Source organism: Ceratotherium simum, chromosome 10 (genome assembly GCF_057802395.1).
Source record: "Ceratotherium simum simum isolate JZ-2026a chromosome 10, ASM5780239v1, whole genome shotgun sequence".
Taxonomy (NCBI): Eukaryota; Metazoa; Chordata; class Mammalia; order Perissodactyla; family Rhinocerotidae; genus Ceratotherium; species Ceratotherium simum.
In genome coordinates, this window is record NC_141909.1 from 36,809,216 (window position 1) to 36,881,304 (window position 72,089).

The 72,089-nt window shown below is 34.4% G+C and overlaps 1 long non-coding RNA gene across 1 annotated transcript; it reads right to left on the reverse strand.

Annotated features, from left to right (window-relative positions):
• Positions 1-38,437: 38,437 nt before the first annotated feature.
• LOC147916095 (uncharacterized) lies at positions 38,438-53,517 on the reverse strand. Its single transcript, XR_015553344.1, has 3 exons — positions 53,323-53,517; positions 45,269-46,061; positions 38,438-38,761 (listed from the first exon to the last, which is right to left on the reverse strand). It is a non-coding gene; the product is annotated as an uncharacterized LOC147916095 (long non-coding RNA).
• Positions 53,518-72,089: the final 18,572 nt, after the last annotated feature.

The window sequence follows — 72,089 nt, forward strand, 5'->3', positions numbered from 1 at the left end:
AGGCTGAATAATATTCTATTCATATAATATATGTATATAATAAAAAATAATATAAATATCACATTTTCTTTATTCACTTATCCATTGATAGATACTTAGGTTATTTCCATATCTTGGCTACCGTGAATAAGGCTGCAATGAATACAGGAGTACAGATATCTCTTCCAGATAGTGATTTTATTTCTTTTGGATATATACCCAGAAGTGGGATTGTTGAATCACATAGTAGTTCTATTTTTAATTTTCTGAAGAACCTCCATACTGTTTTCCATAACGGCTGTACCAATTTACATTCCCACTAATGGTGCATATCCATATCCTTGCCAACACTTACTATCTTTTGACTTTTGATAATTGCCATTCTGACAGGTGTGAGATGATATCTCATGTGGTTTTTATTTGCATTTCACTAATAATTAATGATGTTGATCATCTCTCAAATATCTGTTGGCCATTTGTATGTCTTCTTTGAAAAAAGGTTTATTCAGGTCCTTTATTCATTTTTTAATTGGGTTATTTGATTTTGCAATTGAGTTATATGAATTCTTTACATATTTTGGATATTAACCCCTTATCAGATATATGATTTATAAATATTTTATACTATTTTGTAAGTTGCCCTTTCACTTTGTTGATTGTTTATTTTGCTGTACATAAAATTTTTAGTTTGATGTAGTCCCATTTGCTTATTTTTGTTTTAATGTCTATGTTTTTGGTGCTGAATCCAAAAAAATCATCGCCAAGACCAGTGTCAGGGAGTATTCCTCTATGTTTTCTTCTAAGAGTTTTATGGTTTCAAGTTTTTTCTATTTCTGTGAAAAATGGCACTGGAATTTAAATAGGGATTGCATGGAATCTGTGGATGACTATGAGTAGTGTGGACATTTTAACAATATTAATTCTTCTAATCCATGAGCTGTCTTCCCATTTAATTGTATCTTCTTCAATTTCCTTAATTAATGTTATACAGTTTTTAGTGTACAGATCTCTTACTTCCTTGGTTAAATTTATTCCTAAGTATTTTATTCTTTTTTGAATAGTTTGTTGTCAGTGTATTGAAATGCAAATCATTTTTGTACATTGATTTTGTATCTTGTGATTTTACTCAATTTGTTTATTAGTTTTAATAGTATTTTGGTGCAGTCTTGAGGGTTTTCTACATATAAGATCAAGTCATCTGCAAACAGACAATTTTACTTCTTCCTTTCCATTTAAGATGTTTTATATGATTTTTTCTTGCTTAATTGCTCCGGCTAGGACTTCCAGTACTATGATGAATAGAAGTTGTTAAGCATTCTGTCTTATTCCTGATCTTAGAGGAAAAGCTTTACGCTTTTCACCATTGAGTATGATGGTAGCTGTAGGCTTGTCATATATAGTCTTTTTAATATAAAGGTGCATTCCTTCTATACCTAATTTGTTTAGAGTATTTATCATGAACAGATGTTGAATTTTGTCAAATATTTCTTTCTGTATCCATTGAGATGGTCATATAATTTTTATCCCTCATTTTGTTAGAGTGTTGCATCAGATTTATTGATTTGCATATGTTAAACCAGCCTTGTATCCCAGGGATAAATCTGACTTGATCATGGTGTATGATCATTTTCATGTGCTGTTGAAATCATTTTGCTAGTGTTTTGTTGAGGATTTTTGCATTTATCTTCATGAAAGATAACAGCCTGTAATTTTCTTCTCTTGTAGTGTTGAGAAATCCACTGATATCTTTATGGGGGTTCCCTTGTATGTGATGAATTTTTTTTCCTCTTGTTGCTTACAAAATTTTCTCTTTGTCTTTGAGTTTTGACAATTTTATTATAATGTGTCTTGGTGAAGTCCTCTTTGGGTTGAATCTGTTTGGAGATTTATGAGTTTTATGTAACTTAATGTCCATATCTCTCCCCAGGTTTGAGAATTATTTCCTTAATAAGCTTTTTTTTTCTTTAATAAACGTTATTTCTTTAATAAGATTTCTGCCCTTTTCTTTCTCTCTTCTCCTTCTGGAACTCCCATAATGCATATATTGCTCACTTGATAGCATCCAACTCTTTTTAATTCTTTTTTTCATTTGTTCCTCTAACTGGGTAATTTCAAATGATCTGTCTTTGAGTTCACAGATTCTTTCTTCAGCTTGCTCAAGTCTCACATTGACACCCTCTGTTGCATTTTTCTTTTCATTCATTGTATTCTTTAGCTCTGGAATTTCATTTTGATTCTTTTTTTATAATTTCTATCTCTTTGTTGAAATTCTCATTTGCTTGTGTATTGTTTTCCTAATATTGCTGAGTGGTCTGTTTGTGTTCTCTGGTACTCTCTGAGCTTCCTTAAAACAGTTATTTCACTACTTTGTCCAGTAATTCATAAATCTCCATTTTTGGGGGGTCAGTTACTAAAAAATTTTTGTGTTCCTTTGATGATGTCATATTTCCTTGATTTTTCATATTTCTTTTAGCCTTGCTTTAATGCCTATACATTTGATGCGGCAGTCACCTCTTCCAAGCTTTATAGACTGGTTGTGGTGGAGAAAGACCTTTATCTACAGGTAGGTGTGAGGCACCAGCTGGGTGAGGTGCAGCAGTCCTGGCTCCAGGGAGGGTGCAGCAGTGTGGTCTCTGTGTGGTTACATCAGCTGAACTCAGCATCAGTGAAGATTAAAGGGGTCCTTGGCAGCCAAGACTGAGGGTGTCTGCAGCAGTGGCAAGAACCATTTGGTCTTCAGTGGCAAAGGCTGCCATTGGAGTACTCCTGATGTCTTTTTCTTCCACGGAAGCAGTTGTGGCTGAAGGGCACCCTCTTGGACCTGGGTCTAGCTTGCAGGTGCACTCACAATGGCAGTGGTACCAGTGTCTGATGCACATGCACCTGTGGAGTGGCCACAGAGCTGATGTCTAGAGTATGAATGCCTTTGGAGCAGCTATGGAGCCAGGGTCCAGAATGCAGGCATGAACAGACCTATAGTTGTTCCAAGGTCCAGGGCATGGGCACTCTCACTGTTGCAGTGGCTTGGTGTCTAGGCACTGCTGTTCACAGAGTGGCCATGGAACCAGGGCCTAGAGTATGGGTGCTTCCAAAGTTGCCATGGTTCTGGGGTCTGAGGTGGGGAGTAGCCCACAGTGGCAATGGCTCCAGAGTCTAGGGCATAAGAGTGCTTGAAGTGACTGCAAAGCTGGGGTCTGTGGCATGTGCAGGGTTGGGGGGTGGTTGCCCTGGTCCTTGGATATCACAACAGCAGCTTCTTCTTTGGGGAAGGAATGGTACAGCAATGTCTCTCTCTTTGACAGTTGGTAGTGGTGATGATTGTTGATTATCTCAGTGGTGTAAGCTGCTGGTGTCCTCTGTGGAATGAGCTGACGGGGTTCATGCTGATGAACACTATGGAGTCCTCCACTATGAATGCTGTGGGGACTCCATGGCTGCCATCTGCTGTGGAGGCTGTTGAGGTCCTCAGAGGTAATACTGCCAGGGTCCTCTGCATAGCAGGACACTGGGGACCATGATGCCACCTGCTGAAAAGGTTAATACTGATTGCCTCTACCCTTCTACTTGTTTTTAGCTGTCTCCAGATATCCCAGCTATGCCAGTCTCTCCAACAATCCTTTGTGTGAGGTTGTTCTCTGTTTTGCTCCACTGTGTTGCTATAGGTTCTAAATAGACTCTTGAGACCTCCTAGGGCTGTTTCATTTGTGGATGGCTGTCTAATTGTTGTTTTTTATGGGGGGAGTAGGGCTGGTATCTCCTACCCCACCATCTTGCTGATGTCACCTACAAAATTCTTTTTATAGATACATGACAAAGCAATGCACTTAAAACATCAAAAATATTACCAAAATATTACAATACCCAGCAGCCTTTATTTTTTATATTTAAATCTTACTTCATCTATAATTTGAAATAGACATTTGAAGTTAGATAGAACTCCAAGGTTTGACAACCTAAACAATTTGTTAAAAGTTTTTCTATAGCTTCTGATAGATTATTGTAATTTTTCTTCTGAGCAATATTTTTCTTATATTTGATAATTGTTAATATATAGTGATATGATTGATAAATACCTTTTTATTTGATATTTTATAAATATCCTTTTATTCAGGTTTTTTTTTTTTTTTTTTTTGTCCAGGAAGATTCGCCCTGAGCTAACATCTGCTGCCAATCTTCCTCTATTTTGTATGTGGGTCACCACCACACCATGGCTGCCAATGAGAGGTGTTAGGTCTGCACCCAGGAATCAAACCTGCCAAAGCAGAGTGTGCCAAACTTAACCACTAGGCCACTGGGCCGGCCCCAGGCTTTTTTTTCATCATTATTATTTAATCCAGGAGTGTTTTTAATTTTTTTTCATTTCCAAGTAGTGAAGTTTTTATTTGCTTCTAATATTTACTATGATTTCTAGTTTTGTTGCACGGATATACTATCTAAATTACTATCTGATCCGTTTTTTAGATGGTCGATGAGTGCTTTACACTCTTAACACTAACATCAGGGCCATAGTAAAACTAAAACCAAAAGTAAACTCAAAAACAAACAAAAGAAAGAGAAGCTTTTAAAAACAAAGAGTATAATGCTCAGAGAGGATAAAACTAGCTTAATTATATTTATAAAAATAACATAAAATACACAAATATCAAATTAAAAATATGCAAAAATAAATGGACAGGAATAGGATATTATTAATAGGCATCTTACCTCACCATGTAAGCCCATGAAACAATAAGTAGGTAAAAAATAAATAAGGATGAGGAGGATATAAATAATATAGCCATGAAACTAATAGTGATAATTCACCAAAAACGATCGCTTTTTATAGAATAAAATCTTAGTTATTTGTGTTGCTTAATAATTTGAGACTTATATATGACACCATAAAAGTAGTGCCGTGCAAGTGTATAATAATTGATGCCTAATTTTTTAAAAAGTAACAGTGTGTCTTTGTCGGGCAAAGACTGATCGATGTGCTGATGTACTGCTTCAAGGAAGGCTCAGCAGAAATTCCAATAGAGACCATTTCTGGTAGAATTAGGTCACCAGACAGAAAATGGTTGTATGATATAGACTTAAACCCTAATGGTTAATATAGACTTAGAAAATGGTTGTGTAATATATACTTAGAACTTCCCACAGCAATAGCTCCAGGGTAACATTATAAACAAATATAGCACACAGTTCATCTCTTGTTCATATCACCATAAAACAATTTATTAATAGAAGGTTTAATAATATGTTCACAAGAAAAAATATTGGGTAAATTATGTATTTTATTTTTCAGTATGACATTTAGAGTATCATGCTCAAAATAAGAACTATCATTCAAAAAATATTTATTGAGAGTTTTCCGAATACCAGACCATACATAAAACCGACCAAAGCCCTGGACTTTTGGAAATTGTATTCTAAACTTGGTGAGGGTGGTGGGTAAAAAATAATAAATTTCAAATTTGAAACAAATATTGAATAAGCATGTCTTTTTCTTTAAGTTAACATGGATTATTTCCTATACTCTATTTTAATTACATTTTATTTATTTTTATCTATTAAATCTTCATTAGTAAATTTCAGCCAACTTCTGAAATCTTTGTTACTCTTGGCAAATCAATTTCATAAAATTGGTCTACCTCAAAGTTTTTATATTAAGGTACATTTTTGTAGTTTCTAGACTTCCTTCTCTTTCATCTCTTCTTTCTCCCTCTTATTTTTTAAAATTTTTATCTCATTTCAATACATTGAGCTCTGATAATTGGTGTAAATAATGATTATTTCAGATAATTTTGTGAGTTTTTTTTAATGGATTTTAGAGGGATATTCCAAATTCAGAGATTTTTCCTGAAGCTCTACATATTTGGATTTTGATTTCTATTTTGTTTCCACAGGAGACTTTTCTGTGACTGAAATCAAAAGGGTGACTTTAAAGGCCAGCATTTTAGGTATCAAGTGAGGTGAGGCAGGTAGATTTTAAGCATTTTTATGTTTCTCAAACTGCACATTAACACTCTGCTATGTTATGGACAGCCAGTACGGACAAAGCAATTTGTCTTTATTGTGGTGGCAGTTGTCTATATTGGTGACAACAAACACATAATTACACAACAAACCTTTGTCATAATATTGAACTATGATAAGTTACTGTGATTTTGTGAACACTCTAGAATGTTAAAATAACAAAAAGCCCACACACCACAGTCTCTTGTTAAATGCTTTTTCATTTAATAAGATTTCCTGAAAAATACATTTTCTAGTTATTTGATGAAAAATGTGGCAAGTAAAATTCAAATACTAAAATATAAAGCTTTTCAATTTGTTCTATTTTAATGGAAATTGTATACATATATGTTGTTGAAATAGAGACACAGCATATTTTCTGTGTATCTCTTAGATGTTTTATATATTTTTGGGTATAGCAGCCCAATGCTAATTGTTACATTTTATGGGAAACTGCTTCTTTATAGTTATAATTGTATAAATCACTTGAAATTGTTATATTTGCAAAACAAAATTTACATTGTATGACAAACAAAAAGACTGGGAAGAAAATGTTATATAGATATAGGTATATAATCTAAATTAATATTTATATGGGTTTTTAAAATATATTTTTGTTTGCTAATTTTCCCTGGGAATTACATCTTCATGTTTAAATCTGCAACTTAGGAAGCTGGAATTTCTTCCCATTAGAGATAGAGTAATAACTTTGTAATTAGTGAAATCATTGTCATACTGCATAATCAGCTCATTGAACACATACATTATAGTGAGAAAAAATAATAAAAAATCCGTGATAGTAACATAACTGTCCCATTAAAATCTTGATTAACTTTATAACAATAATGTAGTATCGTTTTACTTTTATAAATTAGCAGACGAATTGGAAATATATCAAACAATGCTCCTGTATCTTTACAGAAGGGAGGGATGCTTAATTAAAATAATATAATGCTGGCAACATTAATTTCTTATTGTGGGGATTTAGCAACTCATTTCAGAATGTGAGGCCAAAATTATATTTCAGCAGTTTTATGTTAAATGTTTCAAAGAAAGCCATACGGCCCCTGGGCACTGCATGACATACAGTAGTATCAGAAACAATTGATGTGTGTAATGACAATTGCGAGCATCCTTTCCAGATGAGCTGACCCACCCTGATTCCACCCTGCTGCTCCTGTTTGGTCAGCAGGTACCTTTCACCATCTGTTTCTCTTGTAACAGCTGAATTGTTTCTCTTATTGTGCACCTAGATGGTGAAGCACGTTGCAAATGAAATATAGCTTGTAGGTCATGGGATATTCTAAGAATTTCTGTTTAATTTGGTAAGACTGATTTTAGCTTTGAATACATTTTCCTTTCGTAGTGGGAAAAGAGATTTTATCCTGAGCATAATCAGACCAAGGCATGTAAATTTTTAATAAGGACTGTACATATAATTATAGAGATTGCTGTAATTTGCTGTTTGTATTATTAACATCCTTATGATGATATAATAATCATTCCTTTTAACTAAGTACTTTGCATGATTACTAAACTAGCCATGAAAACTATAGAGCCTTGAAGAAAACATGTATACTCTGTTGATTTAAAATCTAGACATAATTTTTGCATTGTTCTTTGTCTTTTTTCCCAAAAGATCAAAAATTACAATAAGGATTTTTAAATCTTGTGTTAAAATGTATTAATATATTTTAAATTTTAACAGAGCCCCAAATGTTAATATTATATCCAGGAGATTTATTTATGCGTCCTTAAAGCAATTCTGTCCCTCTTGTTTGAGAGAATGAGAGAGAAGTTAATTCATGTCAGAGCAAGACTTAATTGGGATTCTTCCAGGGAATGATTGATGGTGCCTAGGCAAGAGATGGGTAGAGCAATGGCTCATTCTTCAGAGAGAAAGAGCAGCTGAAATCTGAGCCTAGTCATGATAAGCAACATTTCCAAAAACATTCAAGAATCTCACAAACTAACATTTTTAAAATGTTATTTTCATCAGATTACTATTTATTTGTTTGATTATTTTAATGTAACGGTAACTCAGAGAAAATCAAGCATGCTTGTTTTGAGTTATTCCAATAGCTACGCCTATGATCTAGGATTAATAGTTCAGAATTCAAAGTCTTACGGTGGCCTTCAGGTCCTGCATGATCTGAGCCTGCAGTTATTCTATGAACTTACCTTTCAGTCATGTCCTTCTCCATCACTTGGCTACAGTCACAGTAGCTTCCTTACTGTTCCTTGAACATACCAATATATTCCAGCCCCAGCTTTTGCAATTTCCTCAGCCTGGATCACTCTTACTTCAGGTGTTTTCACTTCCTTCAGGTCTTTGTTCTAATTAAACTTTTCAGTGAGGATTTCCTTGATCATTTAATGAAAAACTGAGTCCACTCACAAGAACTTTCTGTCTCTCTCACCCTGCTTTAATTTCTCCAAGCCCTTCCTAAGCATCTTGACTGAATTGATATTCACTTATTTATTTATTTTCTTACCCTCTTTTCTAGAATATAAATCTATGAGGCACTGGCTTTGTCTCCAGATTCTAGAACAACGCCTAGCACATAGTAGGCATTCAACAAATAGTTGTTGCATGAAGGAATTAATTCAACAACCACTTAATCAGTGACTTCTTTGTACCAGTATTATACTGAAGTTGGACTGGAGATATAGTGCTGTGTAAGACAGGCTTGGCACTTGTGAAGATAAATTCTTAGATACAAAATATTTGTAATGTGATAAGTGTGTATCTTATTTAATCTTTCTTCACCTGTTGTGCATTAATGACAGGTTGAATTTACTAATCTCTAAGATTTCTTTTAGTTCAAAAATTCTATAATATTACTGTTCTAAGGTCAAGTTGGAGTCCAAATCCTTCTATAGCTCCCTCCATTTCACTGTTATAACATCTCTCTCTGAAGCCTCTTTTGTAAGCAACAACGTCTGTCCCTAAAGTATGCCCTCAAAATGGCCGACTCCGAACTCGTGTAAAAATTCGTCAGCGTACTGTACTGCGATCATTCTCTTGCTCATCTCTGTCCATCTGCCTCCTGTTCCCTTTCAAGAGTCATCCAAGTCCGTCTTATCTGTAAAGCTTGACTTTACTAAACAGCTCACAGTGACTACAATAAGAACTTGCTGATTAGTTTAACCAACCTCATTTACAGTGAAAAAGCAAATACACTGAGATCTAGAGACGTTGCTTCTTACTCAAAGCCTCTAGCTACTTGATGACAAATTTTGCTTGTGTCCCTAAGCTCCCAACTTAAAAATCTTTTGCCTGGACCTAGAGATTATATATTCCTTTGTAGCGCTGTCTCAGTCCATTCAGGCTGCTTTAACAAAATACCTTAGATGGTTTATAAACGATAGAAATTTAATTTCTCACAGCTCTGGAGAATGAGAGGTTCAAGATCAAGTTCCCAGCAGATTCGGTGTCTGATGAGACTTGCTTTCTGGTTCATAGATGGCCATCTTCTTTCTATGTCCTCACATGACAGAAGGGCAAGGAGTCTCTCTGTGGTCTCTTTATTAAGCTGTACTAATCCCATTCATGAGACCTCTGCCCTTGCAACCTAATCAGCTTCCTAAGGCCTCACCTCCAAATACCATTGCACTGGGGATTAGGTTTCAACATATGAATTTTAGGGAGATACAAACATTCAGCTAAAGCAACTGTTAACTATCTTTTTATTTACAATGACAAGTAAATACAAATTAGCTGAAACATAGCTTTATGTTGGAAGAGCCGGGGCTTTTTGATTATGATAACTCTCAGAGTTTTCAAAACTCTTTTTTTCCCAAAATATCTGATCTTTTTGTAACATTTTCTGAAAAAAAAAGTGCTGTTTAATGGGATCTCAATTTACGTAACAGATTATTGTGATTTCTTCTAGAAAAACATATTTACATATCCTAATATGTATATGTTTCATCTATGTTTTTTTCTAAACACAATAGTGAGCACAATAGAGATACTTCTTATATCTTTGCATTTTGCACTTAATACTTTTTGGAGATTTTTCCATATCAACTCTCATTCTTTTTAACATTTGCAGAGTATTCCACTCTATAGAATACAATAACTTACTTAGCTAAGCATCTAGGTATGTCTTGATGGACCCTTTAGATATTTCCATTGTTTTGTTTTGCTATTCCTAATAACAGTGTAATGAATGGAATATATATATTTATAAATTTTATACACACACACCGTATAAATATAAGTAATTTTTCATAAATGTGTGGGCCATTTATTCCTTTTTGTGAACTACACGTTTCTATCCCTGGTTGATTTTTGTGTTGATTCAATCATCCCTTCCTTTGAAATTTGTATGGGATCTTTGTAAATTGAAGGTATTAGCTGTGTGTCAAGTGTTGTAAATACATTTTACCAGTTGTCATTGGTATTCACTTCTCTAAGATTTAAGACAACTCATGAAAGTAAGGCTGTGAAAGCTATTCAAAATTAAGTGGATATCTGAGGCAATTATTCAGCAGAGTCTATCCAAGAAAAAAATGCTCAATCACTTTAATATTCCAAAAGGAAGTGTTAATTTGGCTTATTTTTTAGGAAATAAAATAACTGACATAGCAAAATAGTCTTTTATCTGGAGTGCAATGGCATGAATAATATTTAATAGGTTCTTGCAACATAGTTCATATATAATTTAGACATTTTATAGGTGTCACAGAGAACTTTTTCTCTTCTCAGTTCTTAGTCATGCCTTGAAAATAGTATTTTCTGGTCATATGGATATGTATTGTGTCTCCTCTCTGGCACAATATCATTAGTAATTAAGCTAATTTAAAGTAAGAGAAAATTGTATGTTGAGAATTAAATATTTAGGAAAGAATAATAGTGATAATTATATTGACAAAAAAAGTCATTTAGGACATATAAATATGTTCCTAATAGAAGTAGAATCCTCCCCACTTCTCAGCATTGAGAGGATGGCCCAATCTCGTACGTCTCTCTCTCTTCATCGTTTCTACCATATGCTTGAAAAATCTCAGTTCTTATTGATAGAAATTCAATTGTGTGGTTCCCTTTTCTGATCATTATGTGAAAATTCTGAATCCACCCTATCTTATATAATTTTCTTACTTATGACAATCTTTTACATCATTGTTATTTCTATTTTCACACTTTCTAGCTTGAATTCTCTCTCCTAGGCATATCAACTTACAATTTGGAAACATGGTCTCAGGGTTCCATGTGAGCTCACCTGACGCTTTTCTTCTTTTAAGTCATGTTTATTAGAGGCATTAGTGATTTCTATTTTAATTTCTATTTTTAGCTTAACATAATTCTTCTTCACCACATACGGAGATACTATTTAAAATGGTTTCTGGAAAATATTATTTATAAACAGATGTTGCTATACACACACATATAAAATCTTTTATCTGGAATGCAATAACATAGATAATATTCAATAGCTTCTACAACAAAAAATTAATTTAGAACACATATATATGTAACAAATAGCAGTGGAATTCTTTCTCTTTCATATCTATCCATCATCTATTTGTCTATTTATCAACTTATCTATTCAAATAAGATATCTACTTATCTATGCAAATAGATACAGATAATAAAACAAAACAATGGACATACCTAAAGAGTATATATATATGTGTGTGTGTGTCTGTGTGTATGTTTACTTATATACTTGTATGTGTATGTATATAGGTGTGTGTGTGTGTGTGTGTGTATAGAGAGAGAGAGAGAGGGAAGGAGAAAGAATTCCACTTCTATTTGGTCCTTTTTTCACCATCTGAAAATATTTAAAACAAACTGTTTGAGAAACTGCGATGTTTAAAAATACAGAGTATCTGGAATAAATCCTACAGATTTTCCATGGAGAATTGGTGAAGTAAAAAGAAAAAGAAAAACAAAACAACTCTCCATCACCCATAACCAAGATTTAAGCACATCTCCTGAGGGACGAGGGAACCAGGGAGAAGTCACAGGGTGCAGATGTTAAGAGGGCAGTGGGCTCTGGATGCCTGGTGACTGGGTTCACTGGCCATGTCTCACTGGAGTGACATAACTATTCTACGCCTTTTTCTACTCATTTATAAAATAAAGCTCATCATAATCTCCATCCCTTAGGGTGTTGTGAGGATAAAATGAGTTAATACAAGTAAAATTCTCTGAAGAATGTTTGGCGTGCAATAAATGCTGAATATCTGGTTGTATTATTACTGTTCTTATCCCATCTGAAGACTGTAGAGAAGACTTTTTCCACACCTTCCTCATATGCAGCAATCCCTCTGCTTTATTTGAAGTTCAGGAGTGAGTTGGCTTATAGAGGAATGCAAACTAAGTGAGAGACTGAGGTGGGGCACACTAATTAGTAGAATGGCAGCTGGGCAAGTTGGGGCATGATTGTTCCCATGAGACTAAAGCCTGGGGCTCATGGGAGGGTTGGCAATAAGGTGAGAAAGGTAGGCTGGCATCAAACTGTGACCAGCGTAATTGTCATATCGAAACATTTAAAAGTCACTGAACCCCAGCTCTAGGGCCAGTTTCTACCATGTTACATTTGACAATGACCATCTTTCTTCCTGGGTGGTCTCCTGATCAGACACTACAGACCTTTTAAATATTTTGTTCCAATTTTTGAGTGAAAGATGTGATAGACATTGTATAATACTGTGAAAATTAAATGAAATTAAATAGGAGAAACTAGTATATTCCCTGGCTGATAGATGTGTTCTATAAATGATAGTTATTATTATTATCAACATCATTATCATTTTCATACAATTCACCAAAGGAAACATAAAAGGTCAGAATTACATATATTTATGTAGAGAAGGACAAGGAAAAAGACAAATAAGAATTTTTTCTGAAACTACAGTAAGACAAATATTAGATTTGTGTCATCATCTGGCTGGTACACATTATGCAGACAAAAATAATTTTAGTTTTTTGCTATTGAATGTTATATCATGTATCAATATTTTTCCCGATACACTTTATTCATAAGAGATTGTAAGTGTGAAAAATATCTACACGGGGCTAACATAAGAAAGCTAAAAGGCATGGCATCCAAGTGAATAAGATATCATGTCAGCATCCTAACCATTTCACAGCCTGAAGACAAGTGCAGTGTAACCAACACAAGGGCAAACAGAGGCTGCCAAGGAACCAGATGCTATTGCCGGAAAAAAAATTTTCTCCGCTCAGCATCTGGGTCTTGTAAATGCAATCCAGAAAGAATGAGACCAAGCAGAACTTTGTAGTGGAGAACACAGTATCCTTACCTAAATGCTGTATATATTACAAAAAGTAATATTTGTAACGATTTTTTAAATTAATTGACAAACACAAAACCAGACCAGAACTTCTACTCAATATTCCTCCTTATCAGTGATCACATCCATGAAGACATTTACCATTGTAATGACATACACTGTATTTGTGTCTTTGGAGGATAGTAAGCGTTCTATATGGCCACGTATTCAGGATAACTTCCCGTGAGATCGTAAGTAGAAGTAAGTAAGTTCTACTGTTTGTATGTCTGTAGTTGTAGGAAGATGTAGGACTTTCAGGCTTTGGAATTCTAGTGTTTGCCCCTAATGTAAAATAGTCTCCATGGGGAAGGATGCTTATCCATTGGAAAACATCAAATAAATCAGAGATTAAAGGGACGAGGCGGGAGTTAATATTGACACCAGACAGAATAATGTGCTTGTTTATCTGAAATGATCTTATAATCTTTATTTTTTAGAAGTGTATTTCTGTTTGGACAAGAATAGTATATATAAAAAGATATAAGTATTTGCAAAGCATATCCTTGAATATCAGATAATTATATTCTGCTGTGCAGAATTGATCAGAATGTTCTACAGGAATATTTATGTGTACATCTAGGCATCTGAGCTGGTTATAATGCCATGTCTTTCAGTGAATAATCTTAACTTCTTTTAAAAATATAATTCAGTATTTGGTAATGAAAGCATATTATTAAATTTCCTAATAACGTGTACCTGGCATTTGATAATTTGATGGTCAGAAAGTTGTGTGTTAAAAAATACAATTTAATCCAATAAACTCTAGTTGACGGCCTGTGATGTTCAAGGCATTAAGAAATTGCTGGAGCCAATTCAAAGATTTGGAACCGGCTTTTTCTGTCCAGGAGTATACTATTTTGACATAATTACAAATATAAATCACGTCTATGTTTCTACCTGTTTTGGAAAGGGCAACAGTTAAATACTAACGGATAAAGAAAAATCATTAAGTTTTTAAATACAAATGCTTTATTTCATTTTAGAGGTTGCCAAATTCCTATTACTTTTAGGTTCTCTGTCAAGCAATAGTATTTATTTGTTTATCTGTTTTATTTATTTGTCTATTTATTTATGTCTACCAGAACAATTGACTTTTAATTTGCCAGCATCCTGATAATTAAAAAATAATAATAACACTGTCTAATGGTAAAATAATAATTTCAAAGTGAAACAGATAAGGTCATTTATGCTGAATATCATATATATTTTTTTACGTATTTAACCAAGTATGTGCTGAGCTTTAAGCCTCCTCTCCTTTTAATTTAAGTCATTTTTAATTTATGTGGTTAGAGAAATAACATTAACGAGACAAGGGACAAAGTCTTAATCCTCATTCAAACTACTTAATTTCTTGGTTAAGAGATGTACCAGTAAATCTGGAAGGCAGTTTTGGAAATATGTGGCATTAGTGATAAAATATACAAGGATACCTCATTTTATTGTGCTTTGCTTTCTTGGGCTTCACAGATATTGGATTTTTTACAAACTGAAGATTCATGGCAACTCTGTGTTGTGCAAGTCTATCAGCACCATTTTTCCAACAGCGTTTGCTCACTTCATGTCTCTGTGTCACATTTTGGTAATTCTTGCAATATTTTAAACTTTTTCATTATTATTATATTTGTTATGGTGACCTGTGTTCAGTGATCTTTGATGTTACTATTGTAATTGTTTTGGGGCACCAGGAGCCGTGTCCATATAAAACGAAGAACTTAATCAATAAGTGTCGTGTGTGTTCTGCCTGATCCACCAATCAGCTGTTCCCCCATCTCTCTCCCTCTCCTTGGGCCTTCCTGTTCCCTGAGACACGACCATATTGAAATTAGGCCAATTAATAACCCAACAATGACCTCTAAATTTTCAAGTGAAAGGAAGAGTCGCAAATCTCTCACTTTAAATTGAAAGCTAGAAATGATTAAGCTTAGTGAGGAAGGCATGTCAAAAACAGCGATGGGCTGAAAGCTAGGCCTCTTGCACAAAACAATTAGGCAAGTTGTGATTGCAAAGGAAAAGTTCTTAAAGGAAATTAAAAGTGCTACTCCAGTGAACAGACGAATGATAAGAAAGTGAAACAGCCGTTTTGCTGATGTGGAGAAAGTTCGAGTGGTTGAGATAGAAGATCAAAACAGCCACGATATTCCCTTAAGCCAATGCCTAATCCAGAGCAAAGCCTTAACTCTCTTCAACTCTATGAAGGCTGGGAGAGGTGAGGAAGCTGTAGGAGAAAAGTTCGAAGGTAGCAGAGGTTGGTTCATGAGGTTTCAGGAAAGAAGCCACTCCATAACACAAAAGTGCAAGGTGAAGCAGCAAGTTCTGTTGTAGAAGCTACAGCAAGTTATCCAGAAGATCTAGCTAAGATAATTAATGAAGGTGGCTACACTAAACAACAGATTTTTCAATGTAGACAAAACAGACTTCTACTGGAAGAAGATGTCATCTAGGACTTTCATAGCTAGAGAGGAGAAGTCAATGCCTTGTTTCAAAGCTTCAAAGGACAGGCTGACTTTCTTGCTGGGGCCTAATGCAGCTGGTGACTTTAAGTTGAAGCCAATGCTCATTGACTATGCTGAAAATCCTAGGACCCTTAAGAATGATGCTAGATCTACTTTGCCTGTGCTCTGTAAACGCAACAACAAAGTCCGGATTACAGCACACCTGTTTACAACATGGTTTACTAAATATTTTAAACCCACTATTGAGACCTACTGCTCAGAAAAAAAGATTCCTTTCAAAATATTACTGCTCACTGACAATATACTTGGTCATCCAAGGGCTCTAATGGAGACGTATAATGAGATTAATGTTGTTTTCACACCTGCTAACATGCACATGGATCAAAAAGTCATTTCAAGTTTCAAGTCTTTTATTTAAGAAACACCTTTTGTAAAGCTATCGCTGCCAGAGAGAGTGATTCCTCTGATGGTTCTAGGCAAAGTAAATTGAAAACCTTCTGGAAAGGATTCCCATACTAGATGCCATTGAGAACATTTGTGATTAATGGGAAGAGGTCAAAATATCAAAATTAATAGGAGTTTGGAAGAAGTTCTTTCCAACCCTCATGGATGGCTGAGGGGTTCAAGACTGCAGTGGAGGAAGTAGCTGCAGATGTGGTGGAAACAGCAAGAGAACTAGAATTAGAAGTGGACCCTGAGGATGTGACTAAATTACTGCAATCTCATGATCAAACTTTAATGAATGAGGAGTTGCTTCTTGTGGATGAGCAAAGAAATTGGTTTCTTATGGTGGAATCTACTCCTGGTGAGGATGCTGTGAAGATTGTTGAAATGACAACAAAGGATTTAGTATATGACATAAATTAGTTGATAAAGCAGTGGCAGGGTTTGAGAGGATTGACTCTAATTTTTTTTAATAATTTTTTTTTAACATCTAACCCCTGACTCCAATTTTTAAAGAAATTCTACCGTGGGTAACATGCTATCAAACGGCAACACACGCTGCAGAGAAATTGTTCACGAAAGGAAGAGTCAATTGATGTGGCAGACTTCATTGTCTTATTTTAAGCAATTGCCACAGGCGCCCCAATCTTCAGCAACCACCACCCTGATCAATCATCAGCCATCAACAATGAGGCAAGACCCTTCACCAGTGAAAAGATTGGAACTCATTGAAGGTTCAGAAGATGGTTAGCGTTTTTTATCAATAAACTATTTTTTTTTTTTTTTGGTGAGGAAGATTGGCCCTGAGCTAACATCCATGCCAATCTTCCTCTACTGTATGTGTGGGATGTGTGTCAGAGCATGGCCTGATAAGTGGTGCATAGATCCTTGCCCAGGATCCAAATTCTCAAGCCCTGGACCACCAAAGAGGAGCACACAAACTTAACCACGATGGCACCAGGCCAGCCCATCAATAAACTATTTTTTAATTAAGGTATGTAGATTGTTTTTTAAGACATATCCCTATTGCACACTTGGTAAACTACAGTATAGTGTAAATATAACTTTTATGTGCCCTGGGAAACCAAAAAACTCATGCGACTTTCTTTATTGCAATATTCACTTTATTGCAATATTTGCTTTATTGTGATAGTCACTTTATTGCAGTGGTTTGGATAGACCTGCGATATCTCTGAGGTATGCCTGTAGTTGGCAATCTAGTGTGAATCCAGAATTGTTACAACTTAAAATAAACTTCTTCTCCTCCCCCAAAAAATAAATGAATCAGTAGTGTTTTCATTTCAGTATAGATCGTATGTGTGTGTTTTTGTGTATTTGTGTGTGCTTGCATAGTAGATGAAAATGAGGTAGAACTTAAACACATCTGAAAAAGAAGAAAGAAAACACTATTTCACATGTGGAACATTCCCTGAATAGTTTGTTTTCTGTTAAATCAACAGTTCTACTTGCAAATTCTCTAGGGTTTTCAAAGTCGCTGAAGAGAGCCCAAATTAGATTACTTGAATTAACAGCCTTGCGGCTACCCATATATTCAACTCCCTGCTTTTTATTGGATAGGAATTACTCCAAGTTTTCCAGCTGCATAATATCTGTACTTTGCATACAAACTGAATCTATTAGATGTATAATATGGAGAGGGTCCGTTGCCATGTTTTTTTCCTGGTTGTGTCCAAAATAGTGTTAACATCTTCCTTCTATAATTCCCCCAGCTTCTAGTATTGTGTATATTGGCATTTACAGAGAATGTTTGTTGAATGGAGGAATAAAAAGAATTAAAAAGATGAATGAAAAAAACAAAGAAAGAAATAGGATATGAGGAATTTAAATTATATTGAAGTATCCATAGAGATGAAGAGGCCAAGGAGAAAAAAAGGCAGAATAACGTATACAGAATGAACAACCTCACTTATTGGCAAGGATAGCATAGCACCGTCAAGAGAATTAGCAATGTGCTGGCTCTGAAAGATAGTTTCTAGCTGCAGCTCTGCCACTGAGTGTTTGATAAATCATGTGGTTTCTCCAGGCCTCGGTCTCTTCATCAGTTCTGGTAGGTCAAGAACGGCAACTAGGAGCCTAGTGACTGCAAGCACCAATAGTAAACAGTTTCCTGAAACCACCTCTCTCTGTAATGAGCAGTCAAGTGTACTGTGGATGGTTGGTTAGCCATGGCTGTCACGGGCCTGTGGGAATGATGGCATCCCTGAGTTAGAAGTTTTCTGAGTGTTTTGCATGTTTTCTCTGGCTTCTTTAACTACTGTTTCTTTGGGCTGAAAATGCTTCCCTTACCTCTTTAACCTCTTGCCGACACTCATTATTACTAGTTTCACTTATGCCTTTTCAAGACAGAGGTTCCAAACTCATCACCGGTTAACTGTGAATCATATTCTGCATTGTCTTTTCCTTATTGTTTGGTTATCATAGATGAGAAATTATGATTTTAAATCTCAGATATAAACAACCTCATCTAAAGCAATTAAAAATTTTTGTGCTAGAAAAATGATTTATTGTCTATTTAATAAGAAATGCAAAATTATTTGAGAACATGTAATGCTTCTTCAGTCACATAAAGCTAACTAGTTATTTGGTAACGTTAAGCAACTGGTAATTCTAATACAATATGGAGTTTTCATATAGGACTAAATAGTTACATTCAGGTTTTACTATAACTAATTATGTTTCTGGAAAGGCTACCCTAAACTGCTATCTATTTATTTCAAGGCACTAGTAATCCAGGTATCATGAAACGAAAATGTTATTAACTTTAAACAATTCAGTTCAAATTTTCATAAGTTACTTTGCACATGTAGATGCTTAATAAACTGCTATTGTAAGCAGTTTAGTCAATCTTGTTACAAAAATTCTCATCTGAATAACAGGCATAACAATATACTGTGTCTAATGCATTTTAATTTATCCATTTAATCAACTTCGGTATGCATGTTGCCAATTTTTTGCCTTTAAACAAGAATATATGGCAGTTGATCAGAAAGAATATGTTTTCTGTGTGACTTTGAAACTCCGCCGTTCCTGCTGCAGTTGTGTGGGTGCGATGGATGACTTTCACAACAGGAAATCAGGCCAATTTAAAGTCCAGGCACCAAGCAATTTGAGAACCACCAGCTTTATGCAGTAATATAATTATTCCCTCCGAGGCTCTTAATTGTATTCATCACACCATGATTTCTGCACAAATTAAGCATGCATTTACTGCTATATATAACTTGCTTTGCAGTTAACATTCTGGAAACAAATTTCAAGGAGATAGAATTTTGGACTTATTCATCCCCTGAAATCACAAGTTCCAAATGTTCCCTATACTTTAAGGTCACGTTTTCTACCTTCTAGCCTCTAAATAAAAGAGACGCCAAACTATTTAAAAGAGAACAAATATCTGGAACTGGATTTTTATATATATTTTTTTCATTACCCTGAAAATTTACAGGACTTCAAATTCTAAATATTTCTTGAATATATACTGTTTTACTTAGCTAAATCTCACTTACATGTAAAATCATTCAAAATAAAAAACTGTTTGAATATATGCTCAATATGAAATGCTAATTACCCATGAAATCGATTTCAATTTAGGACAAAATAAAATAATCAAAAATGACCCAATGAATATACACAGGTAATCTTTCTATGTTAAAACTAAATAGCATATTTTACCTGATATACTCAGAATATGAATTTATATTCCTAAGTAGTTCTAAAAAAATGTAAACCAGAAAAATTAAGCTTCTTTTTTATTATTTCATTTAAAAAATCTTAGCTATAGAAGAATTGCATTTTTATAGTATTTTCTGGTTATGGCTTTTATCACACTACCTCCCCTTACCCTTCTTTATTTTTACCCATATTAGAAACATCTCTTTCTAATATTTGATATAGTTTACTTATTTCCTCTATTTTTTCCAGATTATAAGCTCCGTAAGAGCAGGGCTTCCTCTCTCTCTCATCCATATATCTAACCTATCTATCTTTCCTGCTGTATTACTAGTGCTCCAAATAGTGTCCACCACATAGTGGGCATTCAATAGATATTTGTTGAATGAATTGCTAAGTAACATTTTTCTGTGTTATTCCTATCTCATTAGATAGGTTGTAAACTCCTTGAAGGCAGGAGCTACAGGGAGACAGCATACTGATTTGCCTTCTCTTAGTCATTCATTCAAAAACCTTTGTTGAGCAGCACCATGGACCAGAGAGCAAACTAAAAGACATATATGGTCTTTGCATTCACTGTGATAGTTCAGAGTGTGGGCTTTCAAACGACTTTGCCCTGTTTTAGTTGAATAACATAAAATTATTTACAGTCCCTAATACTCAGTATGTTCATTTGTAAAAGATTAATGACAAGTGTTTATAAAATTGTTAGAAATTGGATCCCTTGCACAGTGTTGGTGGAAATGCAAAATGGTGCAGTCACTATGGAAAACTCTATAGAGGTTCCTCAAAAAACTAAAAATAAAACTACAATATGATCCAGCAATCCCACCTCTGGGTATACATCCAAAAGATTTGAAATGAAGGTCTCAGATATTAGCACTCCCATATTTGTTACGGTACTATTCACAGTAGCTAAGATATGAAAATAATGTAAATGTCTATCAACAGATAATAATGAATCTGTAAATTTAATTAACATTTATATTAATTTATAGAAGATACCCATGCTGGGATGGAAGGATCAGGAAGTCCAAATTGTAAAAGTAACAATAAAACAACAAATGATAGAAACTAAACCTTCTTATCTGTAACATGCCATTTTTACATTAATGTTTGAAAGTTGATGATTACAATAATTGATTCCCTGTATATGCACTTAATTGCAATATTTGCTACCATATTATTGAGCTGAATATTAGATTGGCATTTTGCAAAATCTTTCATTTGCAGATTGTAAGCTTTTAAATTCTGTCTTCCCATCTGTCAACTTCAAGTCCATCCAGTCTATATCCTTTCTAAGTGGTGTTAACATAACTTCATTATATAGTGATATATACTATACAAATGTTAATTACGTATTTGACCTTGTTAATGACATGGCAATGTTACAATTTTGATTTGCTTTTAAAAACTACAGATAAGACAAATTATGTAAAAGGATATAGAAAAGAATCATTAACGCAATTAGATCCAAACTCATTTAAATACATAAGCATAAAGTGTCCCTAACATGTTATTAATTTACTCGGTCTATTTTTAGGAGAAAGCAATAACATTCATGATACATTGTTAATTTTTTTTTACTTCATCTACTATCATTCTTATGTGCTAATTAAGGGAAAAACTAATATAATAACATGACATTGTTTCAAGGTACATCAAAAATAATTTTATGTGTTTTACTAAGTAAAATTCGATCTCATATGTAGTTCCTTTTTGTGAGAAATGATAGTAACCACGATACTTTGAAATTGATTATTATGAGAGTTGTGTCTTTTAATATTAGAAATATAACAGCCAATAAATTCTGCACCCTTCTAGATTTATGCTATCCACATGTCTTGTCATATAATAATTGACATAATGATAAAGTAGGAGGAATTAGAGAGAGAGACAACTAGGAACTGCTAGATAGCAATTTTTCCAGTAAAAAAAAAAATCATCTGGAATAGATTCACTGGTATTTTATGTGCCATCTCCTTCTAATAATATCACATTTTCAGAAAATCATATCTGCACAGATATGGTAAAATCCAGGGTTACTAAAATCACTAAGCTCCAGCCTTCTTGAATGATCGACGAAGATAAAGAACAAACAAATAGACAAAAAGAATCTAAAGGAATCAGTTGTCTGCAACGGGAAAGAAAGAATTAATACAAAACAAAAAAACATTCTATGGAAATGTCAAGAGAGAAGAAATTACTGTCCGAGTATAAACTGCACACAAGGAGCACTTATTGTCATGAATATTCATGCCACTTGTGTTCCATATGCAAGGAAAACTTAGCAAGAGCTCCTGAGGCTTCATGGCATTGTAACTAGCAAGATGGGTGCTGAGCACCTTAAGCAAAAACTAAGTTTGCACTGAGGAAAGAGAAGGGTTGAGGAAGAAAGAAGGATTTGTTTTTGCCAGGGGGCACATAGCAATGTATAGTGGTCTCTAATAATGGGACTTTTGATGGGACAGTTCATTGTGCTTTTCATATTCCAGGTTCACTGAAGAAGGAGCTTCTGCTCCAGGGACAGGTGGTGGTCTAAGTGAGCTGGTATCAGCCGTGTTACTCTGACACTCAGGGCCAGAAATCAGGCTAGAAATATATTTGCAGTAAATTTTCAAATAATTCACAACACCTCCTTCTTGAAGACGACTTGCTTTGACTTCTGCCATGTATTTCAGTAGGCAGGTAGCAAAAGACTAAATAAAAGAAACCCAGATAAAATGATTCAGAAGAATAACTATAAAAACAAGCAATATTTAAGTCGAAATCCTCTTTATATTTTGACATTTTGCTAATGGGGAATTGATTTCCTCTTATTCTTTATTATGCAGAAAACATCCATTAGTTTCTTTCATTTTTATATGATTTTTTATATTTTTTGTGAACCGAAGCGATACTTTTGTACTTTAGAAATAATAGCTACTTTGATTTTAAGTTTGTAAAATTACTGAGTAGTCTTTGGTTGTTTATGAAAAGGATAAAAGTTAAATTTTGTAGTTTTGAGAATATGCTGTAAATGCGCGTAAACCATCATTTTTTTAACTATTCATTACACATCTTTAGAAATAATGTCAATATATCTTAGGACTTTTATAATCTATATAGACAAGTTTTAATTAAACATAGAATAAAGGCATAAATCACGAACTTAAAGATTATTCATTCAAGAAAGAGAAAGTTTTTATCTTAGGAGCCAGCACTGTATTAGGAGCTGAGAATAGAATCATAAATAAAATGCCTACCCTGCATTTGGGAATCTCAAATCAGCTTAATAGCTAAACATAACACAACATATTTCTGGCTTTGCTAAGTTGAATGAAACATACCTCTTACAAAATTGGAGGAAACTTTTATTCATGGCAGGGAGACAGGTTCTGCATGTATACAGGGTAGAAGGGTTAAACCTTTTAAAAGAAAACAGTAACCTCATAAAGATGATGCATTACAAACACACTTTGATGTGGGGTATAGAAATCACATTAGAGCCATAACAACAGAGATGAGGGAGTTGAAGTACCAAAATACCTTAATTAAAAAAAAAGATATATATGGTACAGTGTTATATGTGGTTCTTACTCTGAATTTTAGATTTTTTACTTTAGAAGATTATAATACTAAGCATAATATTTTTGCAAAAATACAGATGTGTGCATACAATCCTCTGCTTTTTATTGGAGATGTGAATCTCTACATTGGCAAGGATGCCAAGGAGTTGGTAGTTGTGTAGTGCTAGCAAGAGACAATGAATCTGGAAGCATTATCTTAAAAATATGCCCAACTCACAATGGACTGAGAGCCTTACTTTATGCCAGCCATTCAAGGTTTTACCTCTATTTGATACCCAAATTATCGACTGGGTCATCAAATGGAGAAAGAATATTCTGCAGATTCAGGAAGGTTGTTCTGACCCTTCTACAATACAATTACTTGTTCTTGAGACTGTTGGCACAGACAGGTTACAAACGTTTTTAGTATTGGAATTGGAAAAAAAGCAAGAGAAAGAGAAATGAACAATAAAGAGAAAACAAAGGGATAGATGAATGATAAAGAAATGATAGAGAATGTAAAACAAAAATAGAAGATGGGAAATTGAATCAAATTTCTCGTCGTGGCTTGGTTTTGAGTAAGCTTCAATAGGATCAGGATTTAGGACAGTGAACATGGAAATGTGGGTTTTAAAAGGAAAAGAGATTTATGCCATGCAGAGGGGAAGATGTGGGCACCATTGGTTCACTGCAACCTAAACTTGCAAAAAATCAAAACAAACAGTCAAAAATTATGTATGTATGCTTCCCATATATACATACCATATATATTCTCCAAAATGAAGGCATTTCCAATGGTACTATTAGTTGTTGCTACCCAAATAGGTGTAAAATAATGGCAAGAGCATAAATGTTGGAATCAGAAAATTTGGGTTCTGGAGCTAAGTCTGTCTTGTAATGGGGTGTATGATAATAATAATATTTCATAAAGTCCCCAAGTCTTTTTCCTCCACAGTCTATCAGGGATTTAATCACAGCCTTGTTTAACCTTATAAGTTTTTCCTGAAATTTCTTTGTAAACCAGGAATCAGGATGCTCCCAGTGTTGTGTATACAAGCTATCTGTAAGCTCACTTTACAACTGCACTTTACAACTGCTTGGTATTGTGATGATAATATGCTTTAGAAAATGTTGATTTGCCATCAGCCTAATTGTGCCCTGGCCATATAAATTATTAACTAACTGTAGTTTTTGTTTTTCATGAATAAAAGTAAAGAGCATCAGGCACTATACATTTTCTTTTTTTTTTTTTTTTTGTATCTCATCGTCTTTCCACGTATGGCGGAAATGTATGTGAGAGAAAAAAATCACTCCTTTGTGATATCTGGTGCTTTGTTCTTCTGAAATGATTTATTTTAAAGAGGATTTACAAAATGATACAAAATTAACAGTGAAGACAGAAATTTATTGAGTTATTCTTTATCATATAGACACTCATGGAAGTTTGGTTTAGGTTACAGCCATACAAAATATCTAATTTTATTCAACGTTCTAAGAAAAAAATATTTTTAAAGGTCAAGCTGGGTTCATGTCACTTAAGTGATAGAAATCATCATGAATTAGATCCCAGTCTTTCGTTACACCTAAAAGAGAAAAAGAGCTGCTAGAGAGAAGTTTCTGAAAAAAGTCAAATTTCTCTAAAAGCATAAAATGAAAAAACCTTAACAGAAATTTAAGGACTTCTCAAAATGTCATTGACAATAGGAAAGGGAAGCTTCTTCGTCGTTTTTTTTATTTTAGTATAAAAGAAATAGTACCTTGGAAGGATTTACTACTCATAGAGATTGGGGAACGTTTTTAGTGCACAAAGAATTATGAGGAAAGGGACATTTTCTGGGGAGTGAATTGAGTTAAAAATTTTCTCAGAGTAATTAGAAAATATGTCTGAAGACATATTTTTTGTCTTCGACAAAAAGTTTCTTTAGAGTAATTAGGAAATATGTATCAAGAATTCTAAATAAATTCTCCATTTATCCTAGGTATATTAAGAAAACAATTTAGAATTCCGCAGGGGAATAAACCACATGTACTAAGGTGATATTTATAATAGGAAAATTTGGCTATAACACATATGTCCATCACATCTTCTCTTCAAAAAAATTTAGGGTAGGGAAAAATGTTTCCAATTCTGTATAATTAATTGAGGCAAAATGTAAACTTTGTTATATAAAAATATCCTATATATGGCATGAAAGATTAGAAAGTTATACATGAATATAATAACAAAGTTCTGTTTGAATAATAGTATCATGTGTAATGGATAATTTAAATGTTCCTGTTTATATTTTTCCACACCTTTAAGATTTCCTATATTTTACAAATCCAATATTTTTAATTGAATGCTTATCAAATGCCTAGCAATATGCTGGGAACTTCAGTTAAAATGGTGAAAGGGAACTAATTATATTTGGTAAAATAATGTACCATTATTAAATATTATCTTAACTATTCTCTTTAGATGTAACGAAAATCTGGTTTGTATTTCAAAGGTGGGTGTATGTGTTGCTATTATGTTTACTGCAAGAATTGATCTGAATTCAATTAATTGTGACATTGTCCAGTGCTTTTTTAAAGAACGATTGACGTAGAGTATGAGGAATGACCTCCCATTTCTAGAGGTTTTATTGTTATGAAATAACTGAGAACAATCCTCAAAATGTATAGAAATTACCAAAAGTAGCACAAGTGAAATAAATGTTTTGGATTTCTTTTATTTTGTTTTGTTGTTATGCATTTGGTTGTAAGAACCTACGCTAGGTCTTTAGGAGAAGTTGAGAGTTAGCGATTTTAAAAACTTCTTTTTTATTATTTTGATAGTTAAATTTTATATTTTATTGTAATAAAGGATGTATCCGTTTAAATCAGCCTTCTTTTGTGAAGCACATTTTAGTTCTGCACAATAATCTGAACCCAGCAAGCACATGTGTAAGGACTATTATGCATTTCCCCTGCTTGCCTCATTAGACTCAGCATACGAAAGAGATCAATGACTTGGCTGAATTGACAAAATATGCATTTTTTCTTTTGCTGATGTGCTGTCTAAGACAGGTAGAAAATATTGCTTTCCGTTTTTTTTTCATTCCTCTAAAGCATTTCAACTTTCATTTCTGTAGGTGTTATCACATTCAACGACTTCAACACACTCTCCATTTCACTAGTAATCTGTTAGTGATCTGCCCCTTTCATCTCTCCACAGATTTGTCCTAATGAAAGCATTATGGTTGAACTGTTGTTTTTCATCTGCCTTTATTCCATCTCTATATGATAATAATGATCTCATTTTATTTTCAGAAACACTGACACACAGCCTCAGTTTTGAGTCATTATTCTTAAGTTTCTTAAAAGAAAAGTAATTGATTCTCTAAATATTTTTGTTTTGTGTATTTATTGAAGGTGAATACAAGACAGTAACACAGCATTTATTCTGAAAGGTGGTAGAGTGGAGTGGTTAGTAGATGCCTCTGGATTCAGAAGGAACTGGGTTCAAACCTTCTCTCTGCTACTTAGAGCTATGTGATCCTAAACATGTAGCTTATTTCATTCTGCTAATTCATAGGTTTGTTATGAGTATTAAATAAGAAAATGCATATAGAATAATTAGCTCAGTCCCCAGTACATAGAAATCAAGCTAAATGCTTTACAAGAATAGAGTCTGCTCTTATAACTCAAAGCCATTATTGTAGAGTCATGCCCCGTATCTCTATACCTGGTCTATACCTGGTCTATACCTAGTATAGATACGCTTATGCAGTTTGAAATGTCTTTAGATACCCATCTGTAAAAGACTAAAGAATCTTCTAATCTGTTGCCCTTGATCTTTAGTAAACTTAAAAACAGATAATCACATTTACATAAAGGATACTTTAAATAAATATTAATACTATGTTGAATATGAGCTTGAGGATCTGGTTTAAGGATGGAGGCATCAGGATGTTCATAAACTCTGTTCACGTAACTCTGATTTTTTTTCTCTCTACAATCCCTCCAAATTTTCTATTGCTCCTTTGTAATCTGTCCATCTGACCAATCTCCACCTTACCTCACTCCCATTCCCCAATCATTCACTGATAGGTTCTCTGACAAAATAGGTTAGTTTGCATTTTCTGTAATTTTATATAAATTGAATCAAATAATATGTACCATTTATTTATCTGACTTATTTTGTATAATTATTTTGAGATTCACCCATTAAGGTGATATATCTTTAGTTCCTTTTATGGCTAAAAAGTATTCCTTTATGGGATATAACTTTTATTTATCCATTCAAGATTTGGGTTGCTTCCAGTTTTTGGCCATTGCAAATAAAGCTGCTATGAATATTTGTATACCAGTCTTTATATAAACATTTGCTTTCTTTTCTCTTAAATATAGAGAATGGCTGGGAATGGAATGGCTGGATTAGATATTAATTCTTAAGAAACTATCAAACTGTTTCTGTAGTGGTTAAACCATTTTCCAGTCCTTCCAGCAGTATATGAGAGTAGTTTGTATAGAATTGGTAATATTTCTTAAAGTTTTGGTAGAATTTACCAGTGAAGCCTGATGGTCATGGAGTTTTCTTTGTGGAAAGGGTTTTAACTACATATCAAATTCTTTAACAGTTAAAAGTAATATATTTCTTCTTGAATGAACTTTGGTAGTGTTTGACTCTTAAGGATTTGTCCTTTTCATATAAGTTCATAGAGTTGTTGATATTTTCTTATTATCCTTTTAATACCTGGTTCACCTCTCTTATTTTTTATATTGGTAATTTGTGACTTTTCTCTTTTTTTGAAGATCAATCTGACTAGGAGTTCATCAATTTAGTTGATCTTCTACAATTACCAGGTTTGATTTCATTGCTTTTTTTTATTTATTTATTTTTCTCCCAAAGCCCCAGTAGGCAGTCGTATGTCATAGCTGCACATCCTTCCAGCTGCTGTATGTGGGACACGGCCCTAGCATGGTGGGAGAAGCGATGCGTCAGCGCGTGCCTGGGACCTGAACCCTGGCCGCCAGCAGCGGAGCGCACACACCCAACAGCCAAGCCACGGGGCAGGCCTGATTTCATTGCTTTTTTTCCCCATTTTCTACTTCATTGATTTTCATTCTGAGATTTATCTTTTGTCAACTTATTTTAGATTTATTTTGTTCTTTTTTTTTTTTCTTGTTTCTTAAAGTAGAAACTGAGATCATTGAATTGAGATATTTTCTTTTCTAATATAAGAATTTAGTGCTAAATTTGCCCCTAAGTACTACTTAGCGTGGTCCCACAAATTTTGATATATTTTTTAATTTTCATTCAGTTCAAGATAATTTCTAATTTCTTCTTTGATTTCTTTTTAAAATTTCTTCTTTTACCAATGTGTTATTTATAAGTGTTTTTTTGTTTATTTTTAGTTTCCACATATTTTGGGACTTTCAGATATTTTTCTCTGCTGTTTTCCTACTCTGTTCTCAGTTACACAGTTTACAATGAGATATCTGCTGTCATCCTTGTCTATGTTCCTTTTTATGTAACACATCTTGTTTTCTGGTTGCTCTTAATATTTTTTTTCACCGGTTTAGAGCAGTTTTGTTATGATGCACATTGATTTTTTTTTCAAGTTTCTTGTGCTTGGGGTTTGTTGAGCTTCTTGGATCTTTGTGTTAATTTTTTCCACAAATTGGAAAATTTTAGACATTATTCTTTCAAATATTTTTCTGTTCCCTCTCTCCTCTCCTTTCGGTATTGACAATTATATGCACAGTAGACTGCTTAAAGTTGTTCCACAGCTCACTGATGCTCTTTTCTTTATTTCTTTTATTTTTGTTTTTTGTCTGTGTTTCAGTTTGGATAATTTCTATTGCTATGTATGCAAGTTCACTACTGTTTATTGTGCTATGTCTAATCTGTCATCAATCTTATTCATTGTACTTTTCAATCTAAGCATTGCAATTTTCCTCTCTAGAAGTTTGATTTGTGTCTTTTTAAAATCTTCCATCTTAATTTTTGAACATATGGAGTCCATAATGACTGTTCTACGCCCCTGTCTGTTGAGTCTATTATCTGTGTCAGTTCTGAGTTGATTATGACTGATTGATTTGTCTCCTCAGTATGGTTTGTATTTTCCTACTTCTTTGCAGTCTTCGTATTATTTGATTAAAAAGAAATACATTGTAAATTTCACCTTGTTAGGTGATGGATATTGTTTTATGCTAGATACTTTTGTGTTCCTATTAACATTCCTTACCATTATTCTGGGTCATAGTTAAGTTACTTGGAAACAGGTTGACCATTTCATGTCTTGCTTTTAAGATTTGTTAGGTAGGACAAGAGCAGTGCTTAGTCTAAGGCTAATTTCTCACTACGGAGACAAAACTATTTGGAGTACTGGCAATGCTGGTGGGAAAAGGCACTATACCTAGCCCTGTGTGGCTGCTGTGAACTGTTTCCTCTAATCTCAGGTAATTGTTTTCTTGGCTTTAAGAAGTTTAGTTACACACAGGTACAAACAATACTCAGTTTAATACTCAAAGGGAACACTCTGCAGCCACATTTCTACCTGAGTGCTATGGTCTCCTCTCTGATTCTTTGTGCCACAAACTCTAGCCACCTTGTTCATCTCAGATCTCAACTCCATTTTCTCAACTTAGGCAGGCTACTGGCTCCATCTGGATTCCCATTTTCTGCTCCTTACCATGGAAATTCTTTCAAGGCATAAGTTGGAGCAATTATAGGCTTCGCTTAGTTTATTTCCTATCTCCCAGAGGTTATTGTCCATTAGTTTGTTCAAAACCATTGTTTTATATATTTTGACCATTTTTTTGGTTGTTTCTGGTGGGAAATTAAATCCAGTTTCTGTTACTCCATCTTCTACTCCTAGTTTTGAATCTGCTGTTTGTTTGTTCATTTGTTTGTTTGTTGCATTAGAAACCAGAACAAGTGGGGTTTCATTATACTTGACTTCCGGGTCCTTGGTATATGTTGTACATTTTAGCATCTTCTAGAAACATTGTAGGCATTAGATTGTTTTCTGTTTTTTGAAGTGTGGGCAGTACTTATAATTTAATCTTCTGATGGCTGATTTTTATAAACTAATGAATAAATGTAAAGTAAGATGTTGATATTATTAGGAACATTAAATTACCCACAGGATATAAATAGAGTTGGAATTTTTAAAAATTAATTTTCACAAATGTATCATAAAAAAATCTGAACCTGGAATTTCAATGTATTAAACATCTAGAAAAAATCGAAACTTAATCAAATTTTGTGATTCTTCTAATGACCTAGATATATTAAATGACACAAAAATTTTTACATAATTTACCAAATATTCCATTTCTATCCAGAAATTTGATATTAGCCATTGACTACATAATCCTCAAGAAAACATAGAACATATCTGATACCAACTGAGTTACTAATATTAAACAGTCTCTTTATTTGATGCAGGAAAAAAAAATAGTCTCTGTAACAAGTTTAGAGACAGTGGTGAGGAAGCTATAAACAGTGAACAAAAAGTGCAAAATAGTCCTTACATACGCCCAATGAGGATTTTTTTCATTAAACACAAATAATAGCTGGCAAAGAAGAAAATATTAGACTATATGTGACCATATCTTCAAAGAAATAATAGCCTTTTCACCAAAAAAATGGCTTTTAGCCATTTCATCCCTTTTTAATCTATTTGCTCATTCTAAAAAACAAGTGTTCTTCTGTATTTCTTCAACAATATTGTTTTAGAAGAGCACAGATGATGTTTGGCACTCTAAATGTTTTAAGCCAAGAAGTAGTCTACTTAAAACTGGCTCCAGTTTTCTTTTCTGCTGTATATTTTTACTACATTTTCATGCTATGTTCTGCTTAAAATACAAACACACAGATGGCAAGATACTGTTACCAGCCATAAGGTTGAAGTATGTTTGTGTGTGTTGGTTGGAATATATCTATAAAATGAAGTACTTGTAGACACTAAACAAAATCCACTCTCTCTAGATATTCTATAATATAGCTACATGTGGAGCACTTTAATGACCGCAATATATGCTTCTAAAATTAGGCTTGTTTACTTCAGTGAAAAATTATATGGCCTTTGGAGACCAAACCCAAGTCGCCTCCAATTTTTCAGCAAGATGAAAGAAAAGATTTTGGCTAACTATAACCTAAGGAAATGAAAAGAAAAAAGGAAAAGTTTTTGGAATTGAAGTTGTTTGACATAATCTGATGTATATTAAAGTATTTGGTATTGTTCATGCATTTACTTTATGTAAATGTAGTGACTTTTAGGTGGATACTTGTATTTTAAAAGGAACCCATTTTCTTTGACTTGATAAAAATGAAACATTTAAAAAAAATCTACTGGCTTATTATATTCCTTCCTTTCCAATTCAGTATTAATTATTACCATGCAAACAGAGAGAGTTCTATTGAAGAAGCTATTTTTGTTCCTAAAACAGAAAATTAATTAATGTAATTATTTTTGTTTGCAAGATTCCAAATGTCTGAGTTGTTTCAAAATGATTTAATTCAAAGAGGAAACAGAAGAGACAACTATACCATACAAAAGACATGGTTAACTTCCAGAGAAATCTATCAGTATAAAATTTGTCCTTCAAATTTAAGGCACAGGTAAATGAGATATGGAGAGATAATTGATTCAATGGCTGAAAGAGAAACTGAACTGAGAAATTCAGTGGAAACATCAGATTCAGTCATTATAGGTATAATACCAAAACATGAAGAACAAAATCAAATCAGTCATATTTGCTAAAAATTTTGCTATTATCAATTTGCATTTAAACATCTTATTGTTTGGTGTGGCACCCAAAAAAATTATAAAATGAACTTTTTGTTTTTAATTCAAATATTTCTCTTAGTCTAAACAACGGTGTTAAACTAGCCATCCAGATTTTAAACATGGTTTCAATTTCTTTGATTATATCAATTATGTCTCTATGATTAAGGGTCAAGTTTCATCCTAGAAATAAGAAATCATTTACTTCTTTATGATTAACTCTTTCCTTGTTTATCTACTTTAGCTCAGATTTTAGTTACACACAATACTTTGCATTTTAGCTTGTTTCCAGTAACCAAAGTAGTCAATATATAAATAACAGGATGCTACTCAGCCATAAGAAACGATGAAATCCAGCCATTTGTGACAACATGGATGGACATTGAGGGCATGATGCAAAGTGAAATAAGTCAGAGGGAGAAGGTCAAATACCGTATGATTTCCTTCATTAAGTAGTAGATAATAACAACAATAAACAAACACATAGGGACAGAGATTGGATTGGTGGTTACCAGAGGGGAAGGGGGGAGGGAGGAGGGTGAAAGGGATAATTGGGTACATGTGTGTGGTGATGGGTTGTAATTAGTATTTTGGTGGTGAACATGATGTAATCTATGCAGAAATAGAAGTACAATGATGTACACCTGAAATTTTTACAATGTTATAAACCAATGTTACTGCAATAAACAAAAAATTAAAAAAAAAAATAAATAAATAAATAAATAAATAACAGGATGTATTTTAGAACAAAAAATAAATACTAACTGTGTTATTTTGATGGAGTCAGTGGATAATTGCTTAATTGTGTCTGGAGGCAATCACTCTACTTATTCAAATGCACGTTTTTTTAAATTTTTTTCTTCAAATTATTTTTTATGGATTATATTCATCTTTGGGGGCTTGGAAAAGTATATATTAAACCTACTAATTGCTATTTCTCCCACAGATTTTTTCCTTGTAAACTCAGTAATTGACTCTGAAAATTAGCTTGCAATTTGAATGATATGTTGCTGTTGAATTACAATTCAATGATAAATGTTAATTGGTGACAAAAATCAAAATCAAAACCCACGAATTTGTTTTTGCTTCGTTTGGCTTATCCATGACCTTTCAGAATCAGAGAAGTGTATGGGACATATCATCCTTCTACTGCATTGTTTTTTTTTGTTGCCTCATCTTACTTCTTAGACTCATACAACATACACAAACTCTGGAAACAGACAGCCAAAGAGCTCAAAATGAAGTGACAGCCTTACAAGTAAGCGAAATAGAAAGTCTTGTGTATGAAATGATTTGAAGAACACTTATGATTTTCCCTTGCAGCTCCTGAAATTCTAATATTAGGCATTCATTGCTTAGGGTAAGTCATTGCATCTCCCCACCCTAGGGGATTCCCCTAGGATTTCCTCTGTAACACTCCACTCAATGGAATTGATTTCACTTTAGAATGAATTCATTTATTGTACTATTTTCTTTGTGACACAGAAACCAAGAGAGCATAGCAAGTCTAGATTCATAAGAAGAAAAAAGGTGATGCTGATAGCTGAAAAGAATAAACAAACTTTGCTTTTCATAATTTTGTGAAATCACCTCCTTTATATGACTTCAGTTTGGATTATAATCTTTTTCCACCTTAATGCTGTAAGACAGAGATTAATTTGTGGACACAATGGGGCTGTAAAGAAAGGTAGAAATCGTGTGCAAGAAGGGAGGGCATCTCCTTGTCTGAAGCTAGTGGACAATCCCCACTTCTTTCTACCTTCTTTAATCCTGACCCAAAAGGGAAAAACAGGCTCCATAAATTAATATATTTATTTAACTTGTAGCATGTAAAATAACCTCAAATTAACCATTTTTCCTCATAAATACATGTTTTCTCTTTTAAATAAGCCTGTGCATCATTATTTTTATCACCACGGTCATCCTCATTATTATTAGAGAATTTTGCATCCTTTTTTGGGACTACACTCATAGATTCGTCAGCCTCTGTGCTGATCCAAGGAGGAAGGCGGCCTGTCTGACAATGACCATAACCCTCATAATACCCCTAGCCAATTGTGCAGGAAGTCATTCCCTCCCGATTTCTGCAATGAGCAACTTATTCCCTAAAGTGTGAGATTTGATTACCTTTTCTCAGCATGCATTCAGACAAATGTTATTATTGGTCATAAAATTATCCAGCCCAGTGACCTATGGTGACAGTGAATCTCACAAGGTGACTGCCTGCTGAGTGAAGCATTTCCTTTTATTTGTTCTAAATATTTTATATAATGGAGCTTGAAAATAAAGGGAGTAACTTCAGATGTTTAAATACAGTGACACTGGCATTGTAGGTTGGTAAGATTTTAATATATACATCTCTCATTTGTGTTCATTCAATAGCATGGTCAAATTTAGCAAATAGTAATACAGGATTCTCAGTTAAATTTGAATTTATGATAAAAAATGATTTTAGTGTAAGTGTGTTCCATACAATATTGGGGACATCTTTATACTAAAATTTGAAATGTGCTGTTTTCCTGAAGTTCAAATTTAACTAGGTGTTCTGTATTTTATCTGGCAATCTGTTATTAAGGGATTCATTTTGATCTTTGCTTCACCAAAACCATTTGTATTACTATCAATTGTCTTCATCTAAATCATTGATTCAATTAACTTTCTTTAACTGTTATGTACAAAGATATGTTACAATTTGTCTAAAATTCTCCTTTGAATCACTCAGAAGTTAGCTATGGTGGAATGTTTGCTATAAAGATGTTAAATTCAAACCCCAAATCTATTTGTTTAAAAGAAAAGAGAGAGAATGAGCAAGAGCAAATCAAATAAGATTTCTTTTAATAGATTATTTAGACAGACACTGAAACATTAGCTCTGAATAAAAATGTCCGCTTCCTTTTTCTCCCCTCTTGGAACTATTCTCATGCATGGATTTGTATGTAAAATTCATAAATGACTACTGAACTGTGCCTTGTTGCATCACTGAATCTAGATTTAACTGTCGCCTGAATGCAACTGTCACCACAGGGAAATCTATGTAGCACTGGAAAGGTCACGAGAGCACCTGCCCAGATGTTAGCACATTGTGATTCTCTAGGCTGCAACCTTGGCTGGTAGAGATTATCCGTGGAGAAAAACACTAATATATACTCTCAGAGGAAGCTGCTGTGCAAGGCAGCTCACTCGGGAGGTACTCTGCCAGCAGCGAATAAACTAGTATGCAAACATTTCTGCCCTCAACAGAAAAAAATGGGAATTTTATTCTACTTGAACAAAATTCTGCAAGCAGAACACTTGGAGTGGTGGAATTCCATGCACCCATGTGGGAGAAATATTTCAATAATAGACCATAAACCCTTTTGAAACATGCCTAGAAATCTTTCTACAATGATTGCCAAACTGTAGTAATTGTTCATGGCATTGTCAGTGTAAAGTAAGATAATCGCTATAGAGCCTCTTTGGAACATGGCAATGCAGATGCTCTTTAAATTCTCTAGAGAAATCCAGACGCCTCAGTGTAATTTTTGTCGGGTGTGTTCCCTATATCAACTTCAGCTATAACTGAAGAAAACAACACTTACTCTGAGCAGAGGATGCTGAGTACTTCATAAACATCCAACATACTGATTCCCAGTCCTGACTCAAATTTAGACCCAAGGGAAGGCGTAGTTGGGACCCTGATCACATCTTTTGTGTGACACTCAGGAATCCTATTTTGCTTTGCATCTATAGAATTCTATTTTAGAGTGAAAAAACTAGTTATAAAAATGAACAATGTATCCTGCATATAGTGGTGGATGTTATTGCAAAAAGATGAAAAGCAGATTGGCACCATTGGTGTCAGTGCAGCTGATGTTATGCAGAGGTCCACGTGCATATGCTGCTGTATAGAATTGTGTACAAAAGATTTTAAATAATCATATTTCTCTTCTACAGGAGGTCACAATCTGAAACCGGGGAGTGGAGAATTAGACAGTCAAATGAAGGCCTTAGAACTAGATAACTAAATACTTCAAAAGTTTCAGCACAAATGAGGAAGACAAAAAAATCTACTTTGGTGTATTTTTACTTTTTATAGGAGACATAATCAATGACGATAGCTACTGTTTAATAAGGGCATGCTGCGGGCTTTCTATGCATTATCTCTATTGTCCCCGTCATTGTTAGAGATAATGCAGATGGAGATGAAATATTGGATTGTTATTTCTATTTTACAAGTGGGTGTCTTGTTTGAGCTCACACGTTACGTCACACGATCAAGAGCAAAGAAAGACCAGAGTAACAAAAAAGAACCAAACTAAACTAAATAAAAAACATGTTCTTTCTACTATACCTTCTAACCAATGGTTCTGGCCAGGTTTTGCCCCTCAAAGCCTATTTGGCAACGTCTGGAGATATTTTTGGTTGCCACAACTGTGGGAGAGGAGAAGGAAGAGTGTTAGGCATCTCATGGGTAGAGGCCAGGATGCTGCTAACCATCCTACAATGCACAGGAAAGTCCCCACAACAAAGATTATCTGGTCCCGGTGCCTAGGTTGAGCAACAGTGATTTAGAAGAAATTGACTTCTAAGGTGCTTTGGTACCTATGTTAGTTTTATCTTTTAAAAAAGAAAATTCTCTGTTATACTCCAGAATTACTTAGGCAGTGGACCACAGAGACCAAGAGCTCAAATATTCTTGCTATCCTACCAACTAGATGTGTGGATTTGGGTATATCTTCCCAAGGTACAGGTTTGGTCCTATCGTAATTCAACCATTTTTATGATCCAGTTGCTTTCTCCAAGGAAACAGGTGAATTATAATAAATAAAATTGTTGTGATTCTAATAGCATCCTAATCAGGTGATATACACAGACGCGTGCACACACACACACACACACACACACCGGCACATGCACAACTCATCCCTTTCCTAAACTTGGAGGCTTCTAATATTGTTCTAGTCACCTAGACTCAAATCACATATCTATTCATCCTATCCCTCAGGCATGAATCTTATTGTCACAGGTCCTGTTTTAGAGCCTTGTTATATCTTACTTGTGAAAGCCTCTCCATTTATCCATTCTGGTCTGTGCACACAAATCTTGACTATGTCATTCCCTTGTTTAACAAAACAAACAAGCAAGCAAGCAAAAAGCAATTTGTCTCTGGATTAGTTTTAGCTGTGAGTGACACAAAACCCAACAAAAACAGTGGCTAAAGCAGTTCAAGAGCTCTGTTCCACGAAGTTCTCAGGGATCCCAACAACTTCTAGATCACTAGTTCATCATATCTACAGTATAGCCTCTGTCTCATGGTGTAAGATACTTAGTCCATCTAGATTTCTGATCCAGGTACAGGCAACAAGGAGGAGGAAAGGGCAAAGAAGGACATAGCTCTTTGTGGACACTTCCTGGAATCTGCACACAGAATTTCTGCCTTTCTATCCTCGGAAGTAACTTAGTTGTATGATGGCACCCAGCTGCAAGGGAGGCTAGGAAATGTGGTTTTTATTTTGGGGAGCCAAACTACAGGGGTTCAGTTGCTAAAGGAAGGAAAGGATCCGTGGATAAGAAAAGACAGCCATTAATCTCTGCCACACAAACTAAAAAGCAGTTCCTCATTGACGAGAGAGTAAGTGTCAAATTATTCAACATGACAATTGAGCCTTCTGAAATAAACCTCATTTTAGCTTTTCCACCTACTTTTCCATAGTTTCCAATCTCTACCACTGCTAAACCTCCTTTAAATGTGCCATCATTACTGTAGTTCCTTCTTTTTAGCCTTCCATTCTCATTACTTCTTATTTTCCAAAGACGATGCTATCCCTATTTTGAGGCTGAGCTTGGATTTTTCACCATCACCTCATAGTCTTTCTGTTACTCCCTGGTGGAAGGAATCTCTGCTCTGTGTTCCTACAGCTCCTGGTGCTCCTCTTACAGTTCTTCTGTCATTGGCAGGGCATTTTTAGCCATCTTATGCCCTCTACTCACCTGTAAACTTTAAGATATGTTAATCCTGCTCAGTGTTTTCATGTTCCAGTAGTCCGTTCTGAAAGAACTATTTACGTTCAACATGAACTAAACTCCAAAACTTTCTGCTAAAAGCCTTTGCTAGGTTTTGGCCTTGGTTAAGAGATGTTAAATACTTTGGAACAAAGATAATCTTACTGGGCATTCCCTCAGCTAGTTAACTTAATATCTCTTTCTCTTTTGCACTCCTTTGGTTTGATCACATACCAGAAAGGCCTTTTCCATGTCATCTTCACAACTTTATTTTTGCTCTCCCTCAACAGCTTTTGAAAAATCATATATTCCAAAAACATTTTATGCTTAATCAGAAAAGATAATCATTTTCTTAAAATTTTAACTCTAAACTCAATTTCTAACCTCAAAGAGCGATCGGCTCAATAAATGTGGTGATGGTCGTACCTGGATTAGGAACTGTCTTAGTTCAGGCTGCTATAACAAAACATGATATTCTGGGTGAATTAAAAAACAAACATTTTTACTCACAGTTCTGGAGGCTGGGAAGTCCAAGATCAAAGGGCTAGCGATTTGTTCCCTGACGAGGGCCCTCTTCCTGGTTTGCAGATGGCCACCTTCTTGCTGCATCCTTCAATGGCCGAGAGAGAGAGTTGTCATGTCTCTCATTCTTTTTACAAGGGAGTTAATTCCATCATGAGGGCCCCATTCTCATGATCTAATCCAAATCTAATTACCTTCTAAAGGCCCCACCTCCAAATACTATCATATTGGGGATTAGAGCTTCAACATATAAATTTGAGAGCAGGGAGACAAAAACATTCAGTTCATAGCAGGAGCATATGAATTCGAACTGAATGCTGCCTCAAGTAGTATCACAAATTGGAATTTGAAAGCCAGGGGTTCAGAGCAAGAAGGTATGAAGTTTTGACTTAGAAGGATGAATAGATCAAAAGAGATAATTTTCTGATTCATGGGGTATAAGAGGAGAGTGAGCCCAAAGAAATTTGTTCTTAGACGGATGGTGCCTAAAATTTTTAGACAGATGTATGGTTTTATTTATATATGATAAAGAAGTTTATAAAATGTGTTACAGGTACGTGATTTGTTAATATAAATATATGCTTTTTTCTTAGAGCTATTTTTTTCAAACTTGTTTTCATTGTTGCACCCTAAGGAGACTTGTTAATGTTTTTTTTTCCTAATCATCTTCACCTCCATGAAATTTTAATATCACAGATATACAGTATATCTATTTATGTACTATAGCCCTTTGAAGGGCCACAAATTATTATAATATATTTCACATCCCAAGAACAACTTTCCTTTCCTAGGAGGCAATATTGCCTCAGTTAAGAATGCTTGTTTTCAAAGGAAATAAATAAAATGACTCATAAATGGAAACACTTTTTAAATTTAAACATCTTAACCTAGCATGAAAAAATTTTCAAGTTCTTTCTCCAATTTGTTTTTCAACCTTGACAGAGTGTTTTAAAAGCTGTTTCCCATAAGGCAATATGTAGGTACCTTTAAGTTTGAAATTTTAAAACCGGAAGGAATCAAGTTGGTCTAAATTTGAAGTCCTTTTCAAGGTGCCCCATTCTATACCACTCTTGTCTTTGGTGACTCTACTCTAGTTAGACTAACCTCCTGCATCCCCCTAGGACCTAATGAGCAAGTTCCTTTTAATCTAGAGCAGTTTCTCTCTCCTTTCTTTTTTCATGTCATTGACTTTAGGGGGAAACTGGGTTAGTTTTCCTGTGGAATGTCCCATATTCTGTATTTGTGACTATGGCATTTTGTGGTGTATTTACCTTGTTTTTCTATCTTCCATAGTTAATAAAATGAAAATTTGATCTAGAGACTTGGTGTTGATTCAGGTTTTTTTCTTTTTTAGCAAGAACACCCTAAGGTGTTACTGTGTGCTACCTATTGTGTCACATCAGAAACATAATATCTGATTATCCCACTTTTAGTGATGATTACTCAGGGGGTATACTGATTGAGAATGAAGAGATGATACTGTATTTGTTTGCAGATGACAAGAGTGTCTACATAGAAAGTCCAAAAGCATCAACAAAGACTCCTGAAAGAAATAAGTGATTATAGCAAGGTTGTAGGATATAAGGTTAATATACAAAAATCAATCACTTACCTATACACCAGCAACAAACGAGTAAAATTTGAAATTAAAACCACAATGCCATTTACAGTAGCACCCCCAAAAAAGAAATACTTATGCATAAATCTAACATGTACAAGATCTGTATGAGAAAAACTACAAAACTCTGGTAAAAGAAATCAAGGATAACCAAATAAATGGAGAGGTAGTTCCTGTTCATGGATAGGAAGACTCAATAATGTCAAGATATCAGTTCTTCTCAACTTGATCTATAGATCTATAACAATCCCAATCAAAATCCCAGCAAGTTATTTTGTGGATATTGAAAAATAGACCAATGGAACAGAATACAGAGCCCAGAAATAGACCCACATAAATATAGTCAACTGATCTTTGACAAGAAAGCAAAGGTAATATGAGAGAGAAAAGCTAATCTTTTCAAAAAAGGGTGCTGAAACAATTGGACATCCACATGAAAAAAAATAAATCTAGATACATACGTTGTACCCTTCACAAAACTTAACTCAAAATGAATCACAAACGTAAATTTAAAATGTAAAGCTATAAAACTCCTAGAAGATAATGTGAGAGAAAATCTAGAAGACCTTGGGTTTGGCAAGAACTTTTTAGATACAACACCAAAGGCATGGTCCATGAAAGAAAGAATTGATAAGCTAGACTTCATTAAAATGAAAAATTTCTGCTCTGAAAAAGGCACTGTCTAGAGAACGAAAAAACAAGCCACAGACTGGGAGAAAACATTTGCTAAAGATATATCTGATAAAGGACTGTTATTCAAAATACACAAACAACTTTTAAAACTCAACAATAACAAAACAAACAACCAATTAAAAAATGGCTAATGACCTTAATAGACACCTCACCAAAGAAGATATACAGACGGAAAACATATGAAACATTGCTTCATATTATATATCATCAGAGAAATGTAAATTAAAACAACAATGAGATATCATTACACACCTATTAGAATGGATAAAATCCGGAAAACAGATAACACCCAAATGCTAGCAAGGATGTGGAGCAACAGAAACTCTAATTCGTTCATGGTGGGAATGCAACATGGTACAGCCACTTTTGAAAACACTTTGGCAATACTTGTAAACCAAATATCCTCTTACCATACAATCCACAAGTCCTTGGTATTTGCCCAAAGGAGTTGAAAACTCATGTTCGCACAAAATCTGCACATGGATGATTGTAGCAGTTTAATTCATAATTGTCAAAACTTGGAAGCAACCAAGTTGTCCTTCACTAGGTGAATGCATAAATAAACTATAGTACCTCCTGATAGTGCAATATTCAGCACTAGAAAGAAATGAGCTAACAAGCCATGAAAAAAGACAGAGGAAACTTAAATGCATATTACTAAGTGAAGCCAATCTTAAAAGGCTATATATTGTATGATTCCAATTATATGACACTCTCTAAAAGACAAAACTATGGAGAAAGTAAAAAGAATAGTGGTTGCCAGGGGCTGGGGGTGGGGAGGGAGGCATGAATAGGTGAACCACAGGAGATTTTTAGGGCAGTGAAACTGCTATGATACCATAATGGTAGATGTTTGTTGTTATAAATTTGTCCAAACCCATAGAATCCACAACATGAAGAGCAAGTCCTAATGCAAACTATGCACATTGAGTGGTGATGTATGAATGTAAGTTCATCAATTGTAAGAAATGTAGCACTCTGGTGGGGGATATCGGTAAAGGGGGAGGTTATGCATGTGTGGAGGCAGAGGAGATATGGAAAATCTCTGTAGCTTTTGCTCAATTATGCTGTGAACCTGAAACTTGTCTAAAAAATAAAATCTATTAAAAAAAAATTGCTAGTGAGTCCCTAGGGTTAATAGTGTGTCATGCCACTTCCATTTGTACCCCTTGATTCCCCCAGAAGTCCTGGCTATGTGAGAAACAACACCATATACTGGACACTGATTCAGAGCTCGTACAGCCTTCTGTATGGAGAACCTCGCCCCAGTCCTGCAAGGTATTGCCTCTTAGCTGTTGCTGCAACTGAGTCTTTAAAAGGCATTCCATCGTTCTCTCAAACCAGCTGCTTCAGGATGATGGGGAACATGATAAGAGCAGTGAATTCTATGATCATGGGCCCACTGCCACAATAAATTGCTATGAAGTGAGTTCCTTGTTCAGAAGTAATGCTGTTTCTCAAAAGGAAAGTAGTTATCTGCAGAGGAGTGGCAGGGCTTTGCTCCAAAAATCTAAAGGCCTGTGCTGTGATTCTCCTGTAGGGGCTGCCAAAGGCTCCAAACAAGCATCCCTATCTGTCCATTGTATCTGCTGGATCATATAACCCACGTGTCAAGGCAGCTTGCGTAATAGCCTGGAACTGTTGCACAGCTTTCTCTTGTTCTGGACCTCACTCAAAACTAGCAGCTTTTTGGGTGATTTGGTAAATGGGCAAGAGAAACACAACCAAATGAGGAATATGCTGCCTCCAAAACTCAAGGACATCTCCTTCAGGGCACACAGTAGTTTCTGGTCATATATGTAACACTTAAACTGTGAATTTGAGTCCCCAGTGATATTAGAAGCAACCAGCCAACCTCATTATATTCATTGTTTTACTAAAAATGTCTGAGAGTATTATATACATAGTCACCAAAATCCTTGCATCTTATAAGTGTTTGATTAGGAGTATCCAATGTTGATGTTTGGGGAACCTCTATTGCCAGATCACACTATGGACTGTCAGTGCTCTCTTTACTACTGGAAATAGAGTCATTAGCATCTTTAAATTTTATCAGATTAGACAGCCAATTCCAGAAACCCTAGAACCAATTCAGAAAACTCATCCTTAATATTGTTTCTCTAGAATTACTCAGTACCAAAATCTGTATGAGTCAGGGTTCTCTACAGAAACAGAACCAAGGCAATATTGCCTTGACACTTGGGCAATATAGTGATTTACTATAAAAAATTGGTTCCCATGATTATGGAGACCAACAAATGTCAAGATCTGCAGTTAGAAAACTAAAGATCCAGGAGAACCAATGGTGTGGTTCCAGTATGAATGCTGGCAGGCTAAAGACCTAGGAAGAGCTGATGTTTCAGTTTGACTCCAAAGACAGGGAAAAACTGGTGTCCCAGCTCCAAGGCAGTCAGGCAGGAGGAGTTCCCCTTACTCATGGGAGGTTCAGCTTTTTTGTTCTATTTAGACTTTCAATTGTTTGGATGAGGCCCACCCATGTTAGTGAGGGCAATCTGCTTTACTCAGTCTAAATCTACAGATCAAATGTTAATCTCACCTGGAAACCTCCTCATAGACACACCCAGAATAATGTTTGACCAAATGTCTGAGCACCCTGTGGTCCAGTCAAGTTGACACATAAAATTAACTATCACACTCCCACTGTAAAATTCTCTACAACTTTTCATTTATTGGTTGTAACTATTGATGCTCATTGACTGAGGTAATTTTTTCATTAAAGGTTGCAAAATGGTTACTTGTTTATTTCAACATTCCTTCTCTAAAGAAGAGAATTTTCTTTATCAACTAGAGCTATTAGGTTACTCAGAAATGCAGTTCATTCAGAAAAGAGAGGTTAGATGTTTAATTTTTTTCCATCTATTTGCTGTCTTTGCATAAGGAGTTACTTCCTAAGTTACATCCAGTGGAGTTCAACAAGTTGCTTTTGCCTTTTTTGTTTTCTGTCTGTCTTTCTTTAAAAGCATATAAACTCATGGGTTTTATTAATCAATGTTTCAATTAATTGTATTCATCATTGTTTTTGATGCTTAAATTGCCTCATTTTTGGTTAGAGTGAGCCCCTTCATGTTGGCTTCTGTGTTTTTTGCTTAACCAACCAGTCTTCGAATGTTTCCATGCTTTCTGGAGTAAAAATATTTACAAATCTGGTATATTTCCTGCCCCAGACCTGGAATCAGCCACTCCTCAAGCAGCTCTGGTTCTTGGTATTTACGGAAAATAATCTGGATGCTGATTGTGTTTATTACTATTAGTTAGTCATTGCTTTTAAGTCTTTTTTATACATATTTTTGAAAAGAAATAAACAGGTTCACATTGGTATTTATCATTCAAGTTCAATATGACTATGTTATAAGTATAAGAACAAATAGAGTAGTAAAATATCTTAAAACTAATTCAATGTTCTTACCTTTAGTACTAATATTGGTATTAATATTTAAAACTATTTCATATATTGTAGGATAATCCATCATTTGAAACTGAACACAAATGTTGCTTTTTCCTGCAAAAGCATCCCATGGTCCTTGAAGCCCATCTTTTTGCTCTGTGCACCCAAAGGCTATGGAGTCAGCCTACTTGGGTAAACTTCTAAGTATGTTCTCGATTAGATATTCGATCTTGGACAAACAACTCAAACACCTGACTCCCAGTTTCTTTAGATGTCAAAATAGGAAGAATAGTATCTATCCGCCTTACATAATTAAAGTAAGGATTAAATGAGATAATATATATTAAAAATACTTGGAATAGTGTCTGACAAATAATAAGCACTTCGTAAGTGTTAGTAATTCATAAATATGGAACATTCTATATTGAATTATATTCTAACTAGAATTATTTACGTGCATTAAAATCATTTTCAGCACACTTCAAACTTCTCGAAGACAGAGTCTACATTTAAACCACCATTATATTCTTGCCGATATCCAAAAAAATAAATCGTCTGAGTTCCTTTGCAGAACGCCTTGCACACAGGCATACTCAGTAGTGTTTGATATTTGGGATTGTGTGTGTCTGTGGGTGTACATGTGTGTTTATGTGGGGAAGAAAATGAGAGAGACAGAGGTGGGGGAAGAAAAGGAAGAAGGAATGAGGTGGGGGAGAGAGGAAGACCAAATTTGAAGTTTATTTTTCCTCTTCACTCTTGAAAGTTCACTAGAGTGTTATCCAATATTTGCATGGAGATTAATCCACATAAAAATGCAGAATTTCAAAGCCACCTCTTATAATGTTTCTTCAGGTAGATTGGTAGAATGTCTGGCTTACCTGCTGTGTAAAGAAGGGCAAATTCTCTGCCAGCTCTCACACCTGACCTTTTGGAACAACACTCACTGGGGATAACTCATGAAGACAGGATTCCTGGTGTCCATCACACTCTCCAGGGAGCTCACAGTAATCTATCAGGTCCACGTGCCAGGATGGGGTACCTTGGCAATTGATTTTCCTGTTTTTAAGTTGCATGATTAGGGAACCAGCCCTTCCACTGGTGCAATTAGAGGCCAGGATACAGAAGATGTGATAGGGCAGAACTTTGTCTTTAGCCTTATCCTGTCACTTCAGCAGTTGTAGATGGGGAGAGCATCAACTCTTCCCCTTGTGTGATCAGGGAGCTCAAGGTTGCAGCTGTGTAACACAACAGGGAACAGCAAGATTTGCCATATTAGCGATCCTGGCTGAAGAATCAGTAGACCCTCCGCTGCAACAAAAGTCTGTGCGTTTATGTGGTGGTTGGGGAGGGGAGAAGGTGGTGCTTGGAAAGAGGTAGTGAGGCATGCAATTTATCATTATTATTGTCTGGAAAGAGAAATTCATAGTATGACATTCTCGTGGATTTCTTCCTTTTTTCCTGTTCTCATCTCAGTCTTCTCTGCATGTTCTTCATTCTCTATTCTGATTATAAATGTTGGCATTTTAAATATCATTTATAGTCCAGTGAATTCCACATTTATATTTCTAGCTCAGACGTTCCTGCTGAATTAAAGACCGGATGATTCATTCCTTTATTCATGTTTTCACTATTTATTGAAATCCACATTTGCGCCAGGCATTGTTCTAAGTCCTAGGGATACAGTAAGAAACAAAATTAAATGTAGCATTCTTTTGGGTTTCTGATCCATATTTTTTATCTTTTTCATCTTTTTATCTCTTTTTTTTTGTTGTTTGAATTCTGGGTGATTAACTTACAGGTATTTTCCATATTTCTATGAAACAATTTTTGGAACACCTAATCAGGCATTTTTTTTCATGTATGCTGAGACTCACTAGTGGTTGTTTGTTTTTCTAAGTGTTTCATAATTTTGGATTTTGCACTCATCTGCAGTGCTGCCTGCATAGAAACATGGCATCCCAGAGCAGTTTTACATGATTTATGGGACCTCTGCATCACAAATGAATCATTTGTTTCTTGGCAACTTTTTTTTTTTTAATTCAGATCATGATCAAAACAGAGAAGCTCTCTGGTTGTGTCCTTATTGTGCGGAGAAGATATTTATCTGATTTATTCTTTGTTCTTTCCTGAGCGTGCAGCCCTCTGAGTGCCAAGATCTCCGCTCCCGTAACTCTTTGGTCACTAAAATAAAAATTCTAGAGTATTTCACCAGAGCCTCTCTCCCCTCTAACCAACAGCTTCAGTGTCAGCTTCAATGTTTAATAATGTCTTCTCTTTCTTTGTATATTTTTATTAAGATTATTGAATATTTAATATTTATAAATATAAACAGTATTTATATATAATGGTATTTATAAATACAATTATGAATATAAATACTCATATAAAAATATACAAAATACGGCAATAAAGACCCAAAATACCACACACAGAGATAAAACAAAATATTATCAGTAGAATTAAACTTTTCTAGGAAAACTTCCCCAATCCTGTTCCCCTTCTATCCTCCTCAGGCATAACCTTAATTCTGAAATTGACATCTATAAATTCTATGGAGATTTTTATACTTTTTCCACATATCTATGAGCCCCAAAATAGAAACATTTTTCTATGATAGTAACATACAGTATATACCTTTCTGCAACTTTAATTTGCCAAAAAAAGCTGTGAGATTAAATCATATTGATATACATAGCGTTAGTCATTTATTTTCATTTTCCATATTGCATTTCATTGTACAAATATGCCACTATATGTCAATCTACTTACTTCCTGTTTTTAGGGTATTACCACATTTTAATATTAAATGAAATGCTCCAAAGAACATTCTTATTTGTCTCTTTGTATACAAGAGTTTCTCTGGTATTTATACCTAGTAGTTGCTGAGTCCTAGAGTATATAAATTTTAAACTTTACCAGCTATTTCTAGATTACTTCCCAAGGTTGTTTTTTAAATCAATTTACAACTACAAACCAAGAGCGCATACAGTTTTCTATCAGTCTGTGTATTTATCAACACAATATTGTCAGACTTTTAAAATTTTACCCATTGGATAAATCTAAAATAGTATTTTTATTGTGGTTAACTTGTATTTCCCCAATTACTATGAGGCTGAGTATTTTGTAATATTTCTTATTTTTTTGTTTTATCTCCTTCTCATTGCCAATTCATATACTTTATTTACTTTTTTCATTAGAATGTTTGTCTTATTTAAATCATTTTATTGGAGTTCTTCATAAATTCAGATACTGATCTTTTATTTTATGCATTGTGAATATTTGTCTCTGATCATTCTTTTTTACTTTATTTTTGTATGATTTTATCACTAAGACGTTTTTAATTTCAAAACAGTCAGGTTTATCAATTCTTTTAACGGTTTGTACTTTTTAAATCTTGTTTAAGATTTTCTTCCTCTTCTGAGGTCAAGATATTCTTCTGTTCTTTGTACAAAAGTTTTAAAGCTTAACTTCACATTTAGGTCTTATAATCCACATGGAGTTTATTTTTGCCTATGGCTTAAAACAAGATTCTAAATTTATTTAATTCACATGAATAACTAACTATAATTGACTAGTGCATTATTTTCCCAGTGATCTGTAACACTAATTCTTTGATTTGTCAAGTGTCTCTAAGAGCAAACACAAATGATCAGTGTCAAATAACACTCACATGAATCATAGATTTGACCCAGTATCAAGCTTCATAAGTAATTTTAAGGACACCAATAACTGAGAACCCCAAGTAAAACAAGCTATTGTTATGTAGTCGGCACTTGGGGCCCTGATTATTATGTGAGGTCTCTCAGAAAGGTTTGCAGGCACATCGCTTACAAAGATGAGAGCTGTATTAGTCACGAAACAGCTCCATTTTATACTCTAAAAGTTACATTTCTTAGGAATCCATGGCCCCCCAAGCCTTTGGTTCCAAATTGTCTGTTCATAAGGCAACTGGACAGATTAGGCAAGAACATTGTCTCTCCTATGAGCTAATATCATTAATGTGTTTGCCAGAAAATCTTTTATTAAAATGTTTATGAGGAAATTTGATCAGACCACCTTCCTTCCTTTCTTTTCTGGGGGCATCTCCTTCATAAATTTGAGGATGGATCTCAGCCCTGCTGTTAACCATTTCCTTCCTACCAGGCCTAAGTGAATGTGGTTTCTGGGGTCCCTATTATCTTCTACCAATTTGTTAATTCCTGTACCAAAATTACACTAAATTAATAAGGACACAGGGAAGCTCAGCATAGTAGTTAAGAATGTAGACTAGACTGACTATATGCATTCCTGGTTCTGCTATTTAATGTGTAATCTTGGGTACCATCCTTTGCCTCTGATTTTACATCTCTTTGGGTTACTTTCACTATAAATGAGTTGATATATACAATTTCTTAGAACAATGACTTGAATTTAGTAACTCTTCAATAACAGTTATTCCTACAATTACATAGTTTTATAATAGTAAAAACTCTATTTATTTTTAGAAAGGTATATTTTGTAATTTATTCTTGGAATTAAATTTATTTTTGTATATTGTTATTATATCCATTGATTTTGTTGAACTCATTAATTTCCTAATTTGTCCATTTTCTTCAATTTTTTTATGAAGACAGCCATTATTTATCAACAATGATAGTTTTCTTCTATCCTTTCCAATTATTTTACATTTATATGTTTTCCTTGTTTTGCTGAGTTATCTAGGACTTACAGGACATTGTTGAATAGAAATTCTTTCTTCTTGACTAAAAAAACAATTCTTATATTGCTTTACTCTTAAGTATGTAGTCTCCGTGTGTTTGTTGATTTCTTCTGTCAGATTAAGGAAGTTCTCTTTACTCATAGTTTGTAATGAGTGAAGAATACGTTCTAAATTATTTCAAATATACTTTCTGTATCTTCTAAGGTGGTTATATATATTTTTCTTTAATTTATTAGTGCAATGGATTTTATTAATAGATTTTCAATTAGATATTCTGTTATATTTCTAGGATAAACCAAAGTTGGTCATGCCATATTATTTATTTTTTAATACTTACTAGATTCTGTTTGTTAATATTTACATAGAATTTTTGTATCAATGTTTATAAGTTTATGCCTTAAATTTATTATTTACATACATTCTAATTTTGTATCAAGTGTGCTCTAGTTTCATAAAATAAATTGGGGAGCAATTCTATCCCTGTGTTATATGAAAGAATATATTGAAATTTGACACTGTCTACAACTTGAAAGTTTGGCAGTACTTTTAAAAGACCTTGACTGTTTTGAAGACAATAAATGTGTCTTCAAAAGACACATTTTGTGTCTTTTGTATGTGAAGACAGTAAATTATTGATTCAACATTTAAAAATTTCACAAGTTAATTTTAGGAAGTTATAGTGTTCTCAAATTTGTCCATTCCATGTAAGTTTAAAAATTTACTGATAGAAAGTCCTTCAGAGTATTTCTTTAATTATGAACCATTTTTACTATTAATATTATTTGTTTACAAAATCTCTCTTTTCTTAATCTATTCTGGTATGTTATTATTTTTGGTAAAAATTTTATTTGTACTTGAATCACGGTGCATTCTCAAATTATTTTGGCTGAATTCTGGTATCCCATAAATTTGCTAGCTCATATTTTAAATCTTCATGTACCAATTTTTAGTCTGATTTATATACAAATACATAAGAAATTTATATTAAAATACCAACCATAATTATGGCTTAAGATTTTTCCTTTATAATATACTTGAATTTTGATTTTACTTTACTTTTTATGAGGCTTGTTATTAGGTACACAAAAGTTCAGAATTATTTTATACACATAGTCAATTCTTTCTTTTATTGGTATGAAGTAACCGTCTTCATTTCTAGTAACACTTTTTGCCTAATATGTATTTAGTTTGATGTTTGCCTGTATATCTCATGTGCCTGCCACATATTTTCACCTCCGTTTTTCTCTTTCCTTGTATTGGAGGAATGTCCTTATGTATTATGTGTGTCCATTATAACTATTGTAGAGATTTTTGGTTTTTTTCCCTCATCCAAACTGTTTTTCATTTAACCAGACTAATTTATTTCTTTATATTCATTATATGTAGGCTTCCAAGTGCAACATAATTACAAATTGTCTTTCTTAGTTGGGCCAAAGGCTACTAAATGTATCCTGGTAAATATTTAACAACCACCACTCAAAAAAAAGAAAGAAAAGAAAAAGCCCCAATTTGTAGTGTTTGCCAATTGCTGTGATATAAATACTTCCACACGGTGATTTTTAGCTACCATCACTGAAATGATGCATCCTACTGACTCATAAGCCTGTATGGGCCTGTATCTGTTTTGCTCACAACCATATATCCAGTACTTAATATAGTACTGGACATACAGTAAGCACCTAGTAAAAAATTTGTTGAACAATAGAAAGAATTTGTGGGATGATGTGAGAAGCAAGATAAAAGTGTAAAAGTCTTACAATAGGCTTACTTCACTTGCATATCATCAAATTGCATTCCAAAGAAGAGAAGTATCATAAAAAAATGCCAGTTACAAAGTATCCTAAAATTATTTTAAAAAATTATTGCATATTAACTCATTTAATAACCTCTCCCTCCCAAAGGCTTGTGCGATAATTCTGACATGATGAACATTAACTTTGCTATCAGCTTGGTATGCCATAATTTAAGCCTTTTTTAAACTCCATGTATTACCTAGATGAGCTACATGATCTCTCTAAGCCTCAATTTTGTTTTCTGTAAAATAGATTTTCTAACAACTACCCGCCATAGTTGTGGCAATGGGTAAGTGGAATCAAAATGAAATTATACAGCGCCTTGCTTAGCATATTACAGATGCTCAAAGAAGCCAGCTCCCCTTGCTTATTGCCCACTAGTTTATGAATGTGTTGGAGTCATCTTTAAGCACAATCTAGAATGTATTCATCCAATCTTCATTAAGTTTTATACATGTTCAAAGTACTGTGAGGCTGCTGTGTTTGGGTTCTGGGGATAGTGTATCCAGTTTTCTAATGGCATAATAATTCTGTGTAACAAACTAGGTCAACATTCAGGGGCTCAAAACAATAAGCATTTATTTGGTTCACAAAATTGCAGCTCAATAATTTAAGCTAGACTATCCTCTGGTCTTGGCAGGGCTCACTCATGTGAGTAGGGTACACTGGCTGCTTGTTGGGAGCTGATGCATCTGGGAGTAGGCTTGCTGTAGAATAGGGTTACTTGACTCTGCTCTCACATCTTTTCAAGAGACTAGCTAAGCATGTTCTTATGAAGGTATGCTCCAACTATTCTACTATTCAACTATTCTTTGCTCCATTGGTCAAAGTCAGTCACATATCCAAGTCCAGAGTGTGGGAGGGCACTATTGAAAGGCTTGGAAACAGGTAAGTGTGCACAATTGAGGCCATTAACGCTATCTATATACCAAAAGTAGGATTCAAAAATAAAGTTTTATCTCTGACCTTTAGAAATTCAAATATCCTTAATATATATCGGACACGCATGTAGATAACTAAAACACAAAGGAATATAAAGAATGGGGAAAGAAAGAAATGATAACTTTACCCAGAAATAATCAAGAAAACCTTTAAATGGGAGTTGCAACTTGACATGGAAAATGGAAGAAGGGAGAAAATTCTCATTGGAGGAAAATAATATATCAGCATAATCATGAAGCAACAATGAGTATGGTATTACCAGGAGAGTTGGAAGCCTGGCTAAAGCAGATTTCTGTTGAAATATGTCAAAAATATGGCTTCAGACTGCTTTGGATTATGGTACCTGTAAATGCCTTATATCAGATCACAATTTATTGCTTTTCCTTTCAAGATAAATATAAATATGTAGGAAATATTTCAGTTATTTAAGTGATGAACGTGAGATGTTTGTAGTAGGTAAGAAAATAAACAAAAATAGTATTTGGGAATGGACCTGTAATCAAATTATTCATAACACATAAATGAATGCTTCAGGTAATTTAAAAGAAAATAGTATCATAAACTAATGTTATAAAATCTTAAGTGTATTGAAATGATGAAATATATATAGAGGCTATATTTTTCAGAGTATACTGAAGAGTTGATATCATAATCTATGGTCTCATAATCAGAATAAATCAGATCAAGATTAATTTCTGAGTTAAGAACTCAACATAAAGACACATTAAAGTCACATGATGTCTAGCTGTTTACTTTGACTCTTTATCTTTGAATATAGACACAATATTAGAAAGTGTATTCAAATAATTTCTTATTTTATTTCAGTGCATGCTTTAGGTTCATTTTATATATTTTTCAGATATTCCATGAGATTATTAAATTTTTCACTTTGAGAGACTTTCCTTTCACTCAGCTAGGTAATTTTTGTCTTATGGAGATAGGAAAAGAGAGAGAAAGAAAAAAGAGAGAGATCAAAATGTATTGTGTAGGAGGCGGAGTCAAGATGGCGGCGTAGGCAGACTCTGAACTCACCTCCTCCCGTGGACACAGCCAATTTACAACTACTCGTGGAAAAATTACCCCTGAGACAGAACTGAAAACTGGATGAGAGGAACTCCTGCAACAACGGACAATCCTAACTGGGGTGGAAGAGGCAGAGACTCCCTTCCGGAGAGGAAAAACGCCGCCTTCACAAGCCGCCAGCGTCACGGCCACCGGGAGCAGCTCACAGGTACGCACCCTCCCTGGAGGCGCGGGGCCCTGAGCCGGGGAGCGCCCCCGCTGGGGGCATTTTGTGGACCCAGCACAATCGACACCAGTGGCATAATATCTGACCTTGCCTGCTACTAAAGCATTGGGGAGCACCCCCAGAAAACCTGGTTCACAAAAAACTAAAACTGGCTCTTAAAGGGCCCGCGCACAAACTCACCTGTGCCAGAAAGCATCCTAAAATCACCAGAAAGAAAGGTGCACACTGCTTTGGTGACAAGAGACTCACCTAATAGGCCCTGAGTGCATCTCGGTGAGGGGTGAGACCTCTCCAGGGACTGGGACATTGGCGGCGGCCATTGTTGTGGCCTGGTGTGAGCGTGCTGACACAGACGCCATTGGAGTTCTCCCTGAGGCCTGCTAGCCCAGGGTCTGCTCCACCCGCTAGAGCACCGATTTAATCCAGCTCAGCCAAGGCAGGCAGCCCACCCTAGAGACTGGCCCCACCTAACAACAAGCCCTCAGGCAACGTGTGGGCCTGCATAGATTGGTGACTGGATTTTCTGCAGCCTGGCAACTGAGCTGACTTGAGCGGGGCAGGGTGTGCACAAGGAGCGGGTGGAGAGTGTGGCGTGGTGGCGGAGTGTGTGGGGCTCCCGCCGTGGAGAGACTGGGTCCGCTTGGGGAGGTCGGGGCGCTCACACGGGGCAGGACTGTGTTGACTGTGTGTGTGGACCTCTGGGCGGCAGGGCTTGTCAGCTGCAGAAGACTTGTGCTTCTCAAAGACCCACATAGGAGGTTTGCCCCAACTTCCAAAGCCTGAAACAATTGGGTGCTCCTGTGCCTGAGGCCAGCCCCACCCAGCTGCAATCCTCAGAGAGCTGACAAGAGACCTAATAGGCTAGAGGTTTACAGCAATTCTAAGGCCCTGAGCCTAACAACCTGCCACACTGGGGGCCTACTCACTTAAAAGAAATACTGCAACACAAATGTGGTATTAGAACTTACAGCCAACTGTGCTGGGGCTCCCCACACCTGATAAAGAGACTGAAGGGCCCACAACAACTACAAGCAGCTGAGCATTACAACAGCTGGCCAGGAGCATAACTCAGCCTCCCTGGGCGCCTATAGGGAGAGCTAACAGGCCACAATAGAAGGACACATGTAGCCCACATAGGGGCCACCCCTGGAACATTGAGAACTGAGGGAAGCACACTGGAAGCCTCCTAAGGCATCACTTACATAAGGTCACCTATCCAAGAGCAGGAGACGTAGCTGACCTACCTAATACGTAGACACAAGCACAGGGAAAGAGGCAAAATGAGGAGGCAAAAGAATACATTCCAAGTAAGGGAACAGGACAAAACCCCAGAAAAGGAACTAAGTGAAACAGAAATGAGCAACCTACCTGACGGAGAGTTCAAACTAAGAGTGTTAAGGATGCTCACTGATCTGGGGAGAAGAATAGATGAACTCAGTGAGAATGTCAACAAAGAAATGGAAGATATAAAAAAGAACCAATCAGAAATGAAGAATACAATACTGGAAATGAAAAACTCATTAGAGGGACTCAAAAGCAGAGTAGAGGATACAGAAGAACGGATCAGTGAGCTGGAAGAAAGACTAGAAGAAATTACCCAAGGTGAACAGGTAAAAGAGAAAAGAATTAAAAAGAGTGAGGACAGTCTAAGGGACCTCTGGGACATCATCAAGCGCACTAACATCCGTGTTATAGGTGTCCCGGAAGGAGAAGAGCGAGACAAGGGGGCAGAGAATCTATTTCAAGAAATAATAGATGAAAACTTCCCTAACCTAAGGAAGGAAACAGACATCCAGGTACAGGAGGCACAGAGAGCCCCAAACAAGATAAACCCAAAGAGGCCCACACCAAGACACATCATAATCAAAATGTCCAGAATTAAAGATAAAGAGAGAATCCTAAAAGCCGCAAGAGAATGTCAAGTTACATACAAAGGAAACCCCATAAGGCTATCAGCTGACTTCTCAGCAGAAACCTTACAGGCTAGAAGAGAATGGCACGATATATTTAAAGTGCTAAAAGGAAAAAACTTACAGCCAAGAATACTCTACCTGGCAAGGTTATCGTTCAAAATGGAAGGAGAGATCAAAATTTTCCCAGATAAGCAAAAATTAAAGGAGTTTGTCACCAAGAAACCAGTGCTACAAGAAATGTTAAAGGGACTGATTTAAGGGGAAAAGAGAAGACCACAAATAGGAAAAATTATCTATTTCCACGATTAGAACGTAATGGATACAAATGCACAAAAAAGAGGTTAGATATGATATCAAAAACATAAAAGGAGGGAGGAGGGTAGTTAAAGAGTACAGCTTTCAGACAGAGGTCAAACTAAAGTGACCATCAATTCTGTATAGAAGAAGTAAGGAACAGAGAAGGACTACTTAAACACTGAGGAAAAAAATAAAAAGTTAAAAAATGGCAGTAAGTACATACTTATCAATAGCTACTTTAAACGTCAATGGACTAAATGCCCCAATTAAAAGGCATAGGGTGGCTGACTGGATAAAAACAAGACGCATATATATGCTGCATACAAGAGACACACTTCAGACCTAAAGACACTCACAAACTGAAAGTGAAGGGATGGAAAAAGATACTCCACGCAAATGGCAATGAAAAGAAAGCTGGGGTAGCAGTACTCATATCAGACAAAATAGACTTTAAAACAAAAACTGTAAAAAGAGACAAAGAAGGGCATTACATAATGATCAAGGGAACAATCCAACACGAGGATATAACACTTGTAAATATCTACAAACCCAATGTAGGTGCACCTAAATATATAAAGCAATTATTAACAGACATAAAAACAGAAATAGACAGTAACACAATAATAGTAGGGGACTTTAACACTCCACTTACACCAACAGATAGATCATCCAAACAGAAGATCAATAAGGAAACATTGGCCTTAAACGACACCTTAGAACAGATGGACCTAGTAGATATATACAGAGCATTCCATCCAAAAACCGAAGAATACACGTTCTTTTCAAATGCACATGGAACATTCTCCAGGATTGATCACATATTAGGCCACAAAACAAGTCTCCATAAATTTAAGAAGATTGAAATAATACCAAGCATCTTTTCGGTATGAAAACTAGATGAAACGGTATGAAACTAGAAATCAACTATAGGAAGAAAATCAGAAAAGCCACAAATACATGGAGATTAAACAAAATGCTACTGAACAACAGCTGGGTTAACGAAGAAATCAAAGAAGAAATCAAAAAATACCTGGAGACAAATGAAAATGAAAATACGACATGCCAGAATTTATGGGATACAGCAAAAGCGGTTCTAAGAGGGAAGTTTATAGCGATACAGGCCTATCTCAACAAACAAGAAAAATCTCAAATAAACAATCTAAAAATGCACCTAAAGGAACTGGAAAAAGAAGAACAAACAAAGCCCAAAATCAGTAGAAGAAGGGAAATAATAAAAATCAGAGCAGAAATAAATGAAATAGAGACCAAAAAAACAATAGAAAAAATTAATAAAACCAAGAGCTGGTTCTTTGAAAAGATCAACAAAATAGACAAACCTTTAGCTAGACTCAGCAAGAAAAAAGAGAGAAGGCACAAATAAGTAAAATCAGAAATGAAAGAGGAGAGGTTACAACAGACACCTCAGAAATACAAAAGATCATAAGAGAATACTATGAAAAACTATATGCCAACCAATTCGACAATCTGGAAGAAATGGATAAATTCTTAGAATCATACAACCTTCCAAAACTGGATCAAGAAGAAGTGGAGAATTTGAATAGACCAATCACCAGTAAGGAGATCGAAACAGTAATCAAAAACCTCCCCAAAAATAAAAGTCCAGGACCAGACGGCTTCCCTGGTGAATTCTACCAAACATTCAAAGAAGACTTAATACCTATCCTTCTCAAACTCTTCCAAAAATTGAGGAGGGGGAAGCTCCTAACTCATTCTAGGAAGCTGACATTACCCTGATACCAAAACCAGACAAGGACAACACAAAAAGAAAATTACAGGCCAATATCACTGATGAACATCGATGCAAAAATCCTCAACAAAATACTAGCAAATCGCATACAACAATACGTTAAAAAGATTATACACCATGATCAAGTGGGATTTATTCCAGGGATGCAGGGATGGTTTAACATTCGCAAATCAATCAACGTAATACACCACATTAATAAAATGAAGAACAAAATCACATGATCATCTCAATAGATGCAGAGAAAGCATTTGACAAGATCCAGCATCCATTTATGATAAAAACTCTGAATAAAATGGGTATAGAAGGAAAGTACCTCAACATAATAAAGACCATATATGAGAAACCCACAGCTCATATCATCCTCAATGGTGAAAAACTGAAAGCTATCCCTCTAAGAACAGGAACCAGACAAGGATGCCCACTGTCACCACTCCTATTTAACATAGTATTGGAAGTCCTAGCCAGAGCAATCAGGCAAGAGAAAGAAATAAAAGGGATCCAAATTGGAAAGGAAGAAGTGAAACTGTCACTATTTGCAGATGACATGATTTTATATATAGAAAACCCTAAAGAATCCACCAGAAAACTTTTAGAAGTAATAAACGAATATGGTAAAGTTGCAGGATACAAAATCAACATACAAAAATCAGTCGCATTTCGGTACACTAACAACGAAGTAGCAGAAAGAGAAATTAAGAATACCATCCCATTTACAATTGCAACAAAAAGAATAAAATACCTAGGAATAAATTTAACCAAAGAGGTGAAAGATCTGTACACCGAAAACTATAAAACATTTCTGAAAGACATTGAAGAAGACACAAAGAAATGGAAAGATATTCTGTGCTCTTGTATTGGAAGAATTAACATAGTTAAGATGTCCATACTTCCTAAAGCCATCTATAGATTCAATGCAATCCCTATCAAAGTTCCAACAACATTTTTCACAGCAATAGAACAAAGAATCCTAAAATTCATATGGAACAACAAAAGACCCCGAATAGCTAAAGGAATCCTGAGAAAAAAGAACAAAGCTGGAGGTATCACACTCCCTGATATCAAAATATACTACAAAGCTATACTAACCAAAACAGCATGGTACTGGCACAAAAACAGACACACAGATCAATGGAATAGAATCGAAAGCCCAGAAATAAACCCACACATCTATGGACAGCTAATCTTTGACAAAGGAGCCAACAACATACAATGGGGAAAAGAAAGTCTCTTCAACAAATGGTGTTGGGAAAACTGGATAGCCATATGCAAAAAAATGAAAGTAGATCCTTACCTTACACCATACACAAAAATTAACTCCAAATGGATTAAATACTTGAATGTAAGACCTGAAACTGTGAAAGTTCTAGAAGAAAACATAGGCAGTACGCTCTTCGACATCGGTCTTAGCAACATCTTTTCTAACACCACATCTGACCGGGCAAGAGAAACAATAGAAAAAATAAACAAATGGGACTACATCAAACTAAAAAGCTTCTGCACAGCAAAGGAAACCATCAACAAAACGAAAAGACAACCTAACAATTGGGAGAAGATATTTGCAAACCATACATCTGATAAGGGCTTAATCTCCAAAATATATAAAGAACTCATGCATCTCAACAACAAAAACTACCAACCCAATTAAAAATGGGCAAAAGACCTGAACAGACATTTCTCCAAAGAAGATATACAGATGGCCAACAGACACATGAAAAGATGTTCAAAATCACTAAGTATCAGGGAAATGCAAATCAAAACTACAATGAGATATCACCTCACGCCTGTCAGAATGGCTATAATTAACAAGACAGGAAACAACATGTTTTGGAGAGGATGTGGAGAGAAGGGAACTCTCATACACTGCTGGTGGGAGTGCAAACTGGTGCAGCCACTATGGAAAACAGTATGGAGATTCCTCAAAAAATCAAGGATAGAACTACCATATGATCCAGCTATTCCACTGTTGGGTATTTATCCAAAGAACTTGAAAACACCAATTTGCAAAGGTACATGCACCCCTGTGTTCATTGCAGCCTTATTCACAATAGCCAAGACTTGGAAGCAACCTAAGTGCCCATCAAGGGACGAATGGATAAAGAAGCTGTGGTATATATACACAATGGAATACTACTCAGCCATAAGAAACGATTTAAATCCAGCCATTTGTGACAACATGGATGGACATTGAGGGTATAATGCAAAGTGAAATAAGTCAGAGGGAGAAGGCCAAATACCGTATGATTTCCTTCATTAAGTAGTAGATAATAACAACAATAAACAAACACATAGGGACAGAGATTGGATTGGTGGTTACCAGAGGGGAAGGGGAGGGTGGAGGGTGAAAGGGATAATTCGGTACATGTGTGTGGTGATGGGTTGTAATTAGTATTTTGGTGGTGAACATGATGTAGTCCATGCAGAAATAGAAGTACAATGATGTACACCTGAAATTTTTGCAATGTTATAAACCAATGTTACTGCAATAAAAAAAAAAAAAAAAAAAAAAAGACACAGATGTCCATAACTCTTGGATAAATGACTTACTCCTGTAATCTTGAATATTCTCATCTGTAAAACATGTAGTATTATTGTGTGCTAATAATTTCAATCTTGAAGGGTTGGGAAGACTGAGTAAGTCGATTGAATTTAGTGTTTATTGTAGTATCTGTTGCATGGGATTTACTCAAAGCTGTCAACTAATATTTTTGTGATGTGCTGAAATAAAAATCACAGCCCAAATAAAAAAAAAATAATAAATTAAAAAAAAAATGTATTGTGTAAATTTGTTTATAAATTCGTTCATATTGTCATTATGTTTCTCACAATTATAGAATCTATACACTTTAAAGTGCATTCTAAAGTATGTTAGAAACTATCTAAAGACTCACGGTTTAATTTGAGCAAAATTATCAATCCCTTTCTCTCAAACAGATTGGCAAACCTAAATGTTGCAGTATTTCACTCTTATAGGAAATTAGTTTAGTTTTTGTTTTATGTTAATTAATTTCCCTCTGTAATATACAAATTAGTTTCTCCTGTGCTATGCGTTCACATAAAGATTCACCAGTAAAGTAACAGATTTCTACCTATACAGCGATCACATTCATATTACATCAGTGCTCTAGGGCAAAAGGAGGCAATATGAAGTTTTGGGGATCAGGTTCAAAACTACGCAATAATAAAATTCAGTTGAAAGTATCACATCATTTATGCCAATGTGAATTGTTAAGACAAGCTTCATTCTGAAATATTAAATTATTGTTTTACTTTATATCAGTTTATTAGATCTACCTAAAATAGTACATGCAAATTCTTGTGTACATTTAGAGCACCCCGAATATATTCTCACATAGTAAGGGACAAGAGAGAGTGAGATGCAACATTACAAACAGGGATGACATTTCAGGGTCAGTGAATAAATTCCATCAAACCCCAAGTGTTTATTCTTGAGTTACTTCATGTACATTGACCTTGACTCTACACAGCTTCTTAGGTTTGCTCGAATCTGTGTCTCAAACCACAGTTTGCTTTAGCTAACAGTATCATTATAAAGTTAATTAATGAAAGCCTTTTGCAGTGTGTTTTTCCCCTTCAGTTCTATTGTTTGTTTGTTTTAAATAATCTATGGCAGCAGTTCTCAAACTTTTGGTCTGAGGACCCCTTTATACTCTTAAAATTTATCATGGACCCTGAAGAACTTTTGTTTATGTGGTTTATATCTATTAATATTACCAGAATAGAAATGAAAACAAATATAAAAATATATATTAATTATTTTTAAAGACAAAAATAAACCCACTAAATATTAATATACATAGTATACTTTAATGAAAAATAACAATATTTTCCAAAAAAGGAGTGAGAAAAATAGCATTCTTTGGCAAATCCCTTTAAAATCTGGCTTAATATAAGACAACTGAATTTTCACATCTCCTTCTGCTTTCAATTTATTGAGATCTTTTTTTTTTTTTTGGTTGAAGTGTGTGAAAAGAATGCAACTTCACACAGACATATATTTGGAGAAGGGAGAATTATTTTAATAACCTTTTCAGAAAATTGTAGATATTATTTGATACTACACGAAACTCAATAAATGGTAATTTACTAAAAGTTGCGTTCCAGGGATAGTGTATCAGTTTTGCAAAAGCTGGTTGCAATCTGAAATGTGAAACCATATTAATGAACTTTATGTGCTTACATTGAAGTCTATGGGCTATTTTGCACTTTGAACAGATTTTTACCCAAGCATAACTTGTAAACTATGCTTTGGTGTTTTGGAAAATATTGATTTGTGGAGTTACGCAGATCTTGTAAATGTTGGAACATCTCATTACATAACATCAAAGAATACTATTCATTACTAGCAGCAGTAACCTCATCACTGTTCTGAATCTGTTAAGTTCTAGGTGGCAGGTACAAGTTTCTCAAACTTTTAATTTCACTTGAAAATTTGTTATTATTTGTCTTCCATGAGTAACAGACTCTTTTTCTTCATTGTCAAGAAACTATCTATCAAACGCCCAAGTCTGTGGCAGTGAAGAAAATAGTAACTACTATCAAAATTTGATGCCACTGCCTTGATTCCTGCCATGGGGCAGGAATTTGGTCCACCATTGTTTCGGCATCATCTGTGTAAATATCAACATGGTGAAAAGGCAAATAGTATCATAATATTATTATGAAAATGTTTTTGACCTTAAAGACTCCCTGAAAGGATCTCAGTACACGTCCCCCGCCCCCTCGCAGGAGTACCAGGAGGTCCACAGACCACACTTTGAGAAATGTTGATCTATTAATTGAAAATCATTTACTTGTGAGCACAGATTCAACTATTATATCAAAGCTCTCCAAAATTCAAATTATTTCCATAGTAATGTTTTCAAATATGAAATATGTATGAATGAATAGTATTTTCCATCAGAATTTTTAAAATTTAAAATTGTCAATGTTGAGTAAATATTCATTACAGAATACGGATTTTAAAAATAGCACAACTAAACATAAAACTACTCCAACAAAATATCCATAATGTCTGCAAACTCTGAATATTCAAAAATTATGATAAAAATTTAAGAAAAAAAAAGAAAATCTAAATTCCCATCTCTGCAAATGTGTTTTTACAAATCTGGAAAATCTCCTTTGGTCTCTATCTTTTAATTCTATTTTATAACAACATGATACAATAGAAAAAGTGTGACTTAAGTGCCAGGAATATATATATAAATATATATATATACACACATACATATATGTATATACACACATGTACATATATATATTTACACATATATGTATATAGTTCCCAATCATGCCCTTGAAGAATGTTAATTTGAGTCAAACCAGATTTTTTTATTAAAGTTTGGGTTAAAACTCCTTGCCAAACAACAATATTTCAATGGACTTTTCCACCCTCAAATTATCCCTTTTGAGCCTAAGACTTATTTTTTTAATATTCAAAATTAGTGGAAGTTTATAGTTTTTTTAGCTAGCTCTTTCGTTTATGATGTCAAAACTTTTGTCATATCCCTATTACTTTTTATCTCTCAAGACCAGAGTCAGACGATATTATTTATTTTCCTTAGGAAGCTTCCCCATTCTTGTGTCATTTTATTTATCATTTTATGGCTCTTTTATCAAATTATTTTAGCTGCCATCATTGAAGGAGTGACTTCATGAATTCCACTAATGATTAAAACATCATTTATTGAGTATACACTATATGTCAGGCACAGTCTAGAGATTAGGAGATCAAGTGCAGACAGTTCAGTCGTGGTCTCTGCTCTTACCGAGTTTACAGTCTAGAGTCAGAGATACCCAAGTAACAGGTAATTCTTCGTGGTGCATTTAAAATATTTTCAAAAATTCTTAGATCCTCCTCTCTTTAAGAGCTGAAGCCTAATTCTCCTCCCCTTGAGTTTAGGGTGCATTGGTACTCATTTCTAAAGAAGAGGATACAGTAGAAGTGATGGTGTGAGACTTTGGAGAGTAGTTGATAAGAAGCCCAGAAGCTTCACTCTTGGTCTCTCTCTGGGTTTGCTCACTGTAGGGAAGCTAATAGCCAAGTCAAGAGAACACTCCAGCAACTCTATCAAGAGATCCATGTAACAAGGAACTGAGGCCTCTACCAATAGCTCTGTGAGTGAGCTGTTTTGGAAGCAGATCCTCCAGCCCCAGCTTCCCGGAGCCAAAAGTCAGCTAAGCTACTTCCTAATTCCTGACTCACAGAGTCTGTGCGAGAAAAAATGTTTGTTGTTTTAAGCCACTGAAGCTTCAGGTTTTTTGTTACACAGCAATAGATAACTAATACCCGATCATGGCGTGGATAAGTCTGGTTGGAGGGGTAAGCATAGGATACAATGAGAGCTTGGAAGTGCAGCATCTACACGAGTCTGACAAGGTTTCTGACTGGAACTAATGTTTAAACTGAGACTTGCTGAAAGAACAGAAACTACACAGCATTACTGATTTTTTTCCTTTTGCCTCAGTTCCTATATGGCCCAGTTGGTGCTCTCTCTATTTAAAATTTTGATATATCTTTGTCATTAAATTTTGCATTAATTTTTATTTTTAAAAATATTTCATTAAATATTATTTGTCTCAATTTTTCTTTTGGAACTCCTTAAATTTTGCACCTGGGTAAGCTTTCACTTTTTTCTGTCTAGTCTCAGCCTTACTGAGAGTGCAGTAACATTTCAGGCAGCGGAAATGCTTGTGCAAAAATTGAGAGGCAAGAGAGAATATACACTTTGTAGTATTTTCGTAAGGAGTTATGACCACCTATTTTTTCTAATTACTGGCAGCATTCTGTTACCCTGGGAAATAGCTGGAATTATTGTGATGTAGAAGAAAGAAAATTCTATATAAATCCTAGATTTGTTGCTTCTAAAGTTATGATCTTCAACAAGTCACTTAAGCAATTTGAGCCTCAGTTTTCTGCAAGGTAGGAACCATATGCCCAAGTCACAGGTTTCTATAAAGTTGAAACAGGGTAATGAATGTGATACCACCTAGTTCATTAGATATAGGTCACCATTCAGTTAACGATAGTTCAGTTAGTGACTATTGGCTTGACTCTTTTGGCTATTGTAACTGAGAGCTGAGTGCAAAATCTTTGTGTTAGAAAATAGTTTGGTTCTTTTCTTATACATGATTTTCCTAACCACGTTCTATATATTTTTGCCTCCACAGACAGTATTATAAAACTATCCTGTGGCTTATTTCTAATTTAGCATTGCATATGGCATTTTTTTAAAACTTGAGTTACTATATGAAAGGTAGAGAGTTAACATTGCATGCCAAGCACAGTGGTTAGCATAATAGAGACATCTCCTTTCATTCTCACAAGAAAGATACTATTATTCTCCCCATTATACAGCTTTGAAAACTGAGATCCCGAGAGTTTGGTAAACTACCCAGGATTTTGCAGCTGGTACATGATAGACCTTGGATTCCCATGCAGGCATTCTGAGTGGAGAGACTCTACCATGCTGGCCCACTGCCTCCCAGCATATATCTATGCACCCACTTTTTCATTTGATTTAGAAAGCTCTTAATTGACTCACACTGATTTCTTCTAGAAAATGCCTGCTTTGTTTACTTTTTAAAGTTAGTTCTTCCACCATTTCAAATTTTCCCCTGTAATTCTATGTTAACTAACATTTTTAAAATCTTTTGGAAGTAGCCTTACTAAAAGCTTTAAAATTTCTAAATATATGAAATTTATTGGTTGTTCATTTAAAGTCATTATTCACTTACTTCAAAGAAATTGATTAGATTTGCAAGGCATGTTTGTAGGTTTCAAGAAAGAATAAATACCTCTTGGATATTTGCAAAAAATAGACAACACAGGACAGCACACTGTTCAGCTATTCTTTGTGGTAGTAGTCAGATCTGCAACATTCTGGCCATTTTCATTAAAAGTTGATTTAGTAAAATTTTTAAAATTATAATATCAAAGAAAGTTAATTAACTTCGATGTATTTTAAGATAACACTCTCTCTTTCCTATCAGCTGTGGTTTCCTTTGGCCTACATCTATTGTTACAAATATATATATATAGAGAGAGAGATAGCTAGATATAGATACATATATATATGTAAACACAAATATGCATACAAACATTTATACATTTCTGTAGATATATCTTCTCTTCAAACAAAAGTTTAAAATTACAATTTTATGTTTAGTTAGAGCTTCTGCTTAAATTAGCAAAAATGCATTAATTTTTCATTATATCCTATGTTGAAATCATACAGTGATTTATGTATTGCACTGAAGTACTGTCAAAGGAATACATCTTTGGTTTACAACATCATGTAGCTATTGACCTGGGCTATGTTCAGCTGATGACCTAGGATTGATGCGCTCCACACATTGTTACCAGAATAATTAATCATGAATATCTGAACACAAAAAGATTTTACAGAAATTGACATTTCCCTCATGATCAAGAGTACTTGCTATTATCATTTTTATAAATATTTGGGAGGACTTTCTTAATTAAAATCAATATTTACTCTTACTTATTTTAGAAATTGCCTTCCTTAACACTTGGATTTAGTATATTAAACAAATTTTAAACCCTTCAAATATATACATAATAGTTGTTTTCTTTTTCTTTCTTTCTTTTTTTATTTTCAATTGCTGTCTGCAAGAAATTTTATTAATCAGGCTGTTTCAAAGTTTTCTATATACCCATAAAAATTTCACTTCGTTATGTCTGTAACTAACTTTCTTAACAGACTATCAATTTTTGTTGCAATACATTGCATTTTCCCTAGAGCAGTGATGCTCTTTCGTGGAGTGGTAGCTAGCGCTGTACTATGCAGAATGAGGAAAACTGATTAATTGCTTTTAGAATAGTAAATGAAGCCTTTTAATTTAATGAATATTTCAACAGAATCAATTCACTTTGTCTCTCTAAAGGCAAAATCCCACAGGGAGAATTTCTTTGGGGTGACATAGAGAGCAAATTGGAACCTCTGTGAGGTTGGCGTACAACCATATGTTTTCAGAAGCACTTAGATTATCTATGTGCTTCTAATATATTACCCCTAACCTAAAATGAATTCAATTTCAAGAGTTTAGATTTACAAATTATCCTCGGGTACTGTGACTAGTGAGGCCAGGACACAGGTTCTCTCTGTCTGAGATCTGTCTATTCTAAGTATACTGCTGAAGTTGGATCACTTAAAAGGCAGGAGAGTATAATGGATATGTTGGTAGACTAAGAGCATGCCTATGTGTGGTAAAGGGAATGAACTGCATCTTAAATCCTGTGAGTTTGATGTGATACAACTCATTTACATGCCATAGTCACTGAGATCTTTGAACTAGCTTGATCTTATAATCATAGTCTTAGATTATAAGCCAAAAATCGAGGCAATTTTTTTTCTACTTGCATAAACATTTACTTATTTCTCTTATTTAGTCTGTTGGGCCTCATTTTTCATTCTTTTGAAATGTAGTAACCACATTGATTATTAAGTACTGTTCTATGAACATTCTTTTTATCTGATGGGAAATTACATAATGATAATTGTTGATAATTATTTATTTCATTTGAATAAACATAATGTTTTCATGAATGTATATACATAAATATATATTTGGGAAAATTTTAAGACATTAAAATATTTCCCTCAGAGGTAAAGTCAATATTTATTAAAAGCAGATGCACAGTTTGGTCTTTCTGATGCTCTTGGAAATTTAATTTTTCTGATTTTTACAGAAACTTCAGACACATGCCTCATGATTGCTTAATACAAATGTACTAGGAATAAGGTAGAACAATTTAAAAATTGTAAGGTAATGGATGTCAGCATTCTACCACTCAAAAATAAGACTTTTTATATCCACAGCATGTTAAAAGACTGCAATTTCTTCATTTGCATGTATTTATTTAACATTTGCTTATGATTATATCGCTTATTTGGCTGTCTGGTTTGAAATTAACTGATACTTCTATTCTTCAATTCAATAAGGTGTTCTAAATATATTCATTAAATTCAAATCAATGGAGATTTATAGAATATAGTGAAGCACTTAAATTAAGAGGACTAGCCAACAGGGCATAAAGTTGAATGATAAAATCCAGTAGAAAAAGAAATTACAAAAACCATTGTCAGAAGTCCTGTGGTATACTAAGCAAACTGCAAAGATGTGAAAACTCGAAAGAAAGACTTCAGAAACATCTAATAAGCTATTTGATTCTCTGTACATTAACATCAACAAAATTTGGGAGTTAAAATCTTATTTACAATATTTACATATTCAAAAATTAGAAGTTTAGGTAAATATTTGTTAGAAGATGTGTAGAACAATATTTTTCAATTTTTTTGATCTAGAACCTATATTCAGAAGTAAATTTATATGAATCTCAGTATAGTATATAAAAAGATAAAACTGGATTTCCTACGTTTAAAGCTTAAAGCCTGTCTGCTTGCTTTCCCTTTGTCTTCACTCTCTCTCCCCAATAATCTTTGGGAGGTTTCTCAGACTGTCGGTTCAGAATACCTGAGAAAATTTGCTGAATAGAGTCAGAAAAAATTAAAAGATCCAGTTAACATTGTTTCCACAATCAAGTTTATTTTCAATGTAACAATAAGATGTCATTAGGAACATTTAATTCTCCACAGAATTGTTTTACATTTGATTTCATCTCAAATTTTTTCTATATTCTTTCAAGACAATTTCAAACACTCATTTTACAAGAGTCATCATTATCCGTGAACTGTTTTAAGTTGGACAACTCATATTTTCTCTTGAAGGTAATTTGAACAGCTTGGAATAGAAGATTTATGGAGGACATGAATATACGAAGATACTGAAAAAGACTAATGCATCCCATTTATGTAGTCTGAAGTTTATAGCTGTCCTCGTTAAACAGCTGGCTGGAACTAAGCTGAAAGACTTTTTGTGACTGCTAGGAAAAGGCGTTTGACCCTTTAGGGTCAATCTCAAAACTGGTTAGGAAGCATCATTCTATGTTTCTCATATTTAATAATGCACAGAACTCATTTAAAAATGAATAGCTTCTGCAATGTTGACTATCTTAGTTTGTTCAGGTACCTATACCACAAATTAGGTAGCTTATAAACAGCAAGGCCTTCTCTAGCTCTCATTTCTTGGTCACTATAACAGAGGTGTAATGATTTTGTTGATATTTTCAAATAAACAGCTTTAGGTTTTATTGATTTTCTTTATTGCTTACCCCTTTTCTATGTAATTGATTCCCACTATTTATTTTTTCTTTCCTCATACTTACTTTGATCTTAAACTTCTCTTCTTTTTCTAGACTTCTGAATTGTCTTGTTTAATTTCCAAATATTTGGGGCTCTTTTCAAATTGTTGTTAATCTCAAAATTAATTCTGTTTGAAACTTATTTATGAACTAATATGCGGTCTATATTGGTTAATATCCCATGTGCATTTAAAAAGAACGTGTATCATGAAATTTATGTGGCAATTAGATGAAGGTGGTTTGTATATGCCTGCAGATTGTTTTTGGTCAAGTTTTTCTATCAGTTACTGAACCAAGTCTGTTAAAACTTTCAATTATAACTATGTATATCTCCCTTTAGTTCTGTCACTTTTTATTTCATGTATTTTAAAGCTCAATAGGTATATCTATATTTATTATTATCATATCTTTGGGATATAGAGAAATTTCATCATGATTAAGTGCTCTGTATTATTGTTTCTAATAATATTCCTTTTATTGAAGTTTTTTTCTGATATTAATTTAACTAATCCACATTTTTTTATGCTTTTTTGTTTGCAGGGAATATTTCCTCTTATTACATTCAACTTACTTAAGTATGTACATTTGAAATATGTATCCTGTACCATAGTTTGTTCTTACATTTTTTTAACCTCATCTCAGCCCTTTGATTGGAAAATAAAGTCCATTTACATTTAATCTAATCAATAGTACAGTTCTATTTATTTTTGTCTGATATTTTAATGATTGTTTTCCCTTTTGCCTTCATTATTGTTTTGTTTTTGCTCTTCTGTTTCTTCTTTATTAACTTATTGTGTAAATCATAAAAATGTAATATTCCTTTTTAATTCCTTATTGACATTCTAGCTGCATTCATTAAAATCAATATTTTTATGGTTGTTTTGGGGTTTAAAATATGCTCTTTTAACTTGTTTCAGTCTCCTTATTGTTAATATTGAATTACGTCTGGTAAAATATTGGAAATGTGCTTGCGATAATATATTTCTATTTATACCATTATTTTATTGCTAATATTTTCGTATGTATTATTATATCTTTAGGCACAACAGTATAGTGCTACAATCTCTGTTTTAAACAGTTACATGATTTTCGGAAAGAAAAGACAAAAGAGTGTGTGTGCAGGGGGAGTGCATTTTCCAACATACTTACCATTTCCAGCATTTCAGTGCTTTTCATGCACATTCATCTTGCCATCTAGGGTGGTTTTCTTCAGCTTCAAGAACTTACTTTAGCAATTCCTGCAGTGCAGTTCTGCTGGTGATTAACTCTTTCAGCCTTTTCTTTATATGAACATGTCTTTATATTATTTTCATTTTATAAAAATAAATTTGCTGGATAAATAAATTTTGGTTGGTAGGTTTATATTTTTTTCTTTCGGGATATAGGATATCATGTTGTTTGTAATGAGAATCAGCTATTAATCTTATTGTTTTCTCATATACGTAAAGTGTGTTCTCCTGTATATGAAGTGTTTGTCTCTAGCTGCTTTCAAGATGTTCTCTTTATCATTGGTTTTCAGCTATACTGAAGAGTGGTTTTCTTTGTTTTTATTCTGTTTGGAGATTATTTATTTAGGGAAATTTTTAGTCATTATTTTTTCAATATTTTTTCTGCCTCCTTTTCTTTCTTCTCTTATTCTATGATTTGAATTTCCCTTGTTTTTTATGACCTGATATTTTCCCATGAGTCTCTGAGACTCATTTCAGTTTTCTTAAATCTTTTCCCTCTGTTCTCCAGGTTGAAAAATGTCTTTTGATCTATCTTTGAAATACTGATTCTTTCTTCTGCCATTTCCAATCTCTGTTGAATCAATCTAATAAGAATTTTTTTTTTTTTTGCTTTATTGTACTGATCAGCTTTAGTATTTCCATTTTTTATAGTTTCTTTTTCTCTGTTTAGATCCTTTGTCTCTCCTCTTATTATGGCCTTTTTTCCTTTAATTATTTGAATATACTTTTAAAAGGTGTTTTGAAGTCTAGCCTTGCTATGTCCAAAATCTATGCCAACTGGCTTGGAATCAGTTTCTGTAGACTGCATTTTACCCTAAGTACTGGTCTTGCTTCCGTTTCTTTGGATGACTATAAAACATTGCTTCAAAACTGGACATTGTAGATAAGATGTAGTTTTGACTCAGATTGTGTTATCTTTGTGAAAAGATTCTCAATTTTTTTTGTTCTGGCAGACATTTGACTTCCTGGACTCAAACTGTAAAGTCTGTTTACTTACATAGTGTGTAGTAATTGATATTTGCTCAGTTCTTGCTTGCTACCTATTTTAACCCACCGTCTTTTTATTCTGGCCCTCCAGAATTTTCCACTGTAGCTGCAGAGTTTGGTGATCAGCCAAGTATTTGAGTATGGTTTATACACAGATTGGGGCTCACCGTCTCCTTGGTTTCTTTGTTTCTATGGAATGCGTCATAAATTTCTAGCTACTTGCCTTGTCTTGGTCTCTGTCTTCTCACACTTCAAAGAATAAGGTTTTAGCTTCCTGCTGCCCAAGCTGTGCAGAGATTGGAAATGCTCATCTAGAAAACAAACAAACAAATAACAACAACAAACTCAAAAATCTCACCCAGTGCAATTCTGTCTTTCAGGAGTACATTCTTCTCTGTTCCCTGCCTATGGAGGAAGGCCTTCATAGTTCATACTGAAAATATTTCAAGCCTATAGTTACACGGCAAGGTGATCTCTGCATTAAATATAAGGTTAGCTAAATACCATTTTCAGACATCCAGGATCTCAAAATTATACTTCCCATGCATCCTATCCCAGAAAACTACCGAAAGAGATACTCCCCCAAAATGAGGGAGTAAATCAGGAAAAACATGAGAGTTCATCCAAGAAAAAGAGGATCAATCTCAGGAGAGTGGGAGAGTAAGCCCCCAGAGTGATAATGAACTAATCATTTATACTGTATGCTGTGTATCAAAAATGGCAAAGGAGACTCATCTCTAAGAAAGGAAAGATGATGGACTAATTGAGGCATGCAAGGGAACTAAGAGAAGATTTAGGCTACTAAGGAAAGTTTAACTGTAAATTACATTTAAAATCTACACAAAACAAAAAGTTTCAGAGAAAAAATGTACAGGAAAGGTTACAATAATCATTGCATATATAAAGCTTATCTGTGAATAGTTTATAGGATCATAGTTGTATTCCCAATAATGATGATCACATCAAATGCTTACATAATGATACTGAAAAGATTGAGGAGGGATAGGTCTGCCAAATGAAACACAGGATGCCCAGTTAAATTTGAATTTCAGGTGAAGAACATTTTTTATATAAGTAAACAAGATTTAAGACATTTTCATACTAGAGTATTCATTTTTGTATTTTAAATTCAAATTTAGCTGGCTGTTCTGTATTTTAATTTGCTATATCTGACAACTATAAGGATGGGAAGTGCTGAGGTGAGGGTATGAAAGAGAGCTGAATTTTCATCTTACCTAGAAGAAGATAATGGAGAAAAATTAAAATTATGAAATAAAAAATAGACAACATACTTATATTTTTAGAGACATGGAAGTAAACGTCAAAATAAATAGCCACAACAGTCAAAATTAGTTGCCTCTAAGAAGTACAAAAAATATGGGAGGTGGTGGGGATTTTAGAAGTATTATAGAATTACATGCATAAATAAATGTAATGAAAATAGAAATAAAATTAAATAATAATTCAAATGCAAAGGTATAGAATAATAAAAATCAGACAAAATAAAATTAATTTAATGAAAAACAAGTATATCAGGTTGAAATTACAACTTCACTCAAAATATGAAGATGGTATAACTC